The 72,089-nt window shown below is 39.1% G+C and overlaps 1 protein-coding gene across 1 annotated transcript; it reads right to left on the reverse strand.

Annotated features, from left to right (window-relative positions):
- Positions 1 to 31,109: 31,109 nt before the first annotated feature.
- YWHAZ (tyrosine 3-monooxygenase/tryptophan 5-monooxygenase activation protein zeta) lies at positions 31,110 to 59,187 on the reverse strand. Its single transcript, XM_016147548.2, has 6 exons — positions 59,003 to 59,187; positions 55,819 to 56,123; positions 36,809 to 36,932; positions 36,158 to 36,321; positions 35,980 to 36,075; positions 31,110 to 33,270 (listed from the first exon to the last, which is right to left on the reverse strand). The coding sequence occupies exons 2-6, from the start codon at positions 56,110 to 56,112 to the stop codon at positions 33,211 to 33,213; spliced, it is 738 nt and encodes a 245-aa protein (XP_016003034.1). The 5' UTR covers positions 56,113 to 56,123; positions 59,003 to 59,187; the 3' UTR covers positions 31,110 to 33,210.
- Between the last annotated feature and the right edge of the window lie 12,902 nt (positions 59,188 to 72,089).

A 72,089-nucleotide genomic window follows, 5' to 3' on the forward strand; every position in this document is an offset into this window, starting at 1 on the left:
ATCAGGAAGATCTTATGGAATTATTGTGAAGAATACATGTGATAATATCTGTAGAAGCCTTACAATAGAGAAGTCCCTCAGTAAGTGGACACTGGAATCATGATTATTTTTCTCCATCACATAGACTGGATCTTTGCCCTGTGCCAGGCAGAAATGTTGCATCCATTGCTTCAGAATTGAAGTTTGGTTTCCCTGAGAGGCAAGCCCATCTATTCCCTGCCATAAATGCCTCCTGAAATAATTAATTAAATCTGTTTATTATTTAATGGCACTCTTCTCTACCATAGCAATTGAATCCAAAATAAATTCAAAATCTGGGTCTGTACTAGCAATCAACGGACACTGAATTAGCTGATGAATTTGATTACGTAGTAGATAAACTAACTGATGAATTTGATTACATAGCAGATGAAATTGATGGCAAAGGTAGTAACACTAACCATCTATTGGACATTTACTGCATGTTGGGTACTGTTCTGGGGCTTTACAAAGTATAAACTCATTAAACACTCACAAGCAACCCTGCAAAGTCAGTGCTATTATTATAATCATTCGATTTTATAAATAAAAAAACCGAGGCCCAGAGATTACACACCTGGAATGCTGTAAAGCCAAGATTTACTCCAGGAAGTCTGCCTCACAACTCACAGGTTCATCCAATCACAAAGACTGCATAATTCATACTCTTGTTTTTCATCATTCTTCCAGAGTATATCTCGCTGTTCAACTGAGCATTGATTCTCGGGCCTGCCTCAACCTAAGTGAGATATGCTGGAAATAATTTCATTTGGGACTGATTTCCTCTTTAAAATAAATCAGAGCAGTTAGCTCTTTCACTCGCCTTCACATGCATTCAAATGTTATCTTTCGATGAGGATAGTGGCTCTTTCTAAGGGAGCAGAGACAGTGATGACACTTTTGAGTGGTGCTCTACTTCCTGTTACAATTTTGGGCAGGAGGATGTCAAAATCTGAACACACTCATGAGAGACTATCCTTCATATAGAGGCCATCTATAATGTTTGTTTCAGGAGACAGTCTCAAAAATGTTCTATTGGATCAAGGTTTTTAACCTTTGAGGGGTCAAAGTCCCCACCCTCACCCCAGAGATTCTAAAGAAAGCTGCCACCTCTCTCCTCATAAAAATGAACAAGCTCAACTCTATATAAAATTCTATAGAATTTGGGGGGAGGCATGGATCCCCTGAAGCCCAACCTCAAGTGAAGCAGCTCTGCCACAGAAGATGAAGATGGACTAAGTCAGGAATTTTAATCATTTCTCCAAATTCAGTCTCAGCTTATTAATTTATAATGTAACTCCCTGGAAATCGCTCCATAATATTGAAATTCACTACGCTTGCTTATCCTGCTCTGCCCTTGAGACATTTGTAAAATTAGCTGCAGAGACCAATTCAGATGAGCAGGCATCGTTTCTCACCTGACATAGCATTATATCAGGAGTTATGTCCTGCCTTGCCAGCCTAGGGTACAGAATAAAGTTGTGTCTCTTTGAAAATTAAAATCAAATGACTCTAAGCCTTCATCTTGATTATAATGGAAACTCTGTTTTTATTATAAGGTTCGCTTGCCCTAAATAATTTCTGAAAACCCTGAGAAATGGTTACACAGTCTATGATCAATCCTAGTCACTTCTGAAGCCCACTCCATCACCCTTTGGTGCAGCTGCTGTGCAGGTCAAGATGTGAAATGCTCCATGCACCTGAGCAAGTCTGCAGATCAATGAGCTCTCTTCCAATTCCTTAAGTTGAAGAATCACCTCCATTATCCCACCATATGGTGGTGGCAGCAGTGGTGCATGGGGGTCTTGTTATACTTTTCATTGGCCACTTCTAGCTAATACAGTGCTTCATGTATTGCTCAAATGGTGGCTAGTACAGACATTCATTGAATCAGGAGCTACAGGGATGTAATTGCTCATAAACTCACTAGTTCAGTAACCTAGGGATATAAACTCAATGTATTTACTCATGCACTAAACCATTCAAGAACTACCTGTAATACATGTTAAGCAACATAAAGAACTACCTGTAATAATACATGTTAAGCAACATAAATTACATGTACTTCCTCTAGCTCTTCCCAACAGGACAGTTCTAACCTCCAGATTAAGTAGGCAAGGGTCAGAGCTCAGGACAGGAAGGGCTTGATCAAAAGATATCTCCCTTCTACTCTTCCCCAGAACCCGAGCATAACAAGGGTAGCTCGCATGTACCCTGGGGATGGAAGGGGAGGCTACCTAACTGACTAATAGTCTCACTCTCCATTGTAAATTTTACTAGACAAATATCCTCCAAAGGACTCACACACAAGTTATTCACAGCTGAGTGACTGGGAGGATTAATGGAGGCTTCAGAGGACGACCTAAGCAAAGCTTGGAAACCACAGCAGGGTGTTCTGGATAGTCAGAGGTCAGTAAGTATCTGGGGACTGAGATTCCCACCAGAGGGGGATGAGATAGAAAAGAGAGTGATAAGATATGTAAGACAAACCTCACCTGATTCATAATTAGGCCCAAGGCCAACGCTGCTCTTCCCAGACCCAGTCAGGAGGTGCCTAAGCTCATGAATGCCTGTTTCAACATGGGTCAGATGAAACTTCTCTCTCCACAGCTTTCCGTCATTTAGCTCTCACCCAATTTCTTCTTCACATTTCTGCTCATTTGCAGTCATCCTACATTTCCTTGCAAAATAAGCCACTCTTAAATCTAGTAGCTTAAAGCAGCAACTATAACTATCTCGATTAACTTTTAAAAAAAGTATTTGGACCATTTACCTTGAGAATATTGGTAAACATTGAACATAGGTCAATAGTTTTGTTTTGCTTTTTTTCTTGCAGAGGTGTAGGTTAATAATTTTGAAACTTCTCTCTGTATATTCCAGGATTAAGAAAATAAGACAATTTATCATGGATAATAGTAGCCAGGTTTTTCAATGTTATAAAAGCAAGTTACAAATGTGGAAAGAGTTAGAATGACGCTCTGTGGTGTTGGATTGGAATTAGAGGTATCAGTATAAACTCATAGTTTGAACTACTAGTTTTTAATATAGAAATACAGATATAAAATAAAGCGCATGCATATACATACATTTTATTTCCTAGGACTATCGATTAAGAAAGCCAAAAATCACTGACACTCCAGTAGCAATGAACGTGCCTAGTACCCAGATCTTGGTGTCTAAATACCTTTCTCCCACCACCCCGGCCCCCATCCCCCCCCCACCCAAAAAAACCCAGCGTTCCTTAGGAAAATGGTTGATTCCCAGGTCAGGCATGATGCAAGTTGAGGCTGGAACATCTTGTGCCAGAGAAGCGCAGAAGTGCTCAAAGAATGATGGGAATGAATGAAAGGATGTGAGAGCCAGTTGGAAGAGGATCCCAAAGGCCAAATTTGGGACAATGTAAGCATCAGAATAAATCATGATATTAATAGGCTATAGCCCACTAAATCAAATAAAAATTAGTGAAGATTGACAAAGGAAAAGGAAAACTCTTTTTATAGTAAAATACTAATAAATGCGGAAAGAATGATGAAATTAGAAAATCACCATTTAGCAATTATGGTAATTAATAACTGATTTATTAACTGAATCATGAATGGATACTAAAGCTAGTGGATCAAAGTGTCATGTGAGACAGAATGTTTGCATGGCCTCAAAGAATTACTCTGTAAGGTACTTATTAATTACAAAAAAAAAATAGTAACTTTACATGAAGAAAATGGTCAGATACCATCAATGCTGCATATCTTCTGATATGACACACTAAAGAAGTACATCTTTTCTGTTGTATTTCTGCCCCAAAATATATAATGCGATGCTAATCATGAGGAAAAACCAGATAAACCCAAACTGAGGAATATTCTGCAAACTAACTGGTCAGTATTCTTTAAAAATGTCAATGTCACGAAAGGCAAAGGAAGCCAGAAGAACTGGTCCAAGTTAAAGAAGGTTGTAGAGACGTGACAAATGAATGCAACGTGTGATCCAGGATTCTCTTTTGCTATAACGCAGCGGTCCCCAACCTTTTTGGGACCAGGGACCAATGCTCCATGAAAGTCTAATGCCTGATGATCTGAGGTGGAGGTGATGCTAGCGCTAGGGAGCAGCTGAAAATACAGATGAACTTTGCCGGCTTGCCCGTCACTCACCTCCTGCTGTGCAGCCCAGTTCCCAACAGGCCATGGTTGGTACCAGTCCGCAGCCCGCAGATTGGGGACCCCTGCTTTAAAAGACATTTTTAAGATGATTGACAAAATTGGGTCAAGGTCTGTAGATTAGATGATAGCATTATAAAGGTATAATTTTCTGATTTTATAATTATATTGTGTTTACATAAGAGAATATTCTCTTCTTGTTATAAGATACTCACTGAATCATACAGGAGTGAAGAGGTAGCATGTCTTATTATCAAACGGTTGAGAGTGGCGGGGCAGTGGGGTGAGGATAATGTTAATATTTAAGTGGAGGGTATATGAGATTTGGGGGGACTATTTTTATGTCTTTTCTATAAGTGTGTAATTATGTCAATATAGAAAAGGCTTAAAAACAAGGATTTGCTTATTTCTCCTGTTTCTAGGGGTGGCTCAACTGGTCAGATTTTCTTCTGGTCTGACTTGAGGTCTCTTGCTTCTACAGTGAGACGTCAGCTGGGAAAGGAATGTCCAAGATGGCTCTGCCCGCATCTCCTCTCATCTCCTCTGGGGAGGGTGGCTGGGAGGCCAGGCTCAGAGGGACCCCGTGACAGCGGGGCCTCTCTCTTGTGTTGTCTGGGCTTCTCCCTATTCAGGCTTTTCCACATGGTCTCTCCAGCTGGGTAGCTGACTTCTCACACATTGGGTCAGGGCTCCTAAAAGTGCCAAAGCAGAAGTCTCCAGACCTTCTTGAGTCTTAGGGCCAGAAGAGGCCTGTGTTATTCCACTACATTCTGTTGATCCAAGATAGCCACGGAGGCCAGCCAGATTCCATGTGGGGTGGGGTGGGCCGTAGCATCACAAAGGCGTGACTGGTGCGGCGGCCCACAAGGCACCAGGTCTGAAGACCACTTACAATAACCCTAACAGAGTTTGATACAGAAGCAGAACCACTGTTTCTGGGACACGACAAAGCCGTTAATGCATAAGACCTCACACAATTGTGGGAGAAACTGAGGAAAAGGGGCTCAAAAGGAGAGGCTGGAAGATCAGCCAAAGCACTGGCATATAAGGGCACGTTGGAGCTCGCAGGGGACCTGGGGAGCCAAGCTCGTCCAACTGGAGTAACCGCAGGAGGCTGGTAGAGAAGTCCATGGGAGGCTGCTGCCTCTGTGCCTGGGGTGAGCCTGCATTGCCACTGGTCAGCAAGGCCAACAGTGAGGAAGAAGAGCTGGTCATAGAGTTGGGAGGAGCAAAAACAAGTTGGAATCGGCCAGCACCTCTGTATCCGTCTTTCTCTGCATTTCAAACACCATGACTTTCAGAGACTATTGGTCACTGTTTCTTCTGCCTTCTAAATCTCATGCATATTTCTCTTTGGCCAAGTCTAAACTGGAACTGCGTAAGTAAAGAGATTGTGATGAACCTAGTTCCAGCTTAGCCAGTGTGACATAGCATAAAACCATCATGAGAGGAAAAGAGAAAAAACCACAGTTGAGGATCTAAAAGTTGGCAGGATTCTGTGAGCACATTTTTTTGCAGACAAAATAGAACCTCCATGGAAAGATCATAAGAACTCTCTTTAACTTGACCCAGTAGGCTAAATTGCCTGTGATACTCCGTCTCCTGTACCATCCACGTCCAAGAACTGGACAACAGGAACCTGTGTTCAGAATAACAGCCTGAGCCTTATCGGATACCTTTGTCTGTAATGAACTGTGTACTCGTTCAAGTCAGCCAAGATGGGCTGCCATGCGCTAGACTCTGGAGTGACCACAGCAGGCAAAACCTGATTCAGACCTTGTCTTGTGGAGTGTCCAGTCCAGTGGAGGTGGTAGCTGTATTCCAAAGAATTCACAAAAGAGAGTATAATCACAGGCTATTGCAAGTGTTCTAAGGATGATGAGTCAATCATCAGCGATTCCATTATTTTCTGCATGTTCTTTGTACTAAGGCAGGAAAGTATATATTTGTTGGTGTTGTTGTTGTTAAAAGAATTAAATTCCTTTTTAAATTCCATTTACCCAGAAAAGCCAATTAATTACTCAGAACTTCGCAGCTCCCTGCTGTCTCCATTCGGCCCCTCCCTCTGAAACCCTGAGGGCCGGAGCAGCGGGGGAGGAGCATTTAGCTCCCTGTGTCTCCCTGAGTCCCCCCACCAGCTTCCTCCCACCACCGCCGCCTTCCCGCCTCTCTGCCTCTCTGATTGGCTAATTTTCCCTTCTCCTCCTAATATTGCTTTCACCTGTTGGGTTTGTTTGGCTACCAGCCCTCCTCAGGCCTCTGTTACAAAAAGGTAATTATAGGGATTAAAGGGAAAATAAGTAGTTGACTAATTATTAAGTAGCCTTTTCTAAGAACACTGAAGACATTTTCATGTAAGTAGCTACCGCCCCATTAGGTCATGCAGCCCTGGAAAACAGTGAGTGGTTTTAAATCTCCCCAGAAGAGGCATGAGTGGAAAATGTGTGATTTAAACCAAAAAACCCTCTCTCCTGCCCTAAGAGCTTAAGGTGATTGGAATGTACCTTGATGCCAACAGACATCCTTCCTGGGGAAAGATGAAGCTAGGTGGACAGCCAGCAAAGGCCCTATATGCAAAGAAAGGGCTTTTCATGAGTGTCTATGACCTTATATTAAATTAGAGAACAGTGCTTTGCTTTGGGTTATCGTTTGTCTTGGGGATTGTAGTTGGAAGTGGTGAAAATATAAAGAAGCAAAAACATCATTTTAATAGACTCTGTGAGTTGCTCAAATAGTCATTATGCCTATTCATTTCATGCAAACAGAATTTTCGTATTCTCAAATTTAATACTTAAGAGTCTCAACTCTTTAAGAATAAACACGTGCTCCGAATTATTATGTCCCTGCAAAATTTATATGTTGAATTCCTAACCTCCAGGGTGATGGGGTTAGGAGGTAGGGCCTTTGGGAAGCAATTAACTCATGAGGGTGGAGCCCTCATGAATGAGATTAGTGCCCTTATGAAGGAGACCTCAGAGAGCTCGCTTGCCCCTTCAGCTGTGTGAGTTTACAGTGAGAAGACAGCCAGACATCCTTGAGAAATCAGGCTCTCACCAGATGCTAAATCTGCTAGCATCTTGACCTTGGACTTCCCAGCCTCCAGAACTGTGAGAAATAAATTTCTGTTGTTTATAAGCCACCTAGTCTATCGTATTTTGTTATGGCAATCTGAATGTACTAAGACAACATGGATGTTTCAAAACTTGCAGTAAATAATGAGTCACCAGTTAAAGTTATGTCCCTGAGGTTGGTGGGCAGGAGTTAATCACTCAGTGTTAAGTGAGGCTAACCAGCCTCCTGGAAGGCCCTTCTCAATGTAGCTGTGTGGTTCTCATCTATGACTGGATTTCATCACATCTATCCTCTGAAGCAGTGAAGTGACATTATCAATATATCAAGTCTTCTTGTCTTCCTGGCAGAGATGGTTGTGCTTCCTTGCTCCCTTAAAATTATACTGGGCCATTTAACTTGATTTGGCCAATGAAATATGAGTGGAAGTGACACATTCTCTTTTGCATGGAAGCATGTAAACTGTCTTCTCTTCCTACAGTGATCTGGAAAGCACGTATTGATATAGAGGTGACTAAAAACCAAAGCATCCTAGAAAGATAAACCAACTCATGGAGAACAGCTGCTCTGGAGAACTACTAGACCCACAGTGGACTTTTTGTATAAGTGAGAAATAAATTTCAATAATATTCAAGCTACTAAGATTTTGCAGTCTTTATTACCAGCCAGTACTGACTGATACAAGTAAATATTATTACCCAAACTTAGAGATCAGGAAACTGTAGAATTTATGATGATGAAAATTTAATATTCAAACTATATAAATGTCCGACCAATGTACTGTATACTTGAAACTAATAATGAAATAAAAAATTTTAAAATAAATAAATAAATAAAATTTAACATTCGAAGATCTTTAAGGACTTGGATGTTTCCCTCCTATAACTTATGGTATATTTTATTCCTTTCTTCTCTTTGTCTTCTACCTATTTTAAACCTTCTTAAATCCCAGCTCATGCCAAATGTCATCTCCTCCTTCCATTTGTCCCCACTTTACCAGAATAAGATCCTCAAGAGCAGAGACTATGTCTCAGTGTTAGGCACACAGTAGATGCTCAATAAAGATTAGTTGAATCAGTTCCAATAATGTCATATTTGCTTTATTTTTTTGAGATACAAAACAACCCATTGTGATGATCGTCTTAAGAGGAATGTCAAACATTTTAAGAAAAATGAAATCTTTATTACATATCTTAAAATTATTAGCAAATATCTACTGAATGCCAGATGCTATACTATGCATTTTATATCAATTATCTCATTTGACCTTGGTGTGATAGATAGTCCCCAAGATAGCCGCCATCGAGCCCTCTCTTCCTTCTGTGCATGCGCCACTCCTCCCACCAAAAGGCGGAGTCCATTTCCCCTCTCCATGGCACCTGGTCTGGCCATGTGACTTGCTTTGACCAATAGACTAAGGTGGAAGTGACACTGTGTCAGTTCTAGGTCTAACTCTAAAGAGTCCTGACAGCTTCCACTTCCACTCTGAGAAAGCCGGGAATCCCACAGCGAAAAAGCTCAGGCTAGGTCGCTGGATAATAAGACACCACACGAAGAGAGAGGCCGCTGGGAGGAGCACTGAGGCGCCCTCCGCGTGAGCGAAGCCCTCTCGTACCTTCCAGCTGAGTCATGTGGCAAGCTAAAGGCAGCCATGCGAGTGGCCCCCAGCCGATGCCATGTGAAGCAAAGAACTACCCAGCTGAGCCTTTCCTCAATTCCTACGGGATTATAGGACATAAAATTGTTGTTCTAAGTCAGTGCTGCACAACAATGATTATTGGCCACACCTGATACCAACCTTACACTGTAAGTTCTACTGAGGTTGGAAGAGGTTAAGAATCTTCCTCTGAGATCTCACAGTTAAAATGGCACAGACAGGACAAGAACCCAGTTTCATCTGATGCCAAAGCCCAAAACCCTAACTATATCCTATATTATCTCTAGAGTCAATTCCTTAGTTGAGAAACTAAAAAATATGTTATGTATAACTTGACGTTTTCATTGACTCAACACAATTACTGTACAAAGAAATTCAATAAGAATTGCAAACTTTCCACAAGTTACTACCTAGTCACCTCTCCCAGTGATGATACATCATGAACTTTATGTTTATAACACGCTTCCTCACGGACTTAAGACAATGAAGGGAAGCATCACAGCTGCCATTTCCACCACGGACGGTAACGTGCTCCAAGGAGCCTGAGATGGAGAAGACAGCCGATCAATATGTGCCATGTGACACCAAGTGTACATTTTTAACATTTGTGAGATTATAAGGACAGTGACATTTCTTTAAAAATTAGTTTTAACTACATATTCACACATAGCATAGTTATTGAGTGTGGCAGGTTGAATTTGGCAAAGGTGGCCGTATCATTCCACATGCTCTTCTGCAATGTGAACCTGCCATTCCTCCATCAAGTGGTTGGAGTCTTTCTCTCCTCCTTTGGCCTAGATGGATTCCATAGCTGCTTTGATCAATAGCATTTGGTGGCAATAACTCAGTGCCAGTTCCTCTTATGGCCCGTAAATAGTCCAGCATCTTCTACATCCTGTCCCTTAGAAGGCTGCCATGTAAGAAATGCAGCTACCCTAAATCCATCATACTGTAAGAAATTCAAGCCACATGCACAGGCCCTGGAGGATAGACACTAAATGGGGAGAAAGTGACCAAGGAGCGCTGAACGGGCCTGACGTGTGAGTGAGAAGCCCTGTTGAAAGCGTGCCTTCCAGGTGCCCCAGACGGCATCATGTAGAACAGAGATGAACCATTCAGCTGAGATCTCCTCAAATTCCTGACCTACAAAATCATGAGCAAAATAAATTTTTGTTTTAAGCCATGGTGTGTTGGGAATTTTGTTTTCTAGCTATAGACCACTAGAACATTGAATAATAAATACTTGAAAGGGACCAACAATTATTTTTTTAATCACTCTCTATATTGCATATAAGTCATATGTTGTAGGCCTCCATAAGCTATGAGTTCCAAAGACATAATATTAATAACAACATCCAAAGTACAGCAACTCTGAGCTTTTTGAGTGCTCCCCATAGATCCTGGTATCATCCTCACTCTTTCAATTCTCCCAGTTACTTCTAGGAGCCAATATGTGCCCTCAAACCAGTCTGTCAGTGGCAGCGGCCATTGAGTGCCCTTTTGTGCTTCAATTCCCACTCATTCTTTCCCACTGCCCGAGATACCACTGAAAGGTGTCTCACCATAGCTGCTGCTGACTGGCCTTGTCACAAGTGCTGTTCCTGGGTGCTGTCATGGCCGCCAATCCCTAGCCTGTCAGAGCAATGCGAGATGAACCCAGAGTTCCTTCATCTTTGGTTCTCACTCCCTAACAAAGGCTTCTGTCATGCTCCAGGATCCAGGTGGGAGACAGCCAGCAAACGGTGATCCTATCAGCCCTGATCCCATTCTCCTGGCCCTGCTTTTCTCTAGTGGCCACTGCCCAGCACCCACCTACCCACCCTCTCCTCTCCTCTACCGCTCACAAAACCAGCAGCTCCCAAGCAATTTGTGGATGCAAAGGAGACATCAGAAGAAATGCTGTGATCCTTCTGCCCAGCTGCCCAGCCAAGACGCCCTGTTGGAACAACTCACAAGGATCATGTAAAAAATAAGAAACAAACGAACAACGATAAATGATCCTACACACAAATGACACCTTTTAAAATGTGGTAGAGAACTAAAAGAATTCTTAAATACATCTTTCCTCTTAGACTTTTGCATTTCGGCTTATGTTGGACAGCAGGATAGAGATATAGAAAACTGCGAATCTGGAAAGATCCACGTCAGATGATGGGAGCAATTTTAGAGAAAGTAGAAAAAGAAGATGAAAATGGAAAGGCAGAGACAGGGAGAAGGAGTAACGGGAGGGCATCCAGCCTGGAGCAGGACCCCCTACCACTCAGAAGCAGGATTGTAAGCGCCCACTTAATAATAAATGGAGCTGGACGGCTTCCGGGGGAACCCTGGAGCCTTTACTTCGGAGATGGTTAAATTATTGATGGAAAATATATGATGTTCTGGTCTGGGCCGACAACTGGAAGATGAGCTGGCAGTCATTTAGATTGATTCTGCTCCCAGTAAAGTGGAGGCCACTTTCTGATTTTCAGAGGTGCTCATGGCCCCCGTGGACAGAGATGGTGAGGAGGTATAGGTTTTCGAAGAGTCCCTGACTCTCCTGATCGGGTCTGGAAGCAGCAGGGGACCTTGGCTAGACTCCTGGGCTTACTCAGTGCTGTTATTTATTTCCGTGTGAAGCCTCCAAGGCCCCTGATAGCTCCCCCTGTCTTCAGGCATTTCTCAAGCATTATCCATTTCCCACTCTAATCTGTTCATTCTTGCTGACTTCTGGTTGGAGCCTGCACTAGTTTGCTAGGGTTGCCATAACAACTACCACATCTGAGTGGCTTAAATGACAGACATCTATTCTCTCAGTTCTGGATGCTAGACATCCAAAATCAAGAAGTCAGCAGGGTCGGTTCCTTCTGAGGCTTATGAGGGAGGCTCTGTCCATGTTCTCTCCTTGCTGCTAGTAGTTCGCTGGCGGTCTTTGGTGTCCCTCAACTTGTAGACATATTATTCCAATCTGTGCCTTTATCTTCACATGACATTCTCCCTGTGTTTGGGTCTTTTTCTGTCCAAATTTCCCCTTTTTATAAGAACACAGTCATACCAAATTAGGGTCCATCCTAATGATTTGTCTTAAATTGATCATCTATTTCATGACCTTATTTTCAAATAATTGTCCAAATAAGGGTTTAGATGGTCCTATTCATTTTGCAATAAATAAGTATATCAGATCAACACATTGTACACCTTAAACTTACACAGTGTTATATGTCAATTATCTCTCCATAAAGCAGGGGTGGGCAGGGGAAAAAGACCCTATTACCAAATAAGGCCCCATTTATAGGCTTAGGATTTCAACATCTTTTGGGGAGACACAATTCAATTTGTAAGGGAGCCCTTCTATTGGACCTGGCTTTCTTTTCTCTGCACTGACTCCTAGGCCCCATCAACATAGAAGACTGCATTCTGCCCAACTCTTGGGCCCAATCCCTGGGGCGTACTGGCTCACTCCCGGAGCTCCTTGCTGGTCTGTACCCATCTCTGGCTCCACAGCACCTGCTCATGTTGGCACCCTTGACCCTGAAAGCCCAGGACCTTTGGACAATATGGTGTCCTGTGTCACTGTCATTGGTCTTGTCAGCTTGTAGAGGGTGCTGTTCACCTAGTATATGCAGGAAGCCGCCCAGCCAAACTGCGAAACCACACAGAGGGTCTTTGAGGATGATAAGCAATACCATGAAAGCATGTTTGCTACAATGTTCATGTTATCTCAAAGGCTAGGGAAAAAACTAGATTTTCTCAGCATCCCGGGTCACCACCAAAGCAAGAACTAGCCCTCGAAGGACCAGTGTATCATTCCCATGTCCCACTTACCAACTGAGTGGCCTTAAACAAATCACTTAACCTCTCTGGAATTGTGTGTGTGTGTGTGTGTGTGTGTGTGTGTGTGTGTGTGGTATGAATTGTCTTATTAAAATATAATTTTGTATTATATAAAAATAATAAAAATATAATTTATTTAATAAATTAGAGGTCTTTTCTGTTCTCAATATGCATATTTGCAGAAGTCAACACACATCTACAAGTGGGGAGGGCAATAAAACCCTTAACATAAGAGCATGGAACTTCCTTCCTTCATCTGTAAAACAAATGCATTGAACGAGGGATTCTTAAGCTCTTCAGCTCTATGGTTCAAGATGGGCAAGCAGAAATCAGGCAGGAAACATGTGTGTTATATTGTAATACTTATTTTTCCTGGAAGTTACACAGGATAAAGTTGCTGTTGTTCATTGGTGAAAACTTAGGGTTCAGCACACTGCCTGGGGTATGAAAGATACTCAAACGATATTTGTCAAACACATAAAATGATCAATGAATTCGTGAATGTCAGAGAAATGCAATATTTTTATAAGTTCTCATCTTTTTACCTGATCTGAGGCAAGCTTGAGGAATAGGATTTCCTATGGTTTTATTGACTCCCCATCTGGACTGGAGCAGCGATGGCACTGGAGGGCCTGGGTCTTCCCCCAACAGAGAGCATCGGCCTGGTAAGGAGACCACTGCTAGAAGGCTTTTCTGTAACACATTTCATCGTCGAGCTTCTCAGAATCCCTTTTCCCAGCTACTGTGCAGTTCTTCTTGTACGGACACGCCTACTTTCTCTTCGCCATTGACTCAGTGGCTAAACCACGTGAAAGTTAGCATTTACCCATGGCCCCACCCCAAGAAATTTTCCCCAGAAAGGGGAAGATCCCTGAGTAAAGCTCTGAGGCGATGATGTCAATGTGCTTATTTGAGAGGGGAAAAGGAGGATAGAAGAAAACAAAATAATTTCTCTGGGTTAAAAAATGTAATTTGATTCCCGCCTCTAGAAGGTCTCCCCATTGTCCCCCTTCCACCTTCCAGCACGGTCCCCCCCCCGGCCCAAGGGTAGAACAGAGAGAGGACGGAACAGGCACAGGATTGACAGAGACGAAGGGAAAGAAATGGCCCAAGGAGTGATTAACAGGAATTCTAGAGAGATTTTTTTCCCTACTAGAAAAAAGAAAAAATTAGGTACAACTGGCACCTTAGCAAAAAAGGAGCGGAAAACTCTAACCTCCCCACTCTGCCAAGCCCTTGCGCGGCTGCCCCTGGACACTCCATGTGCCTTTGAGTTGCTTCATCTGGCCCTGAGCTCCATGACCTCCCTGCTTATCTGAATGACTGTCCAGGGGCTCACCGGGAAGATGAGAGGAAAGAGCGCAGATTCATTCAGGGAGCAGGTTTGCAGGCCAAGGACCAGCTGTGGTGCTAAGTACTAGAGATGCAAAAATGGGAAGGCCGGGGCCCCACCCACCAACAAAGCCTGAAACGAAGGCTCCACGGGCATAATGGGACCCACAGGAATGAGTTCTTAAGTCTACAGGGGGACATCAGGACGTCTACACAGAGAGCTGAGACTTGAAAGATAAATAGATATCTGTCAAGTAAAAAAACAAGGAGGATATTCCAGTCAAAGAGAAGACCATGTGCAAAGGCACAGGATATCCTGCCAACCAGAAACAGGTAAGTATTGCTGGACTGCACAGCTCAAGGTGGGACAAAGCAGATCAGGTCAGGCTGAGAGGTTTGGACTATCACTTAAGGTCCTGAAAGAGTACACAGGAAAGGCACTCTGTGAGATTTGTCACCTAGACAGAGCACTACCCAAGATTACACAACCAGTAAGAGAAGGAGTTGCTGTGGTCTGAATGTTTGGAGCCACCCTACCCACCAAGATTCTTATGTTGAACCCTAGTGCCTAATGTAATGGGATTAAGAGGTGCTTAGGGCATGAGGATAGAGCCCTTGTGAATGGGATTAGTGTAAAGCAGTGGTCCCCAATCTTTTTGGCACCAGGGACTGGTGCTCCTAGGAGAGTCCAGAGCTGAGGCAGTGATGCTAGTGCTGGGGAGCGGCTGCAAATACAGATGAAGCTTTGCTTGCTCGCCTGCTGCTCACCTCTTGCTGTGTGGCCCAGTTCTGAGAGTTGGGGACTCTGGTGTAAAAGGGGCCCCACAGAGCTTCGTAGACTCTGCTGCCATGGGAGGACACAAGGAGAAGCCTGTGACCCAGCAGAGGGCCTTCACCTGCCCGCGCTGGCACCCAGACCTCGGACCTCCAGGTTCCAGAACTGTGAAAAATAAATGTCTGTTGTTTATAAGCTACCCAATCTCTGGCATTTTGTTGTAACAACTCAAATGGATTAAGACAGAGGCCAAGAAGAGAATACTGATCTAGAAGCAGCGTGGCACGGTGGAGGTCAAGGGCTTGGTGGTAAATAAAACATGATCATTGGACAAATTCCTTGATTTCCTGTGAAATGGGCATGTTAGAATCTGCACTTCAAGTTGTAATTATGAGAACAATGCAGGTGCCTGGCTTATAGTAGGCCTTCGAAGCATGGAAGCCATGAATAGCAGAACAGTGGAGACTCTCTTAGTCACACTGAGGTTGTACAAATTCAACTAGCTGTACTCAGCAACACCACCCCCACCCCACTACCAAAAATTGCAAGAAAAAAGAGTTTCGTTTTACTGGTTGTGCTTTAAGGATAGCCACAGATTCTTTCACATAGGTAGGTGGGGTCTGTGTCTCTTCCTGTTGACATTAGACAGGCTCTGCATATCCATATAATGGAACATTATGCAGCTATAAAAAGGAATGACACACTGGTACATGCTGCAGCCTAGATGAACCTTGAAAACCTGATACTAAGCAAAAAAAAAGCCAAACATGAAAGGGCACATATTCTGATTCCACATTTATAAAATATGCAGAAGAGGTGAATCCACAGAGACTAATGGTTGCCAGGGGCTTGGGGGAGAGGAAAATGGGGAGCGACGACTCAATGGGAACGGGATTTCCTCTGTGGTGACGAAAATGCTTTGGCGTTAGACAGAGGTGGTTGTTGCAACATAGCGAATGCACTAAATGCCAGCGAACTGTTCACTTTAAAATGTTTAATTTTGTGTAATGTGACCTCATCTCAATAAACAAAAGTAGTTGCTTTTGTGAAGCATAACAAAGTTCCTGTGATAATTTGGGGATAATTTCCTCCCTCATATAGGGCTTCAACAAATATTTTACGTTTGTCAAAAATGACTCATGCTGGCCTGTGACAGAAGACTGAGTGCAGAATAAGAGAACGAGTCATTTTCTTTAGCAAACTCAACAACTTTTGGGGTTTTACCAAAAGGCTAAAATTATTTTCATTATATCAATTATTGAGATGTACTCGAAATATTTATTTTATATATATAGTCTCAGTAGTCCGAATATCTTATATGTAGGGGAAAAATCCACTAACGTGAGCACTTAAAATTGTGGAATTTCACTTCAAATTCTGCAGAGTCATTCTCTTATTAGGATCATTGATTAAAGGGTAACATTTTGAGGAACAGACATCCCACATGTTAATGCTTTGGGGGATAAAAGTGACTAATAGGAGCAGGGAAGAAATGAAGTTTGTTTCTGAAGCTTGCACGTTTCATTTGGCATCCTTGGTACGCTAAGGAAATGGAGACTTGGGTGGGAATCACTGGGAATGCTTTGGCAATGAGATAGGTGAGTCGAAGAGGAATTCCGAGGAACAGGGAAACTGCGGTGCTCAGAGTCCTGACCATTGTGATTGCGTGTGGGGTTCCAGCCTGGGGGAGCAACAGGGAGCCAAGTGCTGCAGATCTTTGAGGGGACAGTGCTGCCCAACTTCCTAGAGAGCCGATGTCCTTTAAAACTGGCCCTAGACTCATTGATCAGTCTCTGAAAGAAGGTGAGGGCTCCCAGAGGTGGGACTAAAAGTCTTCTTCAAGAGTTGTCTTACATTTGCAAGGGTGGGTCATCACAACCCACTTCACAAAAACTCTGGTAAATACAAGGATACAGATTATGAGTACAGAAAATACCCCAATTCAGGGTCAGGGGATCTGATTTACAGTCCCAGTCATGTCGCCACCTCTGTGACATCAGCTTCTCTTTTGCCCACTTCCGAAGACCTCATCAACAGCCGGTTCTAACTCTGTCATTCTACCAAGAATACAAACACATGGGTTGATCCTGTCACCTATAAGCCGGAAGCCTGGGCTGAGCATGTTTAATAAGCTATGAAAGGTGTGCTAAGGTGAGGAATCTTTACTGGAGATTGAAAACACCGAGTACGTCTCATTCTCTTGATCAACAACCATACATGGGACAATAAATCCTTAGTGAGCTCTGTGCTGGGTGCTGAAACTAGAAAGAAACGTAGGACAAGGCCCCCGTCTTTGAGGAGCCTAGAACCAAGAGAGGGAGACAGCCCGGTGCAGTGACAGTGGAGGGCTGCGGCACAGGCTGTGCAGGGGCTAAGGCGACCCTAAGGCAGGGAGGGGCGGCAGGGGGTGTTCCTCTCCAAAGAGGGTGCGTTCAATTCGCGTCTCAAATAGCAATATTCTACGCAAGGGTTTTTTGGCTTCAAGTAATAAAAAGCCCTTCAAACTAGTTAAGGTGAAAAAGTTTTTGCTATAAGAATCGAGAAATCTCCTGGAACCCAAGCTCAAGAAATAACTTATGCAGCCTATGGCCATCGAACCAAGTAGGATGCTGGAAAGACTAGAGAAGCCACATCAGCTCCCAGCCATTCCCTTCCCATCTCTCTCTCTCTCTCTTTCTATCTCTCTCTCTCTCTCTCTCTCTCTCTCTCTCTCTCTCTCTCTCTCTCATTCTCTCGTCTCATCCATGTTTCTCTTCCTTTATCTCTATAGATCAGCTGCTTCTGCTTGCTAATCAGCTTATAAAATGACCCCAAAATGGCTGCCATAGACCTCAAACCTAGAATTCATTTTGTTTTGCTTTGTTTTTGTTTGTTTGTTTCTTTTATCATTACCTGCCACAATGTATAGAATTAGCTCAAATGCTGAAAAGAAACAGCGGTCTGATCGATCCTGATCACGTCTTCAATCCAGCACTCTTAAGTCAAGAGCTAGCTGAAGGTTAGCAGTTTGGGGCTCCAGTGGCCACCTCTGGTCCAGTCAGCAGAGCGACAGAGTACAGGAGGAGCGGGGGACTCCTTCTTCCAAGGGCTGTGGGCCGGACAAGTTGCAGAGGAGTAATTGATTGGTTTGTTTTTATTTTTTATTGCGTTTTAATCTAGTGGAGAAGAGGAAGGAAGAGAAACGAAAGAGTTCAGGGCCGGCCTAGAAAGAAAGTAGCCTGGAAATGTGAAAGATCAGGGTGTAATGGAGGCACCTTGAGAGGTTCATTAAAGGACGGTTTCATCCAGAGGCACTATTTGAGTAACAGCATATTAAACTGGTACGGCATGGGCACTGCTGATCAGAATAGGCAGCAGCTGTGAACAGCTGGAATGGGGGAAATGCCTGAATGTCAAGTCTGCCTTTGTTATTAAAGCTCCTGTGTGTGTTTTTACTGAATGGTGGGGCTTTCTCTTATCAGCCTTTCATGACTTCCTTCTTTACCAAATAAACCGTTCCAAGACTGGGGGGTCATGCTGGCTCTGTGGGGTCAGCCAGGGTGTGGTTTTACCTCCAGGCCACGGGTGGAGTGGACAGCACAGCTGTCCCGTCTGGCAGCTACTTGGGTCTTAGGGGACTTGATCTGCCTGAGGCTTTAGACGCTGTTCTTCCTTTTCCTAGCCTTTCTGAGAATAAGGAGAGGGAGGCAGGGTGTTGGAGCCCCACCCGCGGCTGCAGAGTTCTGGGTGAGTAAGCACTAAAAACGTGGGAAGCTGCTGAAAAGGGTTTCTCAGCTTGGCAATTCTTTAGGTTTGGCTGGGGCGAGTCACTGCCCTTCTGTGTGTACAGATGACTCATCTGAGTAACTCTCCCTCGTTGGGAGGATCCAGCAGGACTGCAACAGGCGGAAGGAGAGGAGCCGACACTCGGGAAGAGCTTCCTACGTGCCAGACGCTGTGCTAGCTGTCAGGTGTATCATCTCACTTAAATCATCCCAAATACCTTGTGAGGATCTGGTCCTGACACCCTGACTTTGCGGGACACATTCGGATTCACTGCATGAGTTTTCCGTTTCAAACATCCCCAGAGTCCACCTATTTCATATGAAGCTACGAATGGCTATTGAGCTCCTGAAATGCGGCCAGTCTGAAATGAGATGTGCTGTTAAGTGGACAGTCTGCACCGGATTTCAAAGATTAATATGGAAAAATGTGCGACATATCTTATTAATAATTGTCATATTGATTACATTTTGAAGTGATAATATTTTTGTTATATTGGATTAAGTAAAATATATTATTAATTTAATCTGTTTTTCAATATGGCATCTCAAAAATTTGAAATTACGTATGTGGTTTGCATTATATTTCTATCGGACAGCACCGGTCCAGTGAAACGTACTTATTTTAGCATGTCTCATTGTTTCCTATTGATTAAAATCCCAGACTTCATGAAGTTACTTGTTAATTTATAGATTTTTGTCCAGTAGAGATGCAGATAATTTCAATTTCTATTGTGTTGAACAGATACCCTTAAGATTTATGGCCCGTCAGACATTTACTAGTTTTATATATAACCCAGCAATTTCAGCCTAAAATTTTGTTGTCAAATTACCTATAAATATCTTGGCTTCTCACTTGTTATTTGTACCAGTAATAACATCTTACTGGTCCCTCCTTAATTTATGAGTATTTAAAAAATCCTTGACACATGTTCATTATATTTGTCCGAGAGCTGTGATTTACACTTTTTAGACCAGCACTAACAGACACACAATGTTAGTCACATGGATAACATACAACTTTCTAGTAATCACAGTAAAAAGTAAAATTAATTTTTAAAATGTCTTTTTTTAACTCTGTATGCTACAAGTATTATTATTTCTACATGCAACTGAGATAAGAACTTTATCAATGAGAAATTTTACATTCTTGTTTTATAGCATGTCTCAGTTTGGATCAGCCACAGTTCAAGTTCTTAAAAGCCACATGTGGCAAGTGGCTCCCATATTGGACAGTACAAGTTTGGAGCCTCCTTAGAAGTAAAGGAATATGACCAATGAACAAAGGCAGCTTAAGACATCTAGTTGAATGCATGAGCTGAAAAGCAGTTGTCTCTACAAAGACAACTGTAGGTCTGGGGGGGAGTTGGGGTGTACCCAGAAGTATATTCCAGTGTTCAGAAGATGCTTATCTCACCTTTGAACACTTCTTTCCTCTCCACCCTGCCAGCTGCCTGACCTGAAGAAAATCACCTCCATTCTTGGGTTCTCAGTTTCCTCCTTTGTAAAATGAAGGGGTGGAACTCGAAGATCTTGGCAGACCCTCTGTCGCTGGTGTGTCGTTACTCTCTGAGCTGCCGCTTGCGGAGCATCTTCTTGGGAAGGCAGCCACCCACTCTTGGACACTTTCAGATACTTCTGAGAATCTTCTTCTTGTTCTTGCTGTCTCTACAATAAGTAGTATTAAGTAGCTAGGAAACGGAGCTGCCTGCCCAACCAAAAAGTCACTGCTCCCTTCAGGGCCAGAGTTAAGACAGGTAGGATTCAAGATCAGTTATCTTCTTCTTTGGCCTAAAAGTATACTTGAGGTGTAAGATGAAAACCTTGCTTCGTGGAATTCTGTAGTTAATCTTAAGCAGGATGAAGGAGATAAAGGAAGTCCATTCCCTTCTGAGGGTCCCCAAGAGATTGTGAAGGAAATTAGGAACCAGAGTGTAACAAAGAAGAAAGAGAAACTTCACACTAATTGCTTACTTGATGAACTGTAACTAAGTCTTGATTTCTGTAGGTAAAATCGTTGGAGCCTTAGATTAAGGCAAGGGATTAGGCTATGGATATTCCTTTTAAATCAATCAATGAGGGGGAAACCAAACTGGATATGCCTTCGCTCGGCCCGTGTCCTTGGGAACCCAATGACCAAATAACAGGAGACACCTGGCCTGCTGGTGCCCAGAACCAGGTCCTGTGGGACAGAAGCTACGGGGAGGTCAATTTCTGTCTGTAAGGGGTGGGGCCATCTTAGGATGGAAATTCCTGAAAATCAATGGGCACCCTCTGAAGACAGAGAGACACAGGGACCTGTAGTTTCAGGCAGAGGCCAAATGACCCCTTGGAAGAAATGGTACATTAAAGCCTTAGGACCCTTCCTTCCTCTGTGCTCCTCTGTTTAAATTATCTTACTCTGTTGTTTGATAATAGTGGTGCTTTAATATTGATCAGAAGGTGAGGTCCTGTGCCTTTAATCTCAGCTTCTCCAGTGACTAGCACATTATCTAGTCAAGAGCAGCTACTCATTAGATATTGAATAAATGAATTAATCAATCAAACAATTAGTCAATGTATGAATGAACATGTGAGTCTTACATCTGATGAGTAATTGAACTAGGTCATTTCTCTAACTCTTAAACTGGATAGTTCAATAAACTAGCAATGGATAGGATAATCGCTCATTCTCCTGTGCTTAATCCTGAAAGGTGATAGTCCTTTCTCCTGACATTTCCTCAGCATAGAATGGCCAGGACTCATGAAGCAAGGCTTCTTCTCCTCCTGGCCGGTGACACTGGAGCCTCCTCTTGACAGAAAAGGAAATGAGGGAGAAGCAGGGGCAGAGATTGTCTGTCACATTGATGCTTTTTCATTCGGGCCATTTCCATCTGCTACATCAAGCTACACAATGGTGGCTGACATATGAGGGCAGTCGAGAACCACGATTCATGAGGTGCTAGGGAGGGCACAAAATATCGCCTCCATCGCTGCCTGAAATCCCACCACGTGGAGTGCATTAAATAATTCCTCTGTGCCTCAAAAGACAGTCTAAATTTAGGAGATCTCTAGACATACCTCATTTTATTGTGCTTTGCTTTATTGTGCTTCACAGATGTTGCATTTTTTACAAACTGAAAGCAAGACCCTCCACCAGTAAAAAGATTACGACTGGCTATATTGTGATACCCACTTTATTGCGGTGGTCTGGAACTGAATCTGCAATATCTTTGAGGTCTGCCTGTGCGTACCAACGGGAGGACAGACAGCCTCAGCCCTCTTCGTCCATGCACGGAAACAGCAATGGCAGCAACTCACACCTTAGGGCCCTTTAGGATGAACTACAGCAAGAGACTCGTGAAGTGAACCCTGCTATCTTTCTCCCCTACCAATGGCAAACATTAATCCCTTCCCTCCCTGGAGCTTGAGGACATTTGTCATTCCTTGTTGGAACATCCAAAGCCCTATAAGGGAGGAGACTATCTTCTGGGACTTCTGGGTGTGTTCCCAGCCTGCCCCTCCATGCCCATCGCCCTCCACTCCCAGGCACAAACCTTGGGTTTCTCCAGACACGCCCTCCATGTTCAGACCCTTCCCTTTGCCTGGCCTGCTCATCCCCTTCAAATCCAGGGGCCAGCTCTGTTTGGCCAGCCTGGATGTCTGCTTTGGGGCAAGCCAGTTAACTTGTCTAAAAAGCTTCTTCAGTGCCAAAATGGGAAGATTAATATTAGCCCCATTAACCACACAGCGTGGTTGTGGGAAGTTCCTGATTATGAGAATAACTTAAAATTTCAAAGTGCCACAAAAATGTAAGGGATTGCCACAATAATGCTCCTAGAGGACCTGCAAACACAGCCACATAGGGTAAGCTTAACTTTTTAAAGTCTGCCATCATGATATTTTAGAAGGAATTTGATTCACGGGACTGCTAGCTGATTGTGCGAAAGTGTGGTCTGTGGGTATCACATCACTTTTTCACGAGGCAGGTGTGTTCACTGTGAGAAGGGAGGGAACGGTCTTTCATACTTTTCCTCTGTTCTGCTTTTATCCTGAAAATCCAATAATCCCCAATAGACTTCTTTTCTTTCTTCCAGGCTATGAGTTTTTGAAGTGAAAGAGGTTGGATTCTGAGGTTCTAGAGGGATGACATGAAAAAGTATTGCCTTTTCTTTCTCTTTTTAGTCATGCCAGCTTGTACATCTGATGGCCAACAGAGGCTCAAAACACCCAGAGCAAAAGCCGTTACTTGCCTGAGACCTCCGGCTCTATCTTTGCAAGCCCAGCTCCTTACAAATCCCCTCCCGCTTCTAGGACGATATCTGATTCCAAAGTTCATTATTAGAATCCTTTTAACGGATGAAGAAACTGAACTCAGAGGCAAGAAAGTTGTCACTCATGGGCTCATAAGCCATCAGAGACTGAGCCCATGACAAATGCTTGACACCCGAGAATAAATTTTTTCAGACTCTTTCATCTATTGGTATTTCTAATTTATAAACGTGATTCTAAATTCTAAATTTTCAGAAGGATCTCCCTCCCATCTCTACCCTCCAATCACCCAGTTCTCCCAAGAGGAAACCAATCGTATCCGTTTCTTGTATATTTTTTTTTTCAGAGACTTTTAATTTATATATAGGCTAGTATATTTCTCCTGCTTTCTTTTTTACACAATTGGCATACTATTCCTCACGGCTTCTTTTACTTAACAACATATTTGGTTTTTTTACACTTGAGAATATGAAGAGCTTCCTTTCTTTTTATGGCTGCGTGCTATTCAATATAACGATGGAGATTTAGGTGCTCTCCAGCCACGAGCTGTTTAACAAAGCTACACGGAATACCTTGCGTACAGGAGAATATATATGCAAGATACCTGCTCCAAGCAGGATTTCTGGGTCTCGGAGGCATGTGCTTTTGAAGTCGCCCTGCAAGGCAGTTTTAGGAAACTCCTTTAGGGCGCCGCTCACCAGTGCAGCAGCTTGCGGCCGGTTAGATCTTCCCATTGTCTTCCTGCTCTAGGACCCATGCTTTTAGGCCTGACCAGACTCATTTCCCATTTTGCATCTGTTACAGCTTCACAGCTGTTTTAAAACCAGATTCCAGTCTTCTGGCCACTAATATGAACTCCCAGGAAGAGCAAAATCAAATCCTTCCTATAAGGTACATTATAATTTTATCCAAATGGCCACTATACTTTAGGGGATGATTTATTCCTTATTTAACCAAATCCCTTCTTGTCTGAGTCTACGTGGCTCTGAGCGAAGGATTGCTCCGCCATGGGCACCCTTGCACGTGTCCACATGGGCAAAGGTTTGATCAGCAGCTTCTCCTAGTCTTGGCAGAAGCCCGAGTTATCTTCTCAGACCACTAGAGTCAGGGAGGCCTCTAAGGAGCTACTATAAGGCTGCCGTGCACTCACCTCACCATCACCCCTGGAGGCTGTCAGGAGGCAGCTTCTCCCGGCCTCCTGGAGGTGCTGCTGTCTAGCAGTGGCTCCTGACAGCAGGGCATCACTCAGCCCCTTTGGTTTTGGGGTCATCTATTTGTGGGGCGGCGGTGGGGGGGGGTGGGCACAAGGATATGGGGGAGCTTAGTCTTCATTGTGTTGTTTAAGTAATAAACAGTCTGAATCTAAAAGTGATTCGTTGTAGCTTCACTGGTCAAATCAATCAGACCCCGCCTGCATATTATGTGTGAGCTTGATATTCTAAAGTTATTTTATATTTTATTTCCTCATTTATTAACAAATATTTATATCACACTTTTTATGAGCCAGGCACTGTTCCAAGAACTTTCCAAGGTATTGATTCATTTAATACTTGCAATAACCCTATAGAGTAGGTGGTAGGATCCCTGTTTTAAAATTGAGGAAACTAAAGCCCAAAGTGGCTAAGAAACTCGTCCAAGATTACACAGGAAGTGGCAGGGCCGGGATCCAATCTCAGACAGGCTGCTCCCGAGTCAGTACTCTTAACCTGAGCATTTTGCTGCCTTATTTCAGTCACCACCTAGGGCACTTTTTTTCTCAAACTGTGGTCCGTACAACACTTGCACCAGAATCATGCAGATTACTCATTTGAAATGTAGTTTCCTGGGTTCCATCTGAAGATGTGCTATGAGAACACTGGTGATGGTGTAGGAATTTCTAGGAACCTAGAGGTCAAACAATCACCCTGCAGCAATGAGGCACCTGGAGAATGACAGACAGGAGGGGACTGGGTCTGGAGGCCCAAAGAACCACCATTCCAGCCTGAACTCCCTATCACTAGACTCTTGCAGTTTTGTCATCGAGAATCCTGCTGGAGGTCAGGATAATTGCAGCTGGTAGAAATAGCCTCCCGCTAGCAAGAGGAGTGTGGTGGTTTGGCAGTTTGTTCAACTTGTATAATTTTTAAACAATAAAAATGTTGAATAAATAATGTGTCCTCTACTTAACTTGAGGAGTTGTTTTTTTTAATAGCATCAATAACGGGACAAAGAGACATCAAGTGCCTCCTGTTACAGTGCTCCATGGACCAACATCACTTCAGTGGGATGTCTGAGAAAAGTGAGTAACCTGAAACTAATGAGAAAACATCAGGTAAAAAAAAGACAAGGGACGTTCTAAAAATTAATTGGCTTATAATTTTCAAAAATGTCATGAGATTAAAACTAAGAAATTGTTCCAGATCAAAAGAGACTAAATAGATATAACTACTACATGCAACTAAAGATCCTGGGTTAGATCTTTTTTTCCTTCCTTTTGTGATAAAGAACATTAGTAGGACAGTAGGCAGAATTTAATAAGGTCTATAGATTAGATATTAGCATCACATCAATGTAAATTTTATGGTTTTGATAATTATATAGTTTTTTCATATGAGACTATTTTTGTTTTAAAGAAATAAACACTGAAGTATAAAGGGGTAAAAAAGACGCGTCATATCTGCAATTTACTCTCAAATGATTTGGGAAAAATTAGAGAAAAACAGTAATATTTTGACTTTTGGAAGATCTGGGCGAAAGGGTATGTGAAAATTCTTTGTACTATTTTTTCAACTTTTCTGTAAGTCTAAAATTTTTAAAAATTAAAAAGGATATTTAATATTTACTACTTAAGAATATATGCAACCAGAAAAAGACCTTTAAATCGAAATCACCTAAAATGTCACAATGTTGCACATATTTATTTTGATGAGGAGCCACTCTCAAGTATTTGCTAAATGATATAATCAAAGTATTTAATATAAAATACAAAGGCTTTATTAATATCTCAATTCATGAATGATTGTTTTTCTTAATAAAAGAGTAGTTATAAGAGTTTATTCTCAAGAAAACAAGTTATTGTTTTGTGTCATTAAGCAAAATAAAATTTATTTCCTAGGAAAAGTAAATTTTGTGGTTAGTGTTTTTTTTTAAAGTCCCTTGAAAGAAAAAAAATAAGAACAAAAAGGAATCCAGTAAGTAGTAATGTTTTCTTAGTTTATTGAGCTGAGATTTAATTTTAAGTTAAATTACTTGCCAGATTATTCAATTACCTAGTGTTACTTTTTTTAGTGTCCTATTTTTTTCATTTTAATTTCTATCCTCTTTCATTTTCTTAACCATATTAAAAGCATGTTTTATAGTTTCTTTCAGTTGGCTCTTTTGTTCAAATTCTTGGAGCATCTATTCCTTCAGTTCATTTGCAGACCGGCCTTTGTCATTTTTCACTGTGAGCTGAGACTTTTGTAAGTGGGGATGAAAATCTAACTGCACTTCCTGTTACGTCTTCTCCCCTTTTCCTTTGCAGTCCAATAGGTGGTCTAACTGTGGTCCTTTCATTCTCTAGGTCCCCACCTAGCCTACTCCTCCCCTAAGCTGCACACTGCTGGCTTCACGGGTGTAGCTATGAGTGGGGACAGGAAAGGTCTTGACTAGAGCTGAAGGAAACTGGGCATTGCTCTCTTCTAACCTTGACAGGTGGTAAAGCCAACTTTTTAGTCGCTCGCCGATTCTTTAGAGACCATCACTGATCATCTCTTAAACACCTTCTGCCAGCTGCTGGTTAACTACTCCTTAGACGCTGCTGTGAGGATCCCACCCAGGCCGCGCTTTTCAGCCAAGTACCTGGTCTTGATCCTGGCCTTCTGCAAACACGTCTACATTCTTTGCCTTCACAAACCTTGAGAGCAGGCCATTTCTAATGCAGTTACTTTTCCCCACTCTACCATCAGCGTAGCCAGCTAGACACCATCTCAATTTGAGAATTTCCAGTGAACCTAGCCTCACTGTTTGTGACATGGTCCCATTGGAGCACCACCCCTCCTGTGGTCTGAGGAGGCAGGTGATGATGGGGAGAAATGCCTAGCATACTAAAGCTTTCTCCAAAGAAATTCTCAGTTCCAATTATTATAATTTTTTTTTTTTTGACTCTTCAACTTCAACCCTTTATAAAGCCCTCCAAGGATGGACTAAGCTCTCCAAAAATGACTTTCTGGTCACCACTCTTGCAAATTCTAAGGAAAAACAAAAAAGACCAACATCATCTGTGTATTTGATCTAGTACTATTAAAGGATCATAAATAAGTAGGTTTTCATCAAGTCAGTGGACTTTTCCTAAAGAAACCAATTATGTTAAATATAGAACTTGAAGAATCCCAGAGGAACAAGAGAAAAAGTATTAATCTTAAGAATTGGCTATACATTGAGGTGTAACAGGGGAGATGCCTCAGTGATTTCGGACCGAATGTAGTGATTTTCCTCTAAAGGTTTGAAAAGCGAGGAGCCTTAAGACAGGATGCATTTGCTGAAGTGCTTTGGCGGTATGACAAAATTCTTCAGGCTCTGTAAGGATGTGTTACAACTATGTGTTACCACAAGTTCTTAGAGACATTCCTGCTCCTTCACTTTAGAGATTTTACTTTCCATTGTTTCAGTGTTTCATAAGCCAGCCTTCCTCTGACCAATCTCCAGTTCTTGCTCCCAGCTCCTTTGGAGTTCAATAAAAAGGACGATGAAACAATTTTAGGATATAATTGAATAGGATGGCACTTTTTAAGTCTCTATTGACAGAACTTCACGTGCTCAGTTTCATTAATTAAACAAACTTGGTCACTTTTCCATTTTTTCTGCCAATCTTATTTTTAACCACTCAAGCAAGGCTTTGACTAATCAATTTATTGGCCCACTGTACTTTTTCATGTAGTTTCTGTGACCTCTAATGCCCAGAACTGGATTAATCATAATCTTTGTTTCATTCTTATTCTTGAATGGATCTCTAATGAGTATCTGTGAACTCACCATCCCATTCCCAGACAACGTTAGTAATAACTTCCATTTGATTATATCCTCCTGCCTGTCCCCTAGCTGCTTCTCCGTAGAAAACCTCCACTTTTGACTTGTTCTTTATATCCCTGATAGAAGACAAAGTTTTATCACATGTTTGCCTAAGCAAAAGATTAATTTTTAAACTTTATAAGGATATCATACTGTAATGTAGCCTACTGGAGTTTTTTCATGTATCATTATTAAAATTCACCCATTACCACTTGGGCTGTAGTTGATTCATTTTCATGAAGACTGTTTCATTGGATAAATGACTTTTTCCTTTCAAGGGACATTTGGATTGTCTTGGTTTTCTGCTAATTCAAACAGTGTAGCTGTTCTAGGAGATATACCCAGGACAAAACTGCTCAGCTGTAGGGATGTAAATGTTCAACTTTACAAGATAATGCCAAATTGTTTTCCAAAGGCATACCATCAGCCACATGTGAGATTTCGATCCACATCTCCAACATTTGGTTTGGCAGCTTTCAAGTTATAATAATCATTGGGGTAAAACTGTGGTATGGGAACTGTAGTCTTGGTTTACACATTCCCAGTTAAACCTCTCTTTGTTTATTGGTCACATACTTTCTCCTCTGTGAAAATGCCTGTTCGAAATTTTTGCTTACTTTTCTATTTTCCCTTTTCTTGTAATTTTTACAGTTGTCTTGTCTCAGTTGCTTTTTACTTCCAGATATTTAAATTTATGTAGGTGAATTTACATTGAGGTTCACACATTAAGATTCTGAATTTATACAATTTTCCTAGCTAGCTTGCTGTGTTCCATGTTGAGATCTTTGCTTATCAATCTCAAGGTCAGCAAATTATTCATCTGTATCTTACATTCTGAAGTTTAAGTCCTTCATTCTTCTGAATTTGATTTTTGTGCATGGTGTGAGTTAAAAGCAATACAAATGGCATTTAAAAAAAAAAAAAACACGAAATCATCGTTACTTTTCTCGACACAGTAAGTTACAAATGGCATCTGCTCCCAAACTATACTAGGGCCATTAATGTGAAAAACCTATTTTAATAGGTAAACTTTGTCCTTTATCTCTCTGCTTAGGAAACTGTCATCTGCTGAGCAGACCCACAAACTGTTTTGCAGACTGTAGTTGTTTTAGATATGGCTTTTTTTTTTTTTTTGGCTTAAAATATAGTCTTACATACCCTTATTTTCTCAAGTATTGTGTCCCCCCACCCCCAAGTGGACACTCTGAATCATACAGACCATGGGAGTTTTGTTAAAAATGCTTATTACTGCATCCAGCCTAAGAAATTAGAATCCTTGAATCAGGAAATAAGCATGTTAAAGTTCCCCTCAGGTAATCAAAATAATTAAAAGTGAAAACCATAAGCCTATATTACTCTGAAAGCAGAACATAACCTATTTTTTCTTTCAACACTCAGAGCCCCTCACTTGCAATTGCATGTAAGTTGTTTTTTAAGTTCTCATATCTTAGATGCCTTTGTACATGCCGTTATCTTCATCTGGATCCCATTCACTCTGCAAGTCTTGATTCAAACCACAAATCTTCTGAGGAACCCTTCTTAGACAGACAGTGGCTAGCCTAAACCAACATCTATTAACAAAAATTTAAGCACCTACTGAAATTATTAGTAGGCTTCTAAGTTCTGTAATTAGATATTAACAATACTGACAACTCTTTGATTCAAAGTGTGGGCTCAGAAATTTCATGGAATGGACTCCAATACAAAAAAAAAGAATCAACTGTCCAAGTCTCTGGCATCAGCTAGGGTCAGTCAATAGCTGTGCTTAAATATATCTTTAGTTTCTGCTCCAAAACACATTTGTACACTCTTATAAATTGGGTAACTATGGGAGAAGTAGAGGGCAGGTGCAGTCTTCCAAACGTTAGCTGACCACTGAGTTTTGCTATTGCATTAACTTCTAAGTTCTGAAATACATGGGAGATGAGTCACACGTAGACTTCGCATTATTAGATTTGAATGTATGCAAGCAACATTTTAAAGGTCAGTTTCCAAACTTTTAAAGATGTACTGTGATGGTTTCTTGAATACCATTTTTGTCAGCCAAGAGTACCAAATTTCCTTACAGGACTTTTTTTCAAAAACAAACAAAAACACAAACCCTACTTAGATCCAGTAGCATATTTGTAGGTCTCTAGTCTTTGAGAGGTAGTTAACCAATGAGATTGTGACTGCTACAAGTCACACTAAAGATATTGATGTACTTTCATGTTTAGGACAGGAAACAAGACTAGCCATTTTCTAGTGCCGTCTTAGCCACCACTGTAATTTTCTGTGTGGTACATGACAATAGATCTGACCTTACCCTATTGGAAAATACAAGACTACCTACCTCTGAACATGTAGAAAGTTATAAGGTTCCTAACATGTTGCAGGCGCTCATGCAGTGACTGATACATTTGCAGCCAATAAAATATTATTTTCCCCTAATGGAGATTAAAAACTAAATGCTGCCACTGCTATATAGTCTCCAAAATTTTGGATCTGCATTCAGAGTAAATGGAAGATTTTTAAACACTTCACCAATGGTAGGTAGTTCCCAAATTACTCAGTTTCAGACCTCTCAAGTTGAGCTCTGACCACAAATTCCAAATTGGCCTTGACTAGTTTTAATGTTTTGGTGCATGACAGGATTGATGATTATTTTTTATGATAGGAAAGAAAAAAAAGTTGAGCTCCTATAGTTAAGCCTCCTGACATTCTTTTAACCCTCTTAACAACCCGCCCCGCCATTTCCATCATCTTCATAGCAGAGCTGTTTTTTAAAAAGCCAGGATCCGAGGCCAGAGTTGTACATTGGATTCTCTAAATTCATGGAAATATATATTAACAAAAACAGACATGAGGCCTGGATTTGGGACGATTGCTACAAAATTATTTTATTATTCAAATCCCAAAGCAAAAAAAAAAAAAAAAAAAACCCCTCAGGTTGGAATCATCTATTGGGCTCTACTATGTAGAAGCATAAACAGCTAATATTAATGAAGTATCACAATTCATTTCAGATTCAAACTAGTTTAGATGACTGATGCACATAAATAGAATGTGGTAAGCTTTAGATTTAACTTATAATTTACTCGAACAAGACCCACTTCCTCAGTCTAGCTTAATTCTCCTTAGCTATGATTTTGATGTCCTTGGCCTGCAGATGTGGGTGGGCTGGGGGGACCGGCAAAAAAATCAGAATGAAGATGCATTATGATGTTGTCCCAAAAGCATGAGATCTTTTATCTTTGAAAGAAAGACCCCAAGGCCTCCATTGCACTTTTATTTGAATGTAGTATTTGGGATAATCATCCCTAAGGGCTGATATTTCCCAATTAATCTGAGGTCATAATAAACAAGCAACAAAACAGTATTTGGGATTTTGGTCTCACCCTTATCATCAAGACTCACTGCCTCCCATCATCAATATTTATTGAGCATTTACAGTGTACTAGGCACAATAGAACATACAAGAAAACATTGTCCCTGCTCTTGAGGAGCTTACATTCTAAAAGAAAAAAATACACCTTTTAAAATGGTATTTTTGTTTGGTGTTTTCTGCAAGGTACTGAGGAAATAGTCTGTAGGGTGAGCATTGGGTATAACTTAGCCCCATCATTATTTAAAGGGAGGGAAAGGAAGAGTTTTAAAGGTAGACAATGACAGACCAGTCAGGGGAAATAACACAATCTCACCAACTAAGGAGATTTGCTGCAGTAAATAGGATGAGGGAAATAGTTTGTGGGATGCAAGCAAAGGAAGCAGGGTATCCTTAGACACTGAGTGGAGCCAGAAAGATCATGCGGCCCTTTTTTCCAAGTACATGGCCACCAAGTAGAAATGGTTGGTGACAAGACAAAAGGCTAAAAATGGTAATCTTGTGCACTTGACAAACAATTAAAGGAGCAAAGTTGAAGGCAGGCTCTAAGAGTATCAAGAAAGTCTTTAAAAAAAAAAAAAGTGACTTGGAAGCACAAAACTCAAGTTAATGCTGCTACCCAATGTCATGATGGGCCAAGAACATCTTAGCTTCAGAAGTTAGAAAATGCCATACTAAAATTTTTAATGGGTTACTTTTTTTCTGATCAATCCCCCATACACCACCCCACCCCACCTCTGGGGGAAAAAAAAAAAACAAAAAACCAAAAAACTTTTTTTTATGGGGGAGGGGAAACGTATGGGATGTGGTTGGGAACAGTAGTAGTTATATTAGTAGTTTTTTTATAATGACAAACTGTATTTAAACTTGATAAAAGCCCATTAGCTGCCAAGAGGGAATAAGAAATAAATTTCCAAAAATGTACAATTTCCTTTAGAAGTTTCAGAACCAAGACTAATTTACATGAAGAGCTGTAGAGAAAGTAGTTGAAAAGTCCATTCATAAAACTTTTATTCCACTTACATGAACTTAATACACGTGTTCTTAACAATTATGCTTAGATTGTTCATGAAAATTTCATAAGACATTAAACAAAGCTAGCCATCATCTCAAGTTATTTCCCTGTTAACTATTTTTACAGCACATGCATGTTAGGCAAGTATCAAAAAAAAAAAATCACAAAAGCAAAAAAAAACTAAAAAAAGTTAAATACATGGGTTTTTTGTTTTACTGCTATGCTTGATATACATGAAGTAATGAATATCAAGCAATTCATTTTACTGTATCTTTACTTGTACATTTGTTCTTAGGTTGCCTAAAACATTTAAATACAAATAAAATGAGTGTAGCAAAAATAATGAAAGCAAACAGCAGGTAACTTTACAAATAATGGAATGTGAACCGTTTCTGCCCTTATCCAGAGTAAATTGGGTCACGACTAAAGGAACACTTCTGCAGCTGTAGTCAAAGGTGTGCACATTGAGATTGAGTACTCCACAGACACACTCATGGTTCAACCTGTGCTACCCATGGGATGTCCATTTCTACTACAGCCTTGGAAATGCTCCAAATCTTAAAGTACCCACAATAACTACACCTGTGACTGGAACCAATTATCCCTTTTATTCCCCACCAGGACAAACCAATATGTAGGCAGTTGTCTTTGCTTAGACATGGAAGCAGTTTAACACTGGCCCTTGAGAAGCCACGATGTACCAAAAGTACTATGCCAAACATTTATAACTTGTATAAAAATTCCACATCCCCATATTGGCCACCTCAAGATGAAAACAGATAACTCCCTAAATGTTAACTGGCTCTACTCCCCTAATATTAAACATAAAAACCACATGGGAAATATAGAAATTCAAATAGAAGTAACATAAACCTGTCATAAATCGTAAACAAAAAACTATTTGTGGGACAGCATGGATGACAAATGGTCTACTGTGTAAATTTTAGAATGAGGCAGACAAAAGTTAGAAGGCCGGTTAATTTTCTCCTCCTTCTCCTGCTTCAGCTTCATCTCCTTGGGTATCCGATGTCCACAACTGGTAAAAGAAGGAAAGATTTTTTAGCATGTTTCAGTTTGAAAAATGTCTTAATAAATATACTATGGTACCAGAACATAACCATGGTTTTTGTTGAAAGGCTTTCTTTTAAAAATAGCAGCACTGAAGATAAGTTCAAGATACAACACACATCAATATCTTTACTCTTCTAATCACTTTATAAGCACTGTAAATACACAGCAGAGATGTCTTCAAATAACAAAGTCAGACAAAGGAAACTCCCGGTTATTTATAGAAGGTAAAGAGAAAAAGTAAATGAAACCACTGAAGTGCTAAGTATCAATAACTATCAGAATAATTGGACTGTCCTGAACAGCCCCAATAAGAGATGAATGTACAAGTTTACTGCAACTAAACCAGAATCATCTAATATGGCCTATGCTCAAGAAATCTAAGTTGACTACTTTCCCCTGGCAGATCTTTTAGACTCCCATTCAGAGAGAATCCCACACTCCATGAAATTCGAGAGACAAGATGCTGGAATAAAATCCGAATTAGCTTTTCTAATGTTTTTTAGCTTGGAAAAACATACCTTTGTGAATCTGTCTAATATGAAATAAATAGATGAACACAAAATAGTATGGTCAGAACCAAATCTTCTAAGAGGGAAAAATGGAATTGTCCCATAGTGGTAGAATTATGAAGTCTACTAATTTTCTCATTAATGTTACAGTTTTTCAGCAGGCTAAAAAATTTTTTCCAAATTATTTCAGCTGCTTATTATTTCAAATATTAACAATTTTTTACAAGCCTTACTGCTGTAATAATTATTAGATAATTATAAAAGAATTGATTCAAGATAATCTTAAATTTTATATTGCTTATACATGGAAAAACAAGTGGGGGAAAATCTCACTTACTGTTTTTCTATCTCCCAAATTACTCAATAGTTTTACTTATTTATGAACCTACTTCTGGTCTGGAAAGGAGACTTCTTCCAAGGTCACAGTTACCTAAACTGACCTCTGGAAACCTGTGTGCACCTAGCAGGGAGTTTGCTAAGACAAGATGAGACTGTCTTCTATAATCTCTTCCCAATTATACAAGGATTCTTGAACTTTCCAGATAAACATGAAAAAATTTGACTCAAAATATCATTCCTTGAAGAAACCTATCAGAACAACGATCTCATCACTTCAACCCAGGGAAAATATTAAAAATTCTTTATATTAAAATTAGCTAACAAAATGAATTGCTTCTTAAATTTGATAGACATAAAAAGATTCATCCTTTAAGAAACTAAGGCTTCTCTTAAAATAAAAATCTCACAATGTATGGTGTTGATGAGTACTAACTAGACTTAGTGAGGGTGATCACTTAAGTGTCTAATCACTATGTCATGTATCTAAAACTACTGTTGTATGTCAGACGTAATTGAAAAATAAGGAAACACCCAGAATGGTGCTACAATCTGTCCTAGATGATATAGTTAGGTGGCTTAAGAGGTTTCAAGACTCCTGACCTAGGACTCCTTTCGGACATCAAGTTTAAACAACATGTTTATATAAATCATTTTGTTGGTAATGCAACATGAAAATATTACCCATATGTTTAGTTTAAGAAATAAAAACGAGTAAAAATCTTGTTTGTAGGTAGCCCCCTAATAAATTTTATAAAATAGTTTTAATAAGCACACAACATGGTTCAAAAACTTTCTGAGAACATTCAACACTAGAATGAAAAACTAGTTCAGGAAATTGGCAGTGGATTGCAAGAACTAATATATAAAATGATACACAGTACCCAAGAGAAATGGCCATAAAGCTAACAAAATCCATTAGCATGCTAGACGATAATCCCCATTCCTAGCTCTTCATCTGGTACAGAACAGACACTTGATAATTTTTTCACCTAAGCCTCAAAACTTCAAATTCAATACTTATTAGAAGAAGTATGAGAAAACATACAGGGCCCAAAGAGACATATCGACAAATTCTAACATGTAGACTTTATGTGCATCCCAACTCAAATAAGAAACTTATGCTAAAAAAAGAAAAACTGAAAAGACAAAAATGACAACTAGAATTTGAACACTATTGAGATATAAAGGAATTACTGTTAATTTTTTTCAGCATAATATTGGCACTGCGACTCCCCCCCCCCCCTTTTTTTTAGTCTGGAGTATACCAAAAGGACAATCACGACCTTCCGTAATAAATCCTTTCTTTTCTTTTACTAAGAGACTAGGCAAAATAGGTTTCCATCTGGATTCTGTAAAGTATCTTAAATTTTCTAACTGAAATTATTAATGCCTTACCACAGCAGTATAAATATGAAGGCAACATTATGGTTAAAAAAGCATTTTTAATGAAATTTAAACTTAAAGAGAACTTCAATATACTTTTGATACTGAAACTAAACTCTTCTATAACTAAAACTGGAAAAATGGAATCGCCCAGACTGAAATGGAAAATAAAATGGCCTATGTGATTTATGGTCAAAAATCATGAATTACAATATTATTTTAAAAACTAAAGTTTTAACAATATATCTGTAACTAATAAAAGTGTACATTTTTAGTCCTTGGTCTAATATTTCAGTTTCTATAAGGTGGCTTTCTTCAATTTTAATAGACCGGATCTTATAATAATTAAAAAGAAAAGAAACCCAGAAATATTCCTTGTAGTAATATCTATAAAACAATCTATTCAACCACATGAACCATTAATGATGCTATTATGTACTTACTGTCAAGTTGTCCCTCAGTAATTGCATTATTAGCGTGCTGTCTTTGTATGACTCTTCACTTAATGTATCAAGTTCAGCAATGGCTTCATCAAAAGCCTATGATTTAAAAAAAAAAGTACATTTCATTGCTGAAATAATAAAAATCACTATCTTTCCATATAACAAGTAAAATACATACTGTCTTTGCAAGAGAACAGGCTTTCTCCGGGGAGTTCAGAATCTCGTAATAGAACACAGAGAAGTTAAGGGCCAGACCCAATCTGATAGGATGTGTTGGTTGCATTTCCTTTTTGCTGATTTCAAAAGCTTCCTGGTATGCCTGTTGTGACTGATCCACAATCCCTGTATAATAGAACAAACCAAAACATACTGGTAAAATATGCACATCATCTTCACCCCTTAAGCCAAACCTTTAATATCCAACAATATCCTCTAAAATGTTAAGCTGTAGCAACCTTAACTGAATAAGGTTCTTAAATTTTAAAAATAAGCTTCTCCTGGAACACCACACTACCTATTGGTCAATGTCAAGACAAAGATGATTTTGTAATCATCTCAGTATTTTATTAAGTAGTTTGCACTGCTCTACAGTTGGGCTGTAACCACTATTTCTTAAAATTATGGGAAAACATTCCTATACATAAAACTGGCTTTTCATCAAACGTATATTTTAAGAAACCAATCTTAGGCAGTAGATACAGTCTCCGGACTAAAAAGAGAAAAAAGTACATTACTGCTCTTCATTTAGTGTTCTAAGGTATTAAAAAACACACCACTTCCATACTATGTTCTTTTATACAAGTTCACCAGGTTGAAAAACACAGCATACCTTTCTTATCATCACCAGCAGCAACCTCAGCCAAGTAACGGTAGTAGTCTCCTTTCATTTTCAAATAGAAGACTTTGCTCTCTGCTTGTGAAGCATTAGGAATCAAGAACTTTTCCAAGAGAGACTGGGAAGAAAAGAAAAAGCCGTAAGAATAAAGTATTTATAAAACTGAAAGCATCTCAATTTCCTAAGGGCATATCATAGCCTAAATTATAAATTTTAATACCCAGTCATTGCCAATACTACAACTGTTGAATGCAGTAGGCTCATGAAATTTGTGGTTTTAAAAGCAGAATTCTTTAGAAAGCAATACTTAAAGTTTAAAGTTAGTGTTCAGATTATTTAAGGTTTACATATTTGAATATCAGACTCCATCTTCCCCACAGTGCTATCTATTCCATTTCAAGGTAGTCATGATGTTAGAATGGAAAGAACCTACGAGATGAACCTTTTGAGACTCTGAAGAAATTAGGACTTAAGCAGAAACCAATAATGTAAGAGACATTACTGGAGTCCATGACAGAGCAAACAAAACAAAATTAACTTCATTTGTAAGGACACAATTCAAATAATACCTCACAACCCAGCTTCTCCCTCCTCTGTTATGAGGTAAGCTAAAGACCCAGGTGAAGTGGGTAGTGGCCAAGTTGGCAGCAGAGTTAAGTTGCACTGTATTACAGAATGAGAATGAAGATGACAAAGGTCAACCTGATACAATGTCTCCTATGATTATTAACCAATATTTAAAACAGTTGGCCTGATATCAGAGCACTTTGATTAGGATAACAAAATCTTTGTACACCATGCCCATACTTGAAATTCAAAGATCTTTCAGCTGCAAAAGCGCTTTGCCCTTTGAACATGCTCTCTGGGGACCTGCCTCAAACAACAGAAGATAGTTCCATTCAATAATTTTTTCATTAAGTAAACAAAAGACAAGGCCTTTTCAGGTTTTATCTTAGTACGAAATGCGCTATTCATTCAACTATGGAAGACGGTATAGCACAGTGGCTTTGGAGTCAGTCTAGGTTTAAACTATGGCAACTCCACACTTTTAAGGGTAATTTCTATTTCTGATTGGCGAGGCTAAAGGTTAGACTATGAAGTTGAAGTAAAGAAACAGTGTAATGTGATTAACCAAAATTCACAAATAACTTCAAATTAAATAATGGAAGGAAATAAACAAATGTAAAGGATGCGTGTACAATTCAATTGTGAACTGCTCTCTGGCTCATTTACATATATTAAGATTATACTAAGAATATTTTCAGATAAAAGAAGTGACAATAACTAAGCCCAGTTATGAAATCAATTTCTACCTAAGGCATTCCTGTATCATATTTTACAGCTTCAATGTATTTCTTAAATTCATCTATTCTCTAATACTTAAATGACACTACGATAGGCACCGAGAATATAATGGTGAATAAGAAAGTCCCAAAGTTTGTGAATAAATGGTCTTGCAGAGAAAACAATGGAAACTAATAACACTGCCTAGTCATATCCTTCACTTTCAGTGACTTTACCTAACCCACTCTATATGTAAAGATGAAGGCCATGAACATGTGCAGTTAGGTAAGAATAAATCACTTAAGATATAAACTTTAAAGTAAACATCAGAAAACTTGTGTAAGTTATTTAGGAAAGGTGTCAATAAATGTTACAAGAATTAGAAATCCATCATTTATGAGTAGTAACTTGTGTATCCCAGAAAATGTTTTACACTGTTTTACACCCTGTTGCAGAGAAAGGCCAAGTCAACTCATAGTACTTTTTTTAATAGCGGGTAAGCACCTCTTCCCCCAAAATGAACAGTGAATTAGCTATTATGCCTGATTAACAGCAACAAAAGTAACTTTAAAGCTATTCACCAGAACATGCAAGTAACAGGAAGGTGAGAAAACAGTAGTCAGACTGTTTATCGGCCTAATGATGGACCAAAATGACCAGGTACTAACTGTGCAGTATTTCTGCTGACATGCTGACTATAAGAATTTGATGAGCAAATTCATCAAATTGCATAAATTAAGTGTGTGGAGTTCTTTGTCAATTATACCACAATAATGCTGTTAAAGTTGAGAAAGGGTGAATGGTATACTTCTGATTTCTATCAGATCTTCCAGTGACATAAAGCTAAGAACCATTAAGATTTAAAAAAAAATAAAAAGACTCAATTAAAGATTAAATTTAAATTTAATAGACAGACACTCCAGTTCAGTAAACTATGAAACAACAGATCTGTGGTAGACCGTCTCTAAAGATGGCCTCCACCAACTCCTCTGCCAACCCTGTTTACGTATGTCATTCCACCTCCTGTCAAAAGGTAGAATATATTTCTTATCTGAATCTGGGCTTACTTTCTTCTCTTGCTCTGACCAACAGCATGTGGTGGAAGTGACTGCTGTTCCAATTCTGGGCCTAACCCTTAAAAGGATGGGCAGCTTCGCCTTTCACGTTCTTGGTGCCCTGAGCCAGCATGTAAAAAGTCAAACGACCCTGCTGCAGAGAAAGGCCAAGTCAGCCCCAGTTAGGGGACATACTAAATGAAACCACTTGGATTTTTCAGTCCCAGCTGAACATGAGTGACCCCAGCCAATACTATGTGAAGAACTCCCCAGCAGGCTCCAGGTAAGCCACAGAATCACAAGAATGAATAAATCATAGTTTTACAACAGACAACTGAGAAAAATAATAACATTTCAATAATAAACATGACATTTTTGACAAATTAAGTACTTTATGTAGATTAATTTGATCCTTCCATAAGGATCTTCCATAAGTTCCTACCTTATGAGGTAGAAACGACAATTATCCCCATCTTAAGGAAGACAGTGGGGCTCAGCAACGTAATGTAATGTGTTTAAAACCGCAGCTAACTTATGAAGATGCAACTCCAACTAGGCATTCTGACCTGTACTATTAACATTATGCTACATTTTCTCTGCCTCAGTGCCATGCCTCCTAAAGAGGATAATGCGATTCTAAGATACAAATAAAATTAGGACTTAAGGAAAATGATTCAGTTCTACTAACAAGACCAAATCTAGAGTATATTGTTTCTATTAAAATGTACAAAGACAGGCATTTTCAAACTGGAGACTATACCCGGAAATCAAGTAAGAATAATGAGGAAACTAGAAACTGTCATAAGACTGAAAGAATATGACATGAATGGCTCCAGAATACAAGTTTAGTAAAAAGACAGATTTCTTCTCAATCTGAAAATGCTTTTATGAGTGGTCCAAACTTGGAATAGGCCACCCGGATGTTAAGTTTCACTCTTCTTACACAGAGATTTTTAAGGAGAAATAAGAGGATCTCTTGGGTATTTTATAGAGAAAATTCATAAATTAGAAGTGATCTCATTAAACTAATATAAGATATGGAAGATACAGAGTTATAAAATGGGTGTTTAAGTAGTTAATTTGTCAAACTGACCAAAGAAAAATGAAAGCTCAATTTTCTGGATTTGGGAGCCAGAGTAAAGATGCAAAACACCAAAATGCAAAGAATAAAAAGGGGGAAAAAAGGAAGCGGCACTTCTCAGAAAGCAGCAGTGACAAGGAAATAAAACTGAAAGCAAGCTAAAGAGAAAATGGGAGAAAAGACTAATAGCTACTATTAAATGTACAGAAACATAAAGAGAACACTCTGCCAAAATACACAATGCAATCTCCTAAATTTTTTCATCTACAAAAGTACAATGAAAACAATGACAACTCTGGGACATCGTTAAGAATTTAAAAGGGAGACATGGCTTTATATATTAAGTAGATGAGGTACAACTTCAACAAAAGTTAGGCTGGCTTCTGATGTCTCATCCACTTGTAAAATTTGTCATACAGCACATTACATTTTAATCCAAATGTTATTTACAATGGAAAAGGCTTTTCAGGTCAAGCAGGAAATTGATAAACATCTTACACTCAGCACTGCTGAAATATTATTTAGAAATTCAGAATTTCCTCGAATAATTTAAAAATGTTTTTGAAGACAGCTACTGTCTTTTAAAGATATCATGACCGACATTTTCAAAGATACTTAAGATTAATTTGCTAAATTAGAGTTAATGCATATTCTGACTTTATACAGTAGTCATCTCACTAAGTTATTAGGATAGGAAGCAGCGCGATACCACTAGAGGCCCATATCCTATACCTCATCCAAAGTGCTAAAGAGGGCATTGAACCTTGATCTAATCAAGTAAATTTTGTGGGCCCTGAGACATTAGTGATCTAAAGATTCTGTCTCTCTGTCTCTGTTGCTCGCACTCTGTCTCTGTCCCTCTGTCCCTCTCTCTCTCTACACTGGTCAAGTTAATCTCATTAAGTTGTGAAAAAACACTGAAGATACATAGGGTCACGTTATGACTTTTTCCCCCGGGCAGGATGTTAACAAATTTTTATAACACATGCTTCGATCCAAAGATGATCTATGTAACATTAATTCTTTGATTTTGGAGTGTATAAAAATTAAGGAACGACATAAACTGACCAGTCAATCGCATCCAGTCCTGACTGTCCTTCCTGAAGTAGGCACAACCTGCCCCCACTAATAGAAATTTAAATAAACATTCAATACTGACTGTGGTCAAATATTTCTAATGAAAGGTTTTATAAACTGAAAATCCATCTCTATTCTAGTGATACATATACCTCTACTCACTGATCCTTTAGTATGATTACAGCCTGAAATTAACAGGGAGAGTAAAACATTAAATCTTTAGGTAATAATTAGACTAGAAACCACCTGAAACACCAAAACTGCTGCCTGAGCTGGTGGTGGCACTTCTTGGAGCAATAGCTTGGTGTAAGAGAAATAGGATAAACTCTAAAATCAGGCAGACTGAATTTTACTCTCTTACCATTCATTTTGAGATCCCAGAGCCTTAATTTTCTCATCTACAAAATAACTAAAACGAAAATCTACTTCAAACGGCTGCTATGAAGTCTAAATAAGAGTATAGACAAGAAAGCACCAATCACAGATCCTGACGCAGAGTAGGAATTCTACTCAGATGTAAACATAAGAAGGAAACCTGGACATTCAAAAATCTGCTTTAATGCTTTTGTATTTTCAATTTTAGTACTTTACTTTGGGCTAAGTAATCTAAACTTGTGTAACTAGGAAGAGTGATGAAATAATGTGCAAAAAGCCTTCATTTAAAAACACAGGGTACAAAGGAGAAAAGATACTTAGTCTTATTCTTTTTATAGCGGACTTCTATAAGGCACAGACCAGAGACAGAGCACCTACTGCCTAAATTCAAACCCCAGTCCATTGCTTACTGTGTCACCTGGACATAGTTCTGGAATCTCCCTGGGCCAGGTTTCTCATCTGTAAAAGGGAAATAAGGAGTAGATAGACTACACAAGTTGGAAAGCATTTAGAACAGGACGTATTGTTTTGGAGGGTAAAAGAGTTCATTCTGAACCACATTCCTTAACTCTTTTCTTTCCCTCAAGGACTATCTAAACTAATCAAGTTCCATAGTATACTAATTTTAAAATGACCCCATAACAAACCAACTCACAACCCTCTCAAAAACTCATCTTAGTTCTGAACTCTCCTCTTATACAAACTAATTTCCTTGTATTTAAAAAAATGCTAACTTATTGCTTCCAACTGTGGTAAGCATCTCTCAGTGAACTGGTACACTTCTTAGAGAAAAAGACTAAGTAGTCACAATGGATGCTCCATATTTATGGTTTAAATATTTTTGGTCTTAAAACCATTTTATATTCATAAAATTTTGGAAAGCTGCCAACATAAAGGTATTAAGTACAGGTTTTCTAAAATTCCCATTTTTGCTTCAAAGCTTGAATTTTATCATTGGTCATTTCATTCATTTTCAATATGTTTGCTAAATACCTGTCTGAATAACCCATAGCTTGCCTGTCATTCTTTGAAGAATGTTCCATGAGGAAAAATAAAAGTTAAGCTCACAGTTCCAACAATCACAAATTCTTTTTCTGGAAATAGTGCTGTACTTCCCATTGTGCCTCGCAGAATATTAAAAAGATGTCTACATAAAGGAATTCTAGAGCTTTAAGGACATTAAGTCAGTCTTTTTTTTTTCCTCAATACTGAGTACACAGTGGTGAAAAACATATTATCAATTACGAATACAGTGCTGCGGTACTGCCTTCATTAGGGTTGAACCAGCACAGCAGTTTTAACCACCACTGCTTCAGCATCATGCTAACCATGCTAATGTCCACATAGTGAAAAGAGCCAATCATGACTTAGCACTGTCATGAAAACAGCTGTGACCTCACTCACAAACCCCCTAAAAGGATTCCAAGGGCTTCCCAGATCACTTTTAAGAACTATTGATTTAAAGTAATCTGTGCTTAACTACCATCCATAGCTCTAATCCTATGTTCTCCCTAAAGCTAATTCTCAAAACCATTCAATTTAGTCCATATACCTCTAGTATCTAAGAAAAACAAAAGGAAATACCCTAATTTCTAACAAACTAGTTAAATGTTATACCCATATAATACTAACACAGACATTAAAAAGCATGGCGTACATGCCAACATGGAATGAAGCATAAGTTATATACATCAAAGTGAGTGTGTGGGTACAATGTACAGAAGTTTGTATATGATCCTACTCATGTGTATTGTTCAAGGACAGAATACAAATTTGCAGGATACCAAAAGACCTAATAGAGATTACCTCTGAGAAGGTAGGATGATGTCAGAGGTTTCCTTTTTTAATTTTATATCCTATGCTCTATATTATAGCGGTCCCAACCTCTTTGGCACCAGGGACCGGTACTATGAGAATCTAATGGCCTGATGATCTGAGGTGGAGCTGAGGCAGCGATGCTACCACTGGGGAGCAGCTGCAAGCACTGATGAAGCTTTGTCAGCTTACCCACTGCCCACCTCCTGCTGTGCAGCCCAGTTTTTAACAGGCCACAGACCTGTACCAGTCCACTGCGCAGGGGTTGGAGACTTCTGCTCTATAACATTTAAATTAATATTCAGGGCATTTAAATTCATTTTAAATGATTTTACACTTTTAACTTTTCCCATACACATGTATCCTTAACCTACTTATAGGCTCTTTAAAGACACATTTTGTACATATTAGGCATGTGAATATTAAATCCCCAGGTTGAATTACAATATATGCATAATTTGAACAGCTTCATTAAATATAAGGAAACTAGAACTACCTTAAGAGAATGAAGGAGAAAATCTTGGCTCACCATGCTGAAGACTATAAAGAGTTCATCACCTTACCACGCCTCTAAATAGTTAAAACATGACAAATTATTTAAGTCGATACTCTATGTGCGATAATAAAAAATATTAAATGTTATGCTTCTCGGAACCACCCTACCACTATTCTCCTAAGAAATTGCTGGAAACTTATATATGCCTTACTAAGCACATTTTACAGCAGCCAAGGAACAGGCTAGGTACATCCTAATACATTCTTCCAGAATCCTTGGATAAGTTCCGGGTTTCTATGTAATAACCCTGAAAAAGGCTAAGGGAGACAAAATAGCCACCACAAACAGGGTCAAATGACAGTATAAGTGATTTTGCTTGCAAATCAGGAGGCCTGGATTTTGGTACTAACTCTGCCACCAAGAGGAGTAACAGAAGTTTCAAATACAAAGTGATGACTCAAGCCCCCTCAATCTTGTTTCACTATAGCATTAATTTCAAAATCTCCATTCTAACATTATCCCAGGAAAGCTTCTCTAAAAACACTGAACCACCCTACCACTATTCTCCTTATGACACTTTAAATTCAAGGTCACTTTTCCTTTCTCTTCCTTCTTAAATGGGAACCGGAATTTACTAAGGTCCTAATACCTAACCTCAAAAGAATTAAATATCCACTAAAAAGTGTTTATATAGATGCTCCTTGACAAAACGGGGTTACGTCTTGATAAACCCATCTTAAGTTGAAAAAGTTAAGTTACAAATGCACTTAATGCACCTAACATACTGAACACCACAGCTTAGCCTAGCCTACCTTAAACATGCTCATACAAAAAACGCTGGCAATATAGTACACTCTGTAGAGTATTTGGTTGTTTTACCCTCATGACTGCGTGCCTGACTGGGAGCTGTGGCTCACTGCTGCTGCTCAACACGAAGACAGAGTACTGTACTACATAATACTAGCCTGGGAAAAGATCAAAATTCATAATTCGAAGTACGGTTCCTACTGAATGCTTATGACTTTTATACCCACTGTAAAGTTGAAAAATCGTTAGGTCCAACCATTGCTAAGTCAAGGACTGTCTATATGTTTATTTCATTCATAAAAAATGGCCACTTGCCACTAATACTCAAATCACTGTGCTACGTGCTATGATTTGGGCTTGCCAATAAAAATACGTGAGGTCAACTAATAAAAAATACGTTTCAAAGAAAAATTACAGATTATAGAATTGAGACATCTTACACCCTGGTTAATTAACAAGACAATATCGTGTGTCTCCTAATGCACCAAGGTAGGCACAATATCATATCTAGGAATTCTTCCCAAGTACACATTCTGAATTTTGGTGAGAAATCACCAAATCCAAATTGAGAGACATTCTATGTCATAACTGGCCAGTGATGGAGAAAAGTGTATCAAAATCATGAACGACAAAGACTGAAAAACTGATCCAGAATAAAAGTGTAAGGAGATATAACAATGAAATGCAAAGTATGATCCCAGATTGAATTCTTGACCAGAATTAGGAGATGAAAGTAGTATAATTTGTGAATAAATCCTACAGATTATATAGCTTATTTTGTTAATTATTTTATTAATTTACTGACTTTGATAATTACATGGGTATATAACATGGTAACATCTGGGGAATCAGATAAAGGATATATGGGAAGTTCTTCCTCCTATTTCATCAATTTTTTTTCTAAATTTGAAATTATTTCAAAATGAAAAGTTAAAAAAGTTAACCATTTGTAGAAATGTTATCTTCCTTTTGGTTATTGAATGTTATAAGTATTATATTAAAAGTTTTAAAAGAAAAATCCTTTTTAATACTATTTTCTGGAAGGTAGCATTATCAATGAGTTTTGTTTTCTATCCTCATATCCTCTTTGTGCTCATCTGTTTCTCAAATTTCCTTACTGGGCTGGTAAAGCTTATACTTAGACAATACATAGCACTACAACAAGTGATACATTTGTAAATGAAAATGAGGGATGTAGAGGAGGTTCTCACTTTGTCTTAGAGACTATTGCACCAATTGGTCATAGCATTACATTTAATTTCCACAAAATGTCATTAGCTAACAGTAAATAGCCCTAGAATATCAAAAAAGAATCAACCCCTAATGAGACATTTATGGATTGCAATTTGAAAATACAGCTGGGGTGAAAAGTCTCCATTAACTTGATCTCACCAAACAGATGACTGGGAAAGACTAAAGCCTCCTTAACCCATTCCTGTTTTATACTGTACTATCATGGCCTCTGTGATGAACACAACAGATAGAGATTAAAAAAAGATATTCTGCTTTCACACAAATCATGGGCAAAAAATGCCAGTGGTTAAAAGAGAAATGGTGGCAAGACACTGAAGCAAGCACAAGGGCCCTATGTGATTCTTGTTATTTTCATTTAAGTATAGAACCCTAAACTAGTCTAAAACTGCAGTCATCACTTTTAACGAAATTAAAGTTCTGGTTATTCTAATAATCCCTTAACCAGACAATCCCCCATCCTTCCTAAAGCCCATACCATCTTATAGCAGAGTAAATATAATGTTTCAAACTATAACTAAGGGGATACTACCCTAAAGGACAGAAATTATTAATGCTTATTGGCATCACCTAATGAAAGTCACAGAACCTCTGAGCTTCAGTTTCTTAATCTGTGAAAATGAAAAAACTATAGACTAGATGCTCCTTCAAACCTAAAACTCAATGAGTCTATAAAGTTCAATTCTCAATTTATTATTTAACTAAGAAACGCAAACTACCCCCCATGCATGTCATTTTAAGTAACATCCTCAATAAAAAATTTAATTCCAACTCTACACAATGTAGAAAAGTTCAAATTTCTAGTCTTGCACAATTTCCTTGTGCACAAAATTTCCCAGAACTTTCACTTTATTCTGTAGAGCCACTGACCCTTTTATTATTCCTAGATTTCTTAAAATTCTAAAACAAATGCAGGCTATTTTTTGTTGCCATAGGAGCCCATTGATTTGCAAACTAGTCTCTTACTCCCCCTTGTGGCTGAAATGGCTTCCTTTCCTTCAATTGCAACTTCATCCTTTGCTTCCAAACTATTAGAAAGGTGCTCCAACAAGATTGCTAAAACTCAGGTGGTGTAAACTAATTTAGCGGGTATTTGCAGACATTTTGACTTTAAACTCACTTGTTTGTACAATGTTGACCTAACAGAATAAAATGGTAAGTGTTCTATGAATAAGGTCATAGAGCAAACATACAGCGTAACTTCAAGGATATGGAGTCACAGAAGATTTTGACCTACCACTTAACTGAATGCGATTTTTCCCATCAAGAGGTGGCAAATCTCCACCATTTAACTTTTTAAAAATTCAACAATGAATTTGAAAAAGCGAAGATCCATTATCCTTGGTGTTTAAGCAATGTTAAAGCCACTCTAAAATTATACAAGATTATTCTTCAAGTCTTATCCCTGTGATACAATCAAGTCTGCTGATAATCCTCCTATCAGATGGAAACAACTAAAGGTGAAACTGGAAGGGAAAGTCATTACTTTCAACAAAGAGCACACTCACTTTGTGATGTCATATTTCCAGAGTAGTATTCATCAAATTATTGAACTGAGAACTTGCTTGTTCTAAGTATATTACAGCCTACCTATGTAATACTGGTTTTCAACAGTCAATTCCACAGAATCACATTTTTAAAATAATGTGTTTTGGGTAGGATTTTCATCAAGTTGTCTCTGGGATGAATGTGGTCCAAAGTATGTCCTTTCTAAACCCTGGGCAAAAAATTATGAGCTGACAGTTTATGGGTCTTGGATCAACAAGAGAAGTAGGTCTTTATCAGAAAAGCATTTGTATTCACTGAAATGAGAAACATTCAACTCATCGCTACTGGGTTCCTTGGTAATATTGCTAATTTAAAAAAACTCCCAAATCCCAAATGTGTTTGCAAGATGGGAATTAAACTCCACTAAATAACATTTCTAACTTCTCTAATGATGTCCAAATCATTTAACATTTCAAGTAAATGAAATTCCAATAAAACAAAAGTTGAGCACACCTGGCAAATTAAATGCAACAGGACTGCATACAAATCAATCCACCATGCTGGTCTACTTGATAATTATTTGACTGACTGCCCTTATGGTCTTACCTTGACATCCCACTTATGGCTAAGACAGCTGTAAGCATTTTTTTGGGGGGTGGGGGGGAGAAGGCTCACAACAAATTCTGTCAAAAGAAACTCAATATTTATATGCTAAAACCTTTTAGTAATCTAATCCAATGTAAACAAACATTGCCCATGCCATACAATGAGACCATACCGATAACAACTCAGCTATACTCATCCATGCTTTGCTGCCAAGATCCACACTATAGCAAAAGAATATCAATATAAAGACATTAGTGAAATCTACCAAGACTTACATAAGATTATTCTATATGTCACTACTTACTTACATCACATTATACCTTAACAGAAAAAGTAAAACTAAATCAATGACAAAAACTACTACTGCATAATTTTCAAAGATATTCGTTTTTCATCATTACAAGGAATTACTCACTAGAGAACAAATGGAGAATGATCACTACACCAAAATGTACCTAGTACAATGTGAACCACTGATATATGGTAGCTAAGCACATTTTTCCTCTCAAGCCTAATTCAAATTTGCACCACCTAAAAAATATTAAACATAACCTATTTCTTCAGTGTACGTTACAAATTATCACAAATGTCAATGGTCCTGTTTTCAAAGAGACAGAATGAAGCCAGTCCTCTGAAGTTGAAAATACGTAGACATCAAGATTAAAATAAGTTCTAAATCAGAATAATAAAGAAGAAATCTCAGGCCATAAAGCCATAAGGATAAGAATTAGCAATGGCTTCTCTCATGGACAGTGAGACGACCACACTAAAGCTAAAAGCTTGTGTGTAGAAAATTTTGGCAAAGATTAAAAACATGGACAGAAAGCAGCTACTTAATAGCAAGAGTATGCAGCATAAAACTGGGAATAGAAAATAAAGATAGCAAATCTCAGTGAATGACTACCAGAAGCAGTAAAAAAAAGTTCGTAATACAGCTTTTGTCCATTAATATTAGATCACGTTTTTCCTTACAATTATCATTTTCCTGTCAATATGCTTCTGAGCGGGGAGAGTAACCAGCACAACTACCACTAGTTCAATGGGAATGGTGAATAATCCTGGGTACTACCCATTAGAGTATATCATATAAATGAGTATTAACATGAATGTAAAATGCTGAGAACCAATCATCCAGTCAATACAGCAATAGTAATTTGCAATCAGAAACGAAGTCAAGAACCCCAATCGAGACAACAGAATAGACCTGTCTAAAGTCATGGAATGTACATCACCAAGAGTGAACTCTAAGGTAAATGATGAACTTTGAAGGATTATGTGCCAACGTTGATCCATCAATGGATAAATATCTCTCTCTCTCTCTATATATATATACACACACACTCACACACACCATTCAGTAAGTAATGTTGATGAAGGGGGAAGCCATACATCTATCAAGGAAGGGGGTACATGGGAAACCTCTGTACTTAAAATTTTCTTGTAAACCTAAAACTGCTTAAATAAGTCATAAAAAAAATCTTTTTAACAACAAAAAGAAGCCAATGTTGAATCCAAGATGTCCTTTTAATTGGGTCTAGAAAATGTGCTAAAACTAGGTAGTTAGAAAGAATGTGAACCTTGGTGTTCAGCATATTGAAATTGACAATTCTAAATCCCCTAAATAGCAGTTTTTAGTCTCAATGTAAAACCATCACAATAAAGAGAAAGCTACAGGAACCAGGATGAACTCAAAATAAGGATCTCAGGAATTCTAAAAAAAAAATTCTAAGGCATATTAAAATTTCAATGGACTATAAGGTTTTTTTTTTTTTTCTAACTCATACCAGAAAACCCATAATTTTAACTTACTCTTCAATATAAATATGCCAAAATCACCATTTTGAGGTATAAACTTTATGGTCAAATTAATCTCAATAGTCCAAAAACATTTAATTATAAAGACAGAACTATCTCCGATTCTGGGCTCCCTTTATGGGACAGAACTACTTGCCAGATTTGTAGATAGATATTATATTCATGGTTAAAAGACTCTAAGTCTTTCGCAGGTTAAAGCCTCAATTCCAAAAATACTAAACACAGTAATTAACAAACTATCATGGACATTGAGAATCTATCCTGATATAAGTAAAAGGAGAAAATCAGTCCAAAGAACAGAACCTGATTATTAAAGATCTTCAAAAAATTGTGAAATCACAAAAGGTCTGATTTTCTTTCTACTTTTGCATGTCTACTAACTCATCTTTTAAGAGGCAAAATCTGGTGTTATTTCCCTGAAGTTTTTCCATAGCCTTTAAAGCCTCCCAATCCTTAGTTTATAACATTATAGTAGGCCCTTTGTGATCTAACCAGTACTCATCTCTTCTAGTCCCATTTCTTGCAAAATTATTGAAAAAGGCTTTTAAAATGAAGGAATGTTCTGCTCATCTAATGTTTTGATAGCGCGATCTAGAATGCAACAACTCTTACAAAAACAATTTTCTTAATTAACCAAATTCCACTTAATTAAGAGCCTGGCTTACACTAGGTAAATGTCGATGATGCCCATGACTTGGGCAGCAGGTTTTTCGGCTACTCTCTGTAATCTACCCTTTTCAGCTTACATCTACAGTTACATCCTTATTGAGAGTCTAATATTTGTTTCCAAAACTATACCATTATGTTGGTTATACTTAAACTCCTGTTACTTAAGTGTTGTAAAATTGTGTTCCTATGAAAACTAAGTTGAATACCTTAGAACAACAACTAGTTTTTAAAGGAGTCACATACACGCAAAGAAAATTCAACTTGAATTGGACAACTGAAAGATTAGAACACCACATTTCTAGAAACACATTTCTAGAAGGATTCTGATTTAAGTTCTCTCACTCTATTACACAAACTCAAGACTGCATTTCATGCAAGATGCACTTACAGGGGTGGTTAGCAAATTATTTCCAAACTGTGAATCTATACGTAGTCAAAGAAAGGGTCTTTAAAAATGGGCAAACGAACATATACATGTTTTAATTTAAAATAAATCTTTAAAATAAGTATGATCACATATTTGAACTACTTTACAACTAACTAGGAAGATTCTACCCTACCACTACTGAATTAGCAGACATTTGGTCCTATCTAAAACATCCACGGAGACACTTGAGCCACATGGACCCATCACCCCACGTACCACTACCAGCTATACTACCTAGGTAAGAAGGGTTATTATTGAATCAATAAAACGTGACACTATTTTTATGTTTTAATCCTATAAGCCAAAATTACAAATAAATGTTATGGGCTATTTGAACCCAGAGACATTTTCTAAGTGAGAATGTTTTTGACAAATATCAAGGACCTTTTGGCATGAACCAAATGTCCTACAGGCCCACTATTTGAGGTATTACCAGCAAGATTTCTTTACTGATAAAACTGGGTGTTCTGAAAGAAAAAATGTAAAGCAAAGTTACCCCTGGTAAATTACAACTCTAAGACAGCTTTCTTTCCCCCTTTCTAATTCAAATGCATCTGCCAAAACTGAATACAATTTCCTCTCCTCTTTCTTGGTGGATTAAAAGAGTTGGATCCTTATTTCCTAAGTACTTGTTCATGTTATTCCTACACTTTTGAGACTTAACTCAAATTTTTCACTCGTTCTAATTTCAAATCTTTCAATTTTTTCCTCTTGGTTCACTTTTAACTATCTGCACAGCTCATTAGGTAACCAAATCTCTTATTAGAACAGATAGATAGGAAAAACCCTATTCTTATTTACTGTCATATTGAAAAAGGATAAGTAATCTGCTGCTCTTTATCAAGTTATTGGTTATTCTTCCCCTTCCCACCAATAGCAAACAGCTAACTTTCCAGTCTCCTTTATTTTCTTTCATTTCCGCTCCATATACCTCAGACTTCTCAAGTGTACAAAATACATCACCAGGTAGAATACTTAATACCTACTGTGAAAACTCTATCATGATGAGCATAACCCTGAAGACTTCTTATGGGAAGCCATTACTCCAATAAATGAGCTACCCAGTGATTTTTCAACTAACAACTCTATATGGCAGTTTTAAAAGTCCAAGACAGATATAAATATATTCAGATTAAGAAGGACCTCAAAGCTGCCTTGTTTCCTAGCTTGCTCCTGCTGAATGGCAATTCTGTGGCCTGGAGATAAAAACCAATGGCCAACAACCATATCTTAAAACTTCCCTGGGCAAATCAAAGTGCAGAGAAGCATAAAATAAAACTCAGTCAAGTTAACTGAATGACTATTACTATTACTCAACTACTGTTGTCAACTATTACCAATATTAGGACTCACAATTTTACTGCTTCACCCCCTATAAGAAGGAAGCCATTCTTTGCCTTATACCAGTGGTTTTCAATTTTTTAAATATAATTGGAAATGTGTTGGCTGGTATGGACTCTCTGCCCCGCCCCCACCCACACAATACAGTGTTTAAGGCTTCTTGGATCTTTTAAATCCTATTCTTGCACTCAAGTTAAAGGACTCTTGTACTATTATAGGTAAGCTTGCTTATACTGCTGTCACTACTTTTAAACAGAACCCAAAAGCTGAGGTAAACAGGGTACAGACGGTAGTCAACAGCTTTACCAGATTTTCATTCTCCACAATAATCCTACGGGGTGGATATTATTCCCACTTAACTGAGCTCAGTTTTTTCCTCTCAGAGAATGAAATGACTTCCTTAGGCCAACACTAAATAGTAAAAAGTTGGTTTGACTCAAAACATGGTGCTTTTTAGACCACTAAATTCTTTGAATTACGTTTTCTAGTATGTATTTCCTTTTCACTTCATCGCATTCAAGACAAAACTACCGAAGATTTTTGGCTTCTTTTAAGTTTACGCAAAACAGGTATTAAGGATCACCACTGTTAAGTGCCTCCTATACTACCTAGAAAACTTTCTGGTCTATGATCTGGCAGGAAAGGTAGACTGCATTAGCTGACCTAATGCAATTTGAGATTAACACAAGAAAAAACCCCAAGATCTTTTGAATTTAATCAAGTCCATGTAGTGAAGAATATGCCAGTGACTGGTTCCCACAAAAATGCTCTATAGCTCTTGTACAAAGTAAGATGGTCCCTACTCTTTCTTTTAGTAAATGGTATAAATTAAACATTTCAGAAATGCACATAGCCAGAAGGGTAGTAACCATTTAATAACAGACTAAAGAAAAACTTAGACTTCTAGAAGATTAGCTTTTTATGGGAAGCCAGGTGCTCAATGTACAATGAAGTATGGTTCATCACTGATGCCACCAGTCAATAACACTAACCCAAAAAGATTACCTGCTTATTTTCCTCAAAGTAAAAAAAAAAAAATCAAAGTTCAGGAAAAAGATGAGTAACAAAAACTATAATTGATTAAAGTACACTTTCATTAATCAAATTCAAAGATAATTTCTCTGGAAGAAATATCAGTTCTGCCATTTTATTCTTCCATTTTACTAGAAAAAAGAAAATGAATTTTATGCAAGATGTTTCCAGTCAGCGAGACCATACTGTGTGAAAAAAATGACAGGGACAAGAAGCCTGCTTGTAAAGAACCACAGTTATCAGTAAAAATCAAATTTTCTCAAGTTGAAACAGAAAAGGCCTTGGAAAATTAACAGTGCTGCTGACCCAGTTCTATTATCCTCTTTTCCAAAAGAAGCCGTTTTGCTCATTTACTTAAAATACTTGAGTATCTACTACATGTTAGAAGGCAGGGGCCAGGCAAAGATCACTGAAGAGTTTTTTACCCTTGAAAAGACCAAGGCTGGAAGCAAAAGCTTGTTTAGAATTCTGAAACTTTTATATAGTAAAGGAATTAAACTGTCATTTATCTAAACTCAGAGTGGAAATTTCACTTATACTTGGTTAAGAAGCCAGTGCTATTCTGAAGACCATGGGTAATAACCAGTATTCAAACCCTCTTAATAATTTTATCAATAGAGAATCTATTGAGAGATTAGTCATTCTCATCTACCGATCCTATGCACTCACTACCTTCTTTCCCTTGGTAAGGAAACCAAAGGGAAGCAAAGTTAATCTGCTAGTCTTTTCCTAAGAAAATCCTCACACTGAGTGGAAACATGTAAATACCTACCTGGAATTGCAAATAAGTTTATTAGTAGAGGATAAATGTTACCACATCCCCTTTATTCCTAAAATTGACTTTTGCCTTAAGGGAAATCATAACTTGTAACAAACCCTTTGAAACCAAAATAAAAATTATTTGATCTATCAGGTGTAATAATTGGAGGGTGGGAGGGGAACACCAGAATGAACAACACACGCACACAGTTATCAGTAAGAGCAAGGTGGATGAGTGGAGGGAACAACACCTTTTATTATAGAAAAAGGTGATTCTTTTCAAATTTTAAATATTCTTACTAACTTTGCAATATATTAAGCAAACCACAAGATAAGCATTGTCATTTAGCCTCAATAAATTATGGAATTCCTTTCTCATCTTAGAAATAAAAATGACAACATCAATGTTAAAATTTCAAATAAAATAAAAGCACTCAAAAAGACAGCACATGGGAAGACTTTCTGAGCCCTTTTTCATAAAAACTATTACTGTTCTTTAAAAAGCCTGAAATAAAATACCATTTGAGGAAAATACTCATAATTTAGGAACTCAAGCTGTTACATTAATAAAGACTAGTGTAAAAATCATAATGCCATCACAATTTCAAAAGCCTGTACTCAGTATAATAATTCTTCCAGGAATGAGATTCAAATACTAAGTAGTACACCTGGATTTCCATACTGAGTCCCAGATTCAGTAACCTGTCCACAGAAACTGGGATACTGCAACTCTCTATACACCAAATCCCTGAAACAGTGAAACCAATGTGTAATCTAAAGACCTGGTTAAAGGTAACCATTCAGTAAAGTCATTTTAAATTCTATTCCAAAAATGCCTGGGGTTCATTAAAAAGGTAAAGTACTAATGAATATAGGATACTATATGAAAAATGGTTGAATCTTCTACCAATTTATCCTCAGATTTAAACTTTTCTGAATCAGAAAGCCATCAGTTAAAAAAAAAAAATCTCAAATAAACAAAAAGGTAATGTTCAATTCTTAAAAGCTTTTTAGAGAAACAGTGCTTCAACACAGTAGATACTAAATACTTACAATACTTCTTGACTGAAACTGAAAAATCAAGCTTGAGTTATTCATAACCTTTTATTATGGTTGTCAGTGTTCAAAGTTGACTTCCAACACTTAAATGCAGGAAGAGGCAAAAGCAACTGTGAAGCCAGAGTTTTTCTGCATGGCTGACTCATTACATTAACATTACAGTCCACAATCTAGTGAAAGGCAGTTACTGTCTATAATGAGTTTCCTATTATCTCTCTTACATAAAAAGATGTATAAATTTCTTATATCTACATATGTACATTTTTATTAAAAAATTGAGAAATACTACATACCGACTGTAATTAAAATTGTAATACTATTAATCTTTTCAAGTTAATACAAAAAACACTAGTCTCTTTGCACTGATTGAAATTAATTACTGCATTTACTTTATACAAACTTAACTATAATTGTTTTAATATCTTTTAGTAATGACACTCGAAGACTTCAAAATTTGTAATTCAATTTTTAAAAGAAAAAAACAAAAACAAAATGGAAGTAACATACTGATATTCATTATAGAAACTCTGTATCATAGTGAAGCTAGACTAAATGTTTAATGCTCACCAGTACATCATTGCAGATATCTCTTAGCTCGGTTTCAATTTTCTCTCGGTATTCTCGAGCCATCTGCTGTTTTTTCTCAGCACCTTCCGTCTTTTGCTCAATACTTGAGACGACCCTCCAAGATGACCTACGAGCTCCTACAACATTTTTATAAGCAACTGAGAGAAGATTCCTCTCCTCATTGGATAATTCAGCTCCTTGCTCAGTTACAGACTTCATGCAGGCTGCCATGTCATCATATCGTTCAGCCTGCTCGGCCAGTTTGGCCTTCTGCACCAGCTCATTTTTATCCATGACTGGGTGTTCTGTAGAAAAATAAAAGGAGCATTTAGATATTTTTTTCATCAAAAAACTCAAAATTATACCTTTTGTAAAAAAGCTATATTAACACTGCAAACTTATGAAGATTCTTCACATGAGGAATTTAATGCAGCCTCAACAAAATAAGAATAGAGAAATATTCAGAAGGTAAATTTAAAACCATTCACATCAGTTTAACAAAATTACAATTGCATTACCTTATCTTTGTTCAGAAGATCCTAATTTTACACAAAGTCAAAGCAGGTTTGGTCAAGAGGCCACCTTAAAATCCAACTTGTATCTTTCTTTCCTGGCCAAAATTTCAACTCGTTTCCAATATCACTAAGTATAAAAAATTAAGCAGCTTTTCTTTAGTGAAAACGCTGCTTACAAAGAACATTGCAATTTCTAATATACTTCCAGAATCATGATTCCTGTCAGTTTAATGTGTAATTCATGTTTTTTTTTTTTTACTTTCATAATACAAACTCCTTAAAGGAGTGTTTAAGTTTAAATTTTGGTTGGTATTACCCACCCCACCCCCATCCCAAATCCACTATCTCTGCAACATTTGTCAGCTGATCACAGAATGACAATTTTCTGGGAAAAATAATCAAATTGCTTGTTTTAAGATATTCTGAATATGAAACCACCACCAAAGATCACTAAGTATCTAACTGAACTGATCCTATGGCCTCATTTATCTGTATCTTGTTATACGGCACACATACCTAAAAACTTACAGACTATACGAGTCCTGGAACTTTAACTCTTACTACCTTGTGACACTAAGATGTACATATCAAATACTTTCAGTGTGAACGGTGTTTCTTATGTCATTCTGTTTGTAATAGTCAAAATTAAATGAATATATTATTATCACTTAAGCTGCCCTTACCATAACTTCCCACCTAATTCTTCGTCTCATTTATAGCTCCCATCACTTTTCGATTTACCTCCATTATCCTTTTAAAAGGTGCTAAAACAGCACAGAAAGATACTAAAACATGACACAACAAAAAAAATTATTTTAAAGAAAAATAGCCTGAAGTGTCCATCTAACAGTAAGAGAAGAGTCACTGTCACTGAGAACTGACTCCCCAATTATATCCTTTACCTTCCCAGGGAAATCCCACACTGAAGAAAAAAAAAAAATTAGAGCAGGTTCCCAAATATCCAAATAAGGAATCAGCTAGCTTAGATGTAAGGTGGAGTGTTACAAGACGAAAACTATTTAAATTTGTGATTGCACATCCCCAACCCCATTCTCGAAATTACTAATTCTTCCTCTAGGAACTCAGAAACACTATCAGATTAATGCTGCTTCTAAAGAAAAATTATCCAAAACCAGTACAAAAGTTTCTATTCCCAACCCTGCGGGTACTAGGGGGAAGTGGATTAGGTTTCTCAAAGAATAACCAGTGCTCAAGAGGCCTCGCTTCTATATTGCAGTGAGGACTCGCCGCACCCATTTAACCCCCAGCCGACGTTAAGACGTCGAGTTGGGAGAACCAAAAAGCCGCAGACCGTCACTTTTTAAAGCGCAAATCCTACGGTCCGCGATATCTACAACCCCCACCCCTCCTTGGCTCCGCCCAAGCTTGTGCCTCCGCACAAGTCCCCGACTCTCCCTCTTTGTCATGGCGGATCTGTGTCAAGGAGCCCAACCTACTGCCGAGTGTTAATTCTCCCCATCAGAGCAGGAGGGAGGAGCAGCGCGCCCCCGCCCAAGCCGGGGGATGGGGGGAGCCGCCCGCCCCAGGGGCAGAGACGCCAGCGCCGCCTGCAGAAGCGGAACCACGACCCGCCGGGCCACGGACACACCCCACTCTCTCACCGGCATCCACTCCGCCACCGGACAGCGCTGGTGTTCATTTAGTCTAAACGGGCCCGACAGCTGCAGCAGGTGGGGGAGGGGGACGAGAGCCACACCCAGGCGAGCCAGGCCACCGCCGGCTGTTACGCTCCAGCTTCCCCGCCCGGCAGAACAGGGTACGCACCTCAAAACCCACCGCAGGGACCCTCCGGTTCTAGCCCACTTGGGAAGCGAGCGAGAGACGCCGGCCCACCGTCCTGCCCATCCTCTACCTCCACCTGGGCTCGGAGTCCCCCATTCACCCGGAGGAGAAAAGGCTAGCCGCCCCCCACCCCCACCGCGCGGAACCCAGGAAATTCGGCTCTACGTCCCAGGCGAGCCCCACCCGGCGCCGGCTCACCGGCGCGCAAAGCGCGGCCTCGCCCCAGTCTACCTGGCGGGCCCCTCCGGGACGGCCTCTGCTCGAGCCCGGGCAGCCAGGCCCAGCCCTCTCGCCCCGCCGCCGCCGGGTGGGGGAGGGCTGGGTGCCGCCGCAGCGCGGGGCGCGGAGGCTGCGCCGAGGGGCGGGGGGAGGGGAGGGCCGCGAGGAGGGGGCGGCCTCACCTGCGCCACTGCAATGCCTGCAGCCGCCGAGTCATTATCTTGGGCGGAAATGGGGGAAGGTGAGGGGGAAGGGGCTTTGGGGGCACATGGGCGACGATGGGAACGGATCGCGGCCAGGGGGTGCCTCGGCCACCCCCGGGAGTCGGCGACCGGGCAGGTCCCCCGGGATCTCGCATGTGGGCGCCCTTTCCACCCCCGGGAACGGGAATCGAGAACGGGCGCTTATCCCGGCCGAGGTGTCGCTCCGGAAGCAAGTAGCCCGAGGCTGCCGCGAGCTGCCCTCCCGAGTCCAGCGGAAAAGAAGCCGCCGCCCGTCTCCGCCTGAAGAGACTCCGCCTCAGCCCAGCCACTACCGCCGGGCGAGCGGACTGAAAGGATGAGGAGCGGGAACGGCCCTCGCGCTTTCGGAACACTGGTCTGAGATAGGAAAGAGTAGGGCGAGGCGGCGGCGGCCGAGTCCCTTACCTGTGTCCGGAGTGGGTGGCGGCGGACGGACGGGGGCTCAGCAGTCTCTGGGCGGCGGCAGCAGCGGCGAGGCTGAGACTCTGTCCCTGGATCTCGCTGCTCACAGGCTACAGCGGCTCCGCAGACACGGGGTTTCCTCCAATCACCAGCCCCGGTAGCAGGGGCACCACACGCACGATGACGTCAAACGCTGCTATGGCAACCGTTGATTGGTGCCCACAGCACTGGGGGCTCAGCGCAACCGCCGCTCCCTAGCGCGCGCCTCCTGCCCGCCCGCGCTAGAGGGCGAGCGGGGGTGCGCGCGTCCTCTCCCGCTACCAACCCTCCTCTCCACCCTGCCCAACTTCGAATTTTTCTACTCTTGTCCCGAGTGAGCCTGGGCAGGACGCTTTTTTCCTCCCCACCACTCACCCCCTGCCTTCCCCTCGGACCCCGTGCAATCTCCGCTGGTTTACTCTTCGAAACCTGTGCGAAGGAATCTTTCCCCACCCCCACCTTAACTTTTCGTGCGGTCCCTCTGCGCCTGCGCCAGTCACTCCCTCTCGAAGGGGCTCCGGTTCAGCAACATCCGGGACCTTTCACATTTCTCCCTCCCCCCCCACCCTCAGCTCCCTGCAGCCTGGCCCGCCCCGCCTTCCGTCCTTCGCGGTGGTAACTGCCCCCAAGGCGGTCCCAGGGCTGGATTACTTGAGTGGCTCTACGGTTGGGGCATTATGATCAGGGGTTGGGGTTGGGGGTGCGGCAGGGCGCGGTCAGGGAAGGGCAGTGTGCCGCGCTCCCCGCAGCCCGTCGCTCCCCCTACTTCCCCACATAGCCTGGCGGGCCCAACCTAGGCTAAGCGACCTCCCCCTTCCTCCCGCCGCCGCGGCTTTACCTGCTGGGTCCGGCCTTAGACCTTTTAAGGCTCGGAATAGGGAGTGCAGCATCCGGCCCCAGAGTGTGGGCTGAGTGACGGGAAGGTTTTCCAATCGGGAGCTCAGGATCTGCGCGCAGAGACAGCTGCGAGAGGACAATGGGTGGGCGCGAAGTGGGGGTCGGGTGGGCGGTTCTGGAGGGAAGTGAGGCCTGGAAGGAGGTGCGGCCGCTTTCACAAAGCCTGCTACTCCCTTGAGGAAAAGACTGCTTTCTTAGATGTAGGGTTTGGGGCGATCATGGAGGCCTTACGTACTGACTCGTTTCTCGTAGGTTAGATTTTAATGCCCAAATAAAACTTTCACTTGAAGACATCTTGCTGCAGTGATTTAAAACATAAAAATGATTAGTTTTTTTTTCTCCTGAAGCAAGGTTTAAGGTACGTGGTAGTTCCCAGGGCCCCAACTGACCCAGCCGTCGGTGAGAGGGTCTCTGGCAGGGCACATCCTTGGAAGCAGGAAGAGGGGAAAGAGAAGGGCGGAAATTTCAGGTGCCGCACCAACCTGCCAGCCTAAAATGGTAGGGCCTCCACTCAGTCAACTTAAGGAAGTTAAGTGAGATGCATTCACAGTGTAAAATGTCTCTGCCCATTCTCCCTGTAACTGTATTAGAGCTAAGAAAAGATTAGTGTTTGGATGACCTGCAAAACCAGTTGAAAAAAGTCATGGAAAGAACTCAGAACTCAACTACCACCCTTGTGTAAACATCTTGGTTTTATTGATTTTAACGACAAACCTTTATTAAGCACCTTACTAGAAATCTGCTTTAGGCATAGCTAACAAAAGAGCCCCACAAGAGTTCAGCTTCAAGTTATGCAGAGGATTGAATTTGTCCGTAGCAAACAATGATTCCTGAATTTTCCAGCTACTTGTCTGTGTTGTTTCATGGATACAATGTCTGGGCTACAGGACTGTTCTACAAATTACATTTTGCCTGAAGTTCCAGCTGGCATTTAGATAGTAAAGCATAAACCAGGAAGGACATTCCCAGTGACCAGTCAATTTCAGTGTTTTTTATTTTCCTGCAAGTTTCCACATCAGCACAGATTCCTGTTAGGCTGAACAGATGAACAAATTGCTCAGGATTTAATTTCTGAGATAGTAAAGTCGCCTTTCCTTGACTCCCAAGTAATTTCTTTTAGGGACTGACTCACTTAAAATGACTAATATTTTAAAAGCTTTCTTTTTAAAGTTGTCTCCAGTATTGTGCTAGGCACCAGAAATTTGACAGAAGATATTAAATCTTTCTTAAAATAGAAATTGATGTTTCTTTAACATCTCAAATATATAGATAGAATAATACGCCATTTGTTTAGAAGGAGGGATTTCTCTCCATAGACAGTAGATTTACTTTAAGAAACAGCTAACTTAGGTTTTTCTTTCACGCTTTAAATAGCAAGGCATTTTTTAATGAAATTATGAGCTGTTGAGTTTTATATACTCAAGTCAACATGTTCATGGAATAAAGGTGTAGTGAATGAGGTTGCCAGGAAACAAAAATAGAAAATGTTATGAGATCCCCAAGTGATAATTATTTTGAGGAATAGGAATAATATATGATGAGAATAATGGCAAAACAAAGAATAAATAGAACCTACGAACTTGAACTCTAGGAAGATTAAAGGAGACTTTCACTAGTAGCCTGAACTGTTTTATTTTTTTCACTGCTCATCTCTGGTACCTCAGTCAATTTGCTTAATCTTCTGTGCTTTGATTTCCACATCAATAAAATACTGATAATAAAAACATTTAACTCATTATGTGGTATTGGCTATTCAATGAAGTAATATATAATATATAGTCATATCTATATATTAATATGTAATGCTTAGCAGCATTCTTTGCACAAAAGTAACAGCTATTATTCACTTGTAAATGAATATGTCGATGTCTCTACATTTCAAAGGGTTGTGAAGGTAAAATGAAACTCTTTAAAATGTCCTTTAAAGTATGAGGTATGAAGATGTTCACTCTGGAAATACATGTTTGTATTAGTCTGTTAGCACTAGTGAGAGACACAAGTGATGAGACAGTTCATATTGTTCTATTTCCTGTACCAGGGACTACAATGATCACTTTAGATCTATGCTATATATTAAAATGGGAAAGAGATCAGGTGAATTGGCATAAGTCCAGCATTCCAATTGGAAAAACATCTCAAAGGATGAACTCTACTGATGATGTGGCAGTTACACGATCTTTTACGTTTAATCACAATTCAGGTTATAGTCTCACTTCAACATGATGATTTAATAAAAGAAATGCAGCACAGTGCAGTGGGCTTTTGAAGCCAGAATGTGGTACAAATCTTGGTTTGTCATTCAGAGCTATGTGATCTTAGGTTACTAAATTGGACATTCTGTACTAAAACCCAACTCCAGATTATTGCAAGAATTAAGTGAGAAAGTAAGGAGAGGGCTAGACATAGCGCTCTAAAGAATAATGATCTTTTGTTGGAATAACTTGGAGTTTGTGGCAGAGGCAAGCTAGTTATTCATCAAACCCATTTTTCTCTATCAGAGCCACAGCTGGACTCCATTGTCAGGTCTCTTGCAATTAGGTGTAGTCATATGACTGAATGCTAACTACTCAGATGAGAACAGAGTAATATGCTCCACTTGTGGCCCTGGTCCATAAAAATCTCCCTGTTTGAACCTCTATGTGGTCCCTGAATGGACCTCTATCTGCCAACTGAATGGAGAGCATTCCAATGCTTGAGAGAATGCGACCATAAAATGAAAGGAGCCTGGGCTCCCAAAAGCTTATAAAAGCTTACCCCTATCATATTAGACTTTATTGAGGTATAACTCCCATTTTTATGCCACGAGATTTAGGGTTTATCCGTTATGACACCTAGCACTGTAATGTCCGTAGATGTCATTGGCAAATCTAACACATGGAAAAGTTTTTTTTTGTTTTGTTTTCTAAAGATAAAAATGGGAAAGAAAAAAGGTGGGAGAGGAAAAAAATGAAGTGAGAGAGTAAGAAAAGGGAAACTGATCTTATGCTAAAAGGCAATTTAAGTATTCTCAACTAATCTTTTGACTTCTAAAATGACATTAGGAAATTAATTTTTTCCTCATTTAAAATTTAAAGTTACTTTAAAATTTTACTATTTACTTGATGGCATTTTTATTCCTTTGTCTACTACTTTAGCCGGTTTTTAAAAAAAAAAAATTTTTTTTTTTGGTCCATACCTTTTAACTCTGTCCCCACATCCCAGACTCTTGCCTATGTTCTATGACACTTTGGTCACAGACTGGGTGTTTTGCACGCTAATTAAAAAAACAAATGTAAACCAATAGGAAAACCCAAACGAATGTGAACTCTCATTTCATACATTTGTCAAGCACTTAATGAGAGACCCCTGGTAAACTTATGCTGCTTGTTGGTGTCATAGATCATAGTCCCTCCCTGGAGGAGCCCACAGTCTAGGGACAGAGACAGACACCGAACGCAATTACAGTGCAGCACAATGAAATAAGAGCTAATACAGGTAAGCGAATTGTGTTGTGGGAAATCTGAGCTATGAGCACTAACTGTCCATGGAGAGATTCCCTGAAAAAACTCATATTCATCCGATAAATTACCGATTTGATTATCAATGAGTCAATTTTGCTATCTTGACTTTAATGGCATTTTTAATTCCGCAGTAAAATTTTTAGTTTCTTTACATTCTTAACTTATAGGCCACTAATAGACACCATACCTCCTCAAATCCTACTAAGGACACAAACTTTCTTTTTTTTTTTTTCCAAGCTTATATTTTTATTTATTTTTTTAGCATTTTATTTGTTTATTTTTTCTTCTCCCCACTCTCTCCTCCCCTATGGTAACCACTAGCCCATTGTCCATGTCCATGAGTCTCTTTTTGTTTGTCCTGTTCATTTGTTGTTTTTAGGTTTATATTTCACATATAAGTGATATCATGTGATTTTCAACCTTCTCTGTCTGGCTTATTTCACTTAATATGATTATCTCAAGGTCCATCCATGTCGTTGCAAATGGCAGTATTTCATCTCTTCCTTTGCTGAGTAATAGTCCATTGTACATGTGTACCACAGCTTCTTTAGTCAATCATCTATCATGGGATATTTTGGTTGCTTCCATGTCCTGGCCACTGTGAACAATGCTGCTATGAACATCGGTGTGCAAATATCCTTTTGGATATGGGTTTTCAAGTCTGTGGGGTAAATACCCAGTGGAGGGATTGCTGGATCATGTGGTAGGTCAATTTTTAGTTTTTTGAGGAACCGCCATACTGTTTTCCACAGTGACTATACCAATTCGCAGTCCCACAAACACACTTTCTAAAGTTTTCTTTTCCTACAATAAATTGTCTTCAGTTATATCTTCTTCCTTGGAGTCTTCAGCTAGTGTTGTTTCCTTGTACTATAGAATTTTCGGTAGTCTTACATTGTAGTGGTAATTATTTTCCTATTACACATCAATGAGGGAATTTCCTTCTAATCTCAGAGTTGGCCAACCAACAGATGAAATTTCCTCTCCTTCTTTACTATCCTCTTGAAAACTGAGAGGGCAAAGTTGTAGGAGCATGCAAGTACACTCTCTCTTGCCCAAATTCTGGAATCCATCAGACATTTACATTTATCGCTTATTGAGCAGCCACCGTGACAAGATCAGAGGCTATCTGTAATTATTTAATCAGCTGTGATAAATGGGAAAACTAGAAAATTGAATACTGTTGACTGTCAGCATGCTTCCACCTGCAGCTTTATCTGCAGCTCCTTATCACAAGGGTCTATCCATAACATTTTATAACCAGCCACCCCTGCCTCCTGGCTCTCTGTACTCCTGTTGTACTTTTTGGAATTTGTAGATTCTCATTAAATAATAGTTCGAAGGTTTGACTTCTTCCTACCAACTTTGCTCTTCTTTTTCAGAGGATTAAATATTCATAATAAAACTTCTTAGTTTAGCATCCTCTGCACTGTAGTCCGTGGAAATTCCTCTTGTGAGTGGTTGACTCTACTCTTATTTTTCAAAAATTCTTCCGTGAAATTTTAAGGGAAGATGGCAGAGGTTATAGCAAGACTGTTAACATCTTAACCTTTAAGTCTCTAGTCAATTATATATTATACCTTTAATAATATATTACAACTATAAATATAATTTATATAATCATATTTATAAAATTATAAATGTAAGTTATAAATATAATATGTATTTTAGTAGAATTTATTTTTAGAGTAGTTTTAGGTTCACAGCAAAGGTGAGAGAAAGATACAGGGATTTCCATATCTCCCCCTGCTCCCACTCATGCATAACCCCCCTATTTTCAACATCTACCACTAGAGTGGCATATATGTTAAAACTGATAAAATTGATTGGTTAAAATTGAGTGGTATATTTTGTTAAAAATACATTCATGAATTATTATCACCCAAAGCTCAAAGTACATTAGACTTCACTCTTGGTGTTGTACATTCTGTGGATCGAGACAAATGTATTATAACATGTATCTACCATTATAGTATCATACAAAATAGTTTCATTGCCCTAAAAATCTTCTGCTCCATTATTCATCTCTTCTCACTTTACCCATAGCAACTACTGACCTTTTTATTCTCTCCATAATTTTACATTTTCCTGAAAGTCATATAGTTGAAATCATTCAATATGTAGCATTTTCACATTGGTTTCTTTCACTAAGTAACATACATTTAAGTTTCCTCCATTTATTTTTATGTTTTTCCTCCATGGCTTTTCATTTCTTTTTAGCACTGAATAATATTTCATAGTCTGGATGTATCGCAGTTTATCTGTTTATCTACTAATAAACTGTGCTCAAGTCTAAGACCCACGGAGTCAGTTGAGATGAATTGTGAGCCATTATTAGATGGCTGACGACTGACTCTACCATGCAGGGTTAGAGGAGATCAGCCCGGAGCTTCCATTAGCCGGCTGGCGACTAACTCTCTACTACACAGGGTCAGAGGAGATCAGTCCCGAGCTTCCATTAGAGGCAGCTTATAAAGAAACAAGCAAGCAGATTACAGAAGCAGAAGTTGGCTTTAGCATATCTTTGAGCAGATTACCATACCCTAGTTAACATCAAACAAGCAAGCAGATTACAGAAGCAGAGTAAATCCTTAATGCTTGCTTACTGGAAAATTTTTCACCCTTAACAGATAAGAGTTCCTGTTGCTCCACATTCTCACCAGTGTTTGGTAATGTCTGTGTTCTAGATTTTGACCATTCTAATAGATGGGTAGTGGTGTCTCATTGTTGTTTGAATTTATATTTCCCGATGACATATGATATGGAGCATCTTTTCATATGCTTGTTTGCCATATCTTCTTTGGTGTCTGTGAAGGTCTTTGGCCCACTCTTTCATCCGGTTGTTTGTTTTCCCATTGTTGAGTTTTAAGAGTTATTTGTATATTTTTGAATAACAGTTTTTTGTAAGATATGTCTTTTGCAAATATTGTCTCCCAGTCCGTGGCTTGTCTTTTCATTTTCTTGATCAATCGTACTTTTTAATGTATTATATTTTTACATTTCGTAAGCAAAGGTAAAATCTTTAATTTGGTATTAAGCATGAGAATGGCTTCTGAATGTATGAAAAATAACAAACAGAAACCTCATTTAAAATGGAGTGAGGAGGCTAGAAGAGAGAACTATCCCACTCCTATCACTCAGTGCGCACTACTGACCCCAATGGGAAGAAATGTACCTTCCATCTTCCACAGGAAGTAATACTACTTTACCTCAGCAGGAGGAAGAAAAAATTGCTCCTCGCCCAGTGCCAGCTCAGCCAATGGGAGACAGCCATAACAGAGCCAGTGAAAAGTCGCTTTACTTCAAACTTTTAGTTTCTTCCTATGGATGCTTTATTTACAATAGCCCCTCCTAAGTCCATAACGAAGTCGTGCCTCACCTTTGTTTCTCCAGACTTGCTCAAGGTTCACCATTAGACCATATGTTCCAAATTGCAATTCTTTGTTGTTTCCGAATAAACCTATTTTTTTCTGAAGAAATAACTGGCTGTCTATTTGTTGAAGGTCACCATAAGTTACCATTGAGATTAGTGGCACAGAAATGAAGGTCAGAAGAAGAATTTGTCCCTTTCTGGCCTATGTTCAGTTCTGAGTACCCAAGAATGAGCAGAAGGAACATTTAGAATTCATTAAGGGTTTTAAATATAATATGAATGCATATTCTATCAGAAGACATTTAAAAAATAAACTCCCCCCCTAGCAAAACAGGCATCTGGAAAAGGAATCAAGGGTAATGTGAATCTCTGATGGTTTTCCTGGGATTTGATATGAAATTTTTCCTAAGTCTAAGAGCAGGATTTCTGCATTTTGGTTTCCCTGGTTCTTCCTCAGGGGCGATTGCCCTACACCTGAAATTATTTTTAGGAGGAGTTCACATTTCCTTAGCCATAAAATCCTCAGGAGTCCCTGATATATTTCAATATTTCAGCAACTTGATAGGAAATTTAAACCAAACCTACTTTGCAGGACACAAGATGGCTATTCTGGGTAAGTCAGATATGTGTTTTGAGTGATTAACTTTTGTACAGTTAATGCCTCACTTCTTTGTTAAACACTGATTTTTCAGTCAGGCTAGTATAGTCAGACTTCAAGCTTGGACAATCCAAAAATGAATAAATAACAACCATAGGCACATTTTCAATTGGTAAGTGACCAATAAAAGGAAAGGACACAGGCGTTGAACTGTTGTTTCTCTAAACCACCATTTGTCAAAAGATCTTTCTAAGCAATTCATAAGATGAGGTCACCTTCCTTTTGTGACTTTCCCACCACACCAGTGTAGCTAGCAATAGCTTCTGCATGTGAACAGTATAAATAAATTAGAATGCATCAGCTAGGCAGCATCTGTAGATACTAATGTAAGGATTAGAAACAATACAAAGGTCAAGCTTTAGAAAGAACAGTTCCCCCTGAGCTGTTGACAAAGAAGGCTTGATTGTTTTATGAGAGTATGTAGAGAGCCAGAGGTCTGAGAGAAGTGGGTGTGGTACTTGACCAGCAATAAAGGGAATACTAAATGCAGAGAAAGCACCTAACGTCTGCTGCAGAGACACAGAATGGAGAATGTGTTCTGTGACAAGGCTTGGTTATGATATCCTACTGTTCTCCTCTGCTGAAACATCTCAAGACCTTTCTAGAAGGGCAAATAAATGATAAAAAGACCAAAGGATTCAGGAATGTCAGCGCAACGTTCAACATCACCATGTGTTATTTTTATTGTCTTTAGGAAAACAAGACATCATCAAAGGATCTGAATTCTGGAAAGACCACATTTATTTTTTCATTTATTCTTGAACAGATGTCTATTGAATAGCTACTTATATATACCAGATGTGATAGACGCTGAGAGTGAAAAGATAGACGCAAAAAAGACATTTCTGGACCACAATAGAGTCACATTTTGGTGGAAAACACAAATATATTATCCACTTCTTTGTAGGTAATTGGTAAAGATGGTTGATGGAAGAATGATGAATAAACACATGGATTTTAAAAAAAGAAGAGAATAGCATTTTGAAGATTACTAATACTGCTACATATAAATACTAACATGAATAAATGAAATTCATTGATAAGCATTCTTGGTATTTATTTAAACCCAGAAATACTAGAAAGTATTTCTTTATTAAGAAAAATGGAGTATATTTTCTTTAGTTTAATCTCTGCGAAGGACCCTAATATAGATTCGGTGAGTAATGAAATGAGACAGGGAGTGAATGGAGAAGAGAAACAAGACCTGGATAATCCAATTTTGTACAAACACTGAAAATAAATGGGACATTGTCATTTTTGAAAATTTATGCAGGGGACAGACTCAAGACAAACTTTAAAAGAACTATCAAAATTCAAGTCTTTTTTGTGAAAAATAACAAATAAAGGATTACCCTGTATATAACAACAAAACCTAATATTTTTTTAAAAGCCAAAATTCAATCTCTTCTTACTTAGATCATTTTTATAGAGTTTTTTCTTTTTTAAAAAAAGAATAGGTATACTTTAAAAACTACAGATCAATAATAAAAATTTTATAATTGCCACTAATAATGAGGGTTTTTTCCCCCTTTAATGGTGAGTCCTTATCCTAATAATGTATAATCTAGCACAGTTTCTTCAAAAAAGAAAGCATTTGTGTTTATTGGATGAATGATAAATGATTGAATGAGTGCTGAGTGTTTTCTATTTTCTTTAGACTTTTCAAGAAGGTAGAGGCTTGAGAAACTTCGAAGAAGAAAATGTAAATGCGGCCTGTGGAAGTATCTGCAAATTTTCTACAATTAAACTTCTTTCTTCTTAGCACATTAATAGAGTTTCTGATATTCAACTGGGCACAATGGTACCTGGAATAAAGACCACATTTCTCACTGCCCACTGAGCTAGGTGGGCCTTGTAAATAAGTGATGGCCAAGAGATGTAAGATGTTTCATGTGACTCTTCTAGGAAGCGTCCATAAAGGGAAAGGATGAGCACTGCTTTGTCCCTTCCTTTTCCTGCTGGCCGGAGTGTGGACATAGTGAGGGCTTGGACAGCCAACCTAGAATGAAGGGGAATATCAAGGAAAATGGAGTAGCAAAGCAGAAGGAGCCTGGGGCTCTCTCGACTTCTGGGAACTGCGTGCTGACCTTCATCTGCTGTGTTGTGGTTAATGAGTAGAACTTTATATAATTAAGCCCCTGCTAATTTTGTGTTTCTGTCATTTGCACACTAACCTAACCTAACCAACAGTAGCAAAAATAGTCCTAAAATTGTTACCTATTTCATATACTTGTCATGGATTCTATGATTCCAGGTTGAGGTTCCTTTATTTTTATTTTTTAATTGCCTGTGGATGTCCAATCTAGCACCATTTTTTTTTTTTGAAAAAATGATCCTTCCTCCACTTAATTGCTTTTGCACCTTTGCCAAAAATCAATTGGGCATCTTTGTGTGGGTTTATTTAGTTCACTCCTTTTTATTACTGAATAGTATTCCATTACATGAATATATCACAATGTCTTTACTCACTTACTCATTGTTGGACATTTGGTTGGTTTTGCCTTTGGCTGTTACAAATAAAGCTGCTGTGAATACTCACATAACAGTTTTTGTGTGCACATATGCTTTTGTTTCTCTTGGGTAAATATCTAGGAGTGGGGTTGAGGGATTGTATAGCTAAGTATATGTTTAATTTTATTAGACACTGCCAAACTATTTTCTAAAGTGGCTGTAGTATTTTGCATTCCACAAGCAAGGTAAGAGAGTTCCAGTTGTTCTACATCCTTGTCAACAGTTAATACTGTCATTCTCTGATTATAGCCACTCTAGTGGGTGTTTCCGCTATCTCATTGTGGTTTTAAAATGTATTTCTCTAATGACTAATGATGTTGAACACTTTTTCATGTGCTTACTTGCATTTGCATATCTTCTATGCTTTTCCTAATTTTCATTTTTTTTGTTTTACCAGTTGTGTGTTTTAAAAACACCAAATAAGTATTTTGAGGAAGCTTACCTTCAAAGGAATCCTGAAGTGGTTCTTCTCAGCTTCAAAGGATCTTAGGTCTTTAAGAAAACAAAAGTCATTCCTCATTTAAAAAGATGAGAACAACTTTCTCAATTTACTTGGTGTATATATTTGGATTTCCATGTACAGCACTAAGTTGTTTAAAGAAGGATATGCAAGAGAATAACTAAAACGATATAGTGCTTATTGCTCATCCTTTGGTGAATTAAAGTGAACATGACATTTTGGTGGTTATATTGCTAACGGAATGTGAAGGACTTAACTTCGAGCCAGCATGTTATCATTTTAGTGAATAACTCTTCTTAGTAACTCTTTCGACCCCTCGTAACAGTAGTCATTCCTTCCTCCAACTTTAAAAAGCCTCTCTGTGTTATAAGTGACATGTCTTGTGGCATGCCTCTTCTAGGAATGGCAGTATGTGGCATCAGAAAAGGATGGAGGAGAGTGGAATCTTTCATCTTGCTTTTTGTTTCAATCCAGCAGACTGAAGGCCAGTAGTAGACTCAGGGCCAAATTCCACCAGGCTCTCTAAGACCTATGATGCCAACTAAAGAGTACAAGTTAATCACATTATGAAAAATGTGAAGATAATAAAATGGAAGACAATTCTTCTACTTTCACCACCATAAATCAACCATTAACCAACATTTCACTAAAATAAAGGAGAATTCCGTAGTCATCAAAGCTATTTGGCAGTGAAATGTGCTGCCTCAAAGAGATTAAGCTTCCCATCATTAAAAATATTCCAACGAAGGTTCCATGACATCTGACAGGAATGAAATGAAAGTCAGCAATTGATTACATTGTTTAAAATACATTGAATTTATTTCCAGATTAATTTGATTGTATTACAACTCTTAGAGGCTGTATGGCATAGTGAATAGAGATTGGCTTATAGAGGCAGTTGTGACCTCTCTGATCTTCTGATCCTATTTTTTCATCTATAAAATAGAGATAATAATAACCAGATATAATATGAAAATTAGTGATATATGAAGTGTCTGGCACTATGGTTGTCTCATAGTAAAGATTCAATAAGTAATAATTATTCTCTTATTTTAGTCTTCCTAGTTTACAATTTAAATTAACCATATAAAGATTAGAAATAATAATTGTGACAAGGTTTTTATTTTAAGGTTACATTTTCTTATAAATCATTTTCACTAATTGGACACTTACTATGTGCCAAGCTGTGTGCTAAGTACTTTACATATGAATTCTCATAAAACTAATATAGGTAGGTTTCCTTATTTTTATTTTACAGAAAACAGAGACACACAAAAGTTAAGTAACTTACTCAAGATTATTCAGTTAGCGAGATGCAGAGCTTGAATTCTAACCAAAGCCAGATTCCGACACTGGTATCTTAACAACTATAGTCTCCTGCCTCTCACTTTTATTTTTATTTGCATTCTAAGCTTTACCTAATCTAAAACTCACCTTGCCTTAAACGTACCCTCAACTATATCTGCAGGTATCATCGTAGATATTATCCAACTCAATTATTGGAATTGTTACACAAACTTGAACAATACGTGATCTGTTTGGCATATCTAGGTTTTCTCTCTATGATCTAGAAGCTGACTTATTCTAATTGGTTATTCCATTCAATTGAAATGTGGCAAAAAAAATCGCCATGCATTAGTGTAGAGAATGAA

Source organism: Rousettus aegyptiacus, unplaced genomic scaffold (assembly GCF_014176215.1).
Source record: "Rousettus aegyptiacus isolate mRouAeg1 unplaced genomic scaffold, mRouAeg1.p scaffold_m13_p_15, whole genome shotgun sequence".
Lineage (NCBI taxonomy): Eukaryota > Metazoa > Chordata > Mammalia > Chiroptera > Pteropodidae > Rousettus > Rousettus aegyptiacus.

Excerpts from the sequence above, each read along its gene's own strand:
- YWHAZ (XM_016147548.2), bottom strand. The coding sequence starts at position 56,112 with ATGGATAAAAATGAGCTGGTGCAGAAGGCCAAACTGGCCGAGCAGGCT. Across the intron at positions 36,933-55,818 it reads ATATCTGCAATGATGTACTG|TCTCTCTTGGAAAAGTTCTT; the intron begins GTGAGCATTAAA and ends TTTTCTTCCCAG. Across the intron at positions 36,322-36,808 it reads TGCTGGTGATGATAAGAAAG|GGATTGTGGATCAGTCACAA; the intron begins GTATGCTGTGTT and ends TCTATTATACAG.